Here is a 71,296-nt window from a genome sequence, read left to right on the forward strand (position 1 = left end):
GTAGTGATATTGATTATAGTGATAGAGGTTAGAGTAGTGACAGTGATTAGAGCCGTGCCTGCCCGTAGCTGGAGACGAGGCAGGCAGTAGCAGCAGCAGGATGATGGGCAAGGGGAGTCGATCGAGATGGGGGCTGTTCTGAACGCAACTCCGATTCGCACGGTTGGCTACGTACGGTGCGAAAAAAGTCCAACATACACGTGCACGAGGAACGGAAAATAAGCAGCGTGGATGTTATCGTGACTCCTCCGCCTCCCTCGCCTCCTCCTCCGCATCATCAGCAGCAGCAGCATCATCAGCAGCAGCAGCATCATCAGCAGCAGCAGCATCATCAGCAACATCATCGCCCCGGGAGCCGCAGCCTCCTCCACCCCCGCGTCGCCACCGTCTTCCCGCGGGGCTCGCTGCGCCCTCTGCCTCCTCCTCGGCGCCCTCATGGACGCGGTGGGGGTCGCGCTGCTCGTAGCCGGCTCCCTCGTGCCGCCGCTCGCCCCCTTCGAGGACGCGCTGCTGCTGAGCGGCGCGGCGCTGCTCTTCGCCAGCCTCGCCGCGTGGCTCGCGTGGCTCGAGGGCATCGCGGCGATCGCGATGGGAGACGCTCCCCTTCTGTAGCCCCTCTAGCGCTGCAGCCCCTCTAGCGCTGTAGCCCTGTAGCCCTGTAGCCTCTCTAGCCCTGTAGCCCTGTAGCCTCTCTAGCCCTGTAGCCTCTCTAGTTCTGTAGCCCCTCTAGCCCTGTAGCCCTGTAGCCCTCTAGCCCTGTAGCCCCTCTAGCCCTGTAGCCCCTCTCGCCCTCTAGCCCTGTAGCCCTGTAGCCCCTCTAGCCCTGTAGCCCCTCTAGCCCTGTAGCCCTGTAGCCCCTCTAGCCCTGTAGCCCCTCTAACCCTGTAGCCCCTCTAGCCCTGTAGCCCCTCTAGCGCTGTAGCCCTGTAGCCCCTCTTGCCCTGTAGCCCCTCTAGCGCTGTAGCCCTGTAGCCCCTCTAGCCCTCTAGCCCTGTAGCCCTCTCGTCCTGTAGCCCCTCTAGCCCTGTAGCCCTCTAGCCCCTCTAGCCCTGTAGCCCTCGTGTGCCGTGCCGGCCTTCATAGGCGCTATTCCCTAACAGCAATTTGCCCTGGCAGCATGTTAAGGCTCTACGGGGGATCTATCCGTTTGCTCTGTTCAAAACTCCCAGATATATAAACTGACCGAGTCTGTTTTGGATGAATCGCAATGAATCGCTCCTTACCCTCACGATGCGAGGTATCGTCAGCATGGGAATACAATTGCGACATTCATTCGGATTTATTTTACATCGGCACTTTGTAAAAGTCCACTGCTGGATGAAGGTCGACACACCATCCCCTGACTCTGTATCGCCATCGCCACGCTGACCGGCAACGGTTCATACATCACTCCCCGCTGATGTTAGCCGGGACCGGCAGTCGAATTCAACCCCTAATGACATACACTATACACTAATATACACTACACTATACACTACACTATTATACACTACACGATACACTACACTACGACACACCTGTCAGCTCCAGTGCCCTACCTCATTACAGAACAATTGAGACCTTATTGGTCACCCCGTGCCCCTTATAAATCTCAACGTTCATCCTACAAAGTCCCATCACTAGGGAAACACAAACAAATAGACAAACGCATTTTTTTGTTGCTGTATTGAAACAGCAACAAAAATTGTGACCTGAACACTCATGAACAATAATACCGGGTAAACCGTACGGGTTGACGGCTATTCTATTATCTCACAAATGATGTTGGTGGTGATGCTGCTGCTGCTGTTGTGTTGACAGTCCGTGCACAAGCACAATCGACAACAACACAACACGCATTCGTCAATAACGCCGCATTAAAATGAGAGCGAGAGAAAACGCTATATAATAGCCGACGTTCCGGGCCATGACCCTTTTCTCCATCCGCTCTTCAAAGCACGTTTCGGGCAATGGCCCTTCTCCATAACAAATAAATAATTATCAGGCCACTTACCCGAAACGTCGCCTATTATATTTATATATTATTACCCCCGCTGCGGGATTTACTGATACACCAATCTTCTTCGGTCAATAATTAAAAAAAAATCCGCATGTAGTTAGGCTGGGTACGTGCCCAACTCCCCCCCCCCCTCAGCCCCCTCCCTCACCCCCCTAACCCCCCTCACCCCCCTCACTCACCTCCCTCCCACCCCCGGGTCCGCCGAGTCGCGCCCACGCGGCGCGGGAAACCGAAAACCGCCGCCATCCATCCCGGACCGCTCAGAAATCCGCGGCAGTTCGCCGCAACCTGCCCTGGGTGACTGCCTGGGTCCCCTGGCATTGGGGCTTGATGATCTTTAATTTCACCTCTTTCCTGGCGGCCTTTACACGACAGTGGTGGAAATTCCTCATTACCAAGACGACAGGGCGAGTCAGGCCAAAGAACAAGCACTGTTGCGCCTAGATTTTTGTATTTTTGAATTTACCTCCCAAAACAATTGAGACTTGTGGGGGGGGGGGGGGGGGGGTGAATCTAAGACGAGGAGAGTTAATAGGAGATATTGACACGATTATAATTATTGATAATGCTGTGCTAATTTTCGAGTGGGAGGCTGAAGCCGATATGAAGGGGGACAAGGCCACATCCCATCTGTATCCTGTAAGTGAAACAACTGGGCTGAGAAATAATAGTCACCCTTTTCAATTGAGCGTGGTGGTGATACTCATTGTAAATCATCGAGGCAGTGCTCCTGAAAGCCCTCTCGTAGCGAGGACACCTCGACATTGGCAATGATCTCTTGAACCATACGCAAGAATGGGATAGGCAGTCCTAAGCCAGTGGTGGAAATTTCACATTGCTATTGTCACGAGAGACGTTAACTCCCTCGCCTGGTATGCAGGAGGTCGTGGGTTCGATCCCGAAACCTGACGCCTCTACACAGTATTTTAGAGTGTGCGTTGTCTCTCTCCCCGTGGTCGCGTGAATTTTTATCCGGGCCAGCCGGCTCTTCCCTCTAAGTTTAGAAACAACATCACCGCGTTCATAGCATTTGGCTGCTACAAATGTCCACCTGATAATAAGCCACTTTCGTTGAGCCATCGTTTGTGAGAACCCGCTCGCTTCTGGAAAATTTGCTATATGCTGTGGCTCAGTGGGCCTTCGTACCTGGTAAAATAAAGCAAAAAGGTTCGTATTATATTTCTGTATATCGTATTATATTGCATTACATCGTATTATGTCGGCCCTCGGAGGCTTCCGCGGATGTTTTTTCGTCTCCGTGAGTTGTGGGAGGAGCTTCCCAGAGGGGTTTAAAGGGCCGGCACTGGCAGCATTGACACGCGGTACAGCCACTCTGCATCAACACCATCACACTAAACATCTATATGTTACGGACTTACACATATATACATACACACATATACACACGCTAATAAAACACACACTCCATTAGATTGGCTACGAAAGAACGTACATATACATATGTGCACACTCTCAAAGACAATTTGTAATATGCACAATTGCATACACACATACTCATTCACACACACACACACTTTCGTACACATACGCATACATACACGTACACCCATACGTGTACTATCTTATGCATATACAAACTAACACACATACTTTCTCATACACAGATAGTACACCTATTAAGGCCGGCACGACACACACAACAACAACCATTCGCCACTAAGTGGCGGTGACATCACCACGACACACACATGCACACTCGCGCACACACATACACCACCACAAGCACACACGCACAGGCGAATACAAACATCCCCCATATCGCCTTTTGAAATACTGTTGATGCTGTTAGCGAGCGCCTATATGTACAGGCACACATACGTACACAAAGACAAACACACATAAACACACAAGTACACACGTAAATACATACACACTCCTCGCACACATACAGGCACACACACACATACACACGGTCACCATGGCGTGTAATAGGCGTTATACGGCATTCGAAGCGCTGGACCTCATCCTGGATCGAACCTATGACCCCGCATGCCCGCGGCGCGGGGGAGCGAGTTCCCAAACGCGGCTGCGATGCAGACCCCGACAGCGATGCCGCTCCGGTGATTCAACGGAGGCTCTGCACGGCGTGGGACGCTGCGCGACCTCGCAAGTGAGTGCAGGTGTGGGGGAAGCAATCACAGCATCAGCCTCATCACATCGCACATCGATCGATCGATTCATCTGCGGGCGGCGGTGGCCATGCAGTACGCGTGGCTCCCTGTCAGAGCCCCTCCCTGGGGTACGCGCGAATTTGTGGCGACCGCCCCAGTCCCCGCGCATTGGGGGGCCCCCACGCTTCAACGTCACGGTGTTAGGCGTGATAGTTCTGGATTCGTTTGAAGGCGCCGGGAGTGGTGGGAGGGGGGGACACACGGTGTGATTTAAACTATTTTAGAAAACTAAACTTTTTTATTTTACAAGAAGCGACCTGTGCCACAAATGTTAGCGCAACGAAGTGGCTTATCATCATACGGACATTTATAGCAGCCAAAAACTCTCTAAACGCGTAATGATGATTCTAAATGTGGAGGGAGAAACCCGGAGGACCCGGTGAAAAATCCACGCGACCTGCACGGTGAGAGAGACACGCAAACTCCAAATATACAGTAGCAGCAGGCGTCAGGGGTCGGGATCGAACACCACGACCTCCTGCACACCAGGCGAGGGAGTTAACATCGCCTAGCCACCGCGGCACCACTTCCCTTGTCCACCCACCTCCTCCGCTTACCCGTCAGGTGGCACACGCGGGCGACGATGATGAGCATCACGATGACGACGACGACGACGACGAGGAGGAGGAGGAGGTTGAATCGGGGGACCGGACCCCCCGTGGTCCCCGCGGGAGGCCCAGGGCAGCGCGGGCTCAGTGGCGCCACTGCCGCGTCCTCGCCCGGCGCTTGAACGCGCAGCGCGTGTCCGGCAGGCCGCTGTGCGACATCTCCCTGCGGATGGGGGGCCACGTGGCCCACGCGCACCGGGGGCTCCTGGCCGCCGTGTCCCCTTACTTCCGAGCCATGTTCGCCGGTAATGTAGTGGCGGTGACGGTGCTGGTTATCGTGGTCGTCGGTGGTGTCGGTGGTAACGGTGATGGTGCTGGTGGTGCCGGTGGTGGTGTTGCTGGTGGTGCCGGTGGTGGAACCGGTAGTGGTGTCGGTGGTGGTATTGGTGGTGTTGGTGGTGGTGCTGGGGGTGCCGGTGGTGGTGTCGGTGGTGGTGGTAGTGATAATAACACAGCGGGGCGGAAAAGGGCATTTTTAGCCAAATATTGGTGTCAAAAATAACAATTTGCAAGGAAGCAGTTTTCCCACCAATTTTAGGCGAACAGTGTCTGTCTCACCTCTTTTCCACTGTCAGAACCGAGCCGCTCTATCCCATGCAGACAGAAAAGGTGGAATTCCACATTTTGTTTGGCTGTACCGCCATCTCCTGGCAGAGCGAGGGAATGGCACCTCCTCGACATCCACCCAGGGCAAGGGAGTTTCACAACCATCTGTGCCAAAATCCACCAACCCTCGCCTCCACAGTGCTGGATTAGAGGCCACGTGCGTAGCGACCACAGATTCATAGTGCGATAGCGACTTGTGTGTGTGTTTTTTTTTAATCGAACAAGGAAATCGATCCAAGAAAAAAAAGACGTCACGAAAACAGCTGAAAGTCTTACCGCAGTTCATAATCAATGCTTTTGGGTTAGATCGCGTAAGTATAAATGTGTGTTGGAAAGTAAATCCACAACATTTGCAATTTGAGTGCGACGTTTCGCTGGTAATTACATCCAGCATCATCGGGCGATTTGCCAGAATGGGCAGAATGGTCAAATCAAATGGTCGTACTCAAATTGTAAATGTTGTGGCTTTACTCTCCAACACCCCGGTGAGATGACGTAGTAACTAATTGGCGTTTTGTTTACGTGACAAATCCCTCACTAATTGGCTGTTTCGGGTGGTGGAGGGTTACGACACATTTACACTTACGCGGTTTAACCCAAAAAACCTTTGTTATGAATAATATTGGTCGCCAAAGTGTTGAACTGACCACAGTTAATATTAGTGGAGTGCCCTAACCACTGCGCCACCGCTCCACATTAAACGTCGGGAGTGTTTGATAAATAAGTGTTTTGAGAAGGTGCGGCGCAGCCGTTCAAATGTCAGTGATAGAACGGAGGAGCACTGCTTATCGCATTGCGAAAATAAACCCGGGCCATCCGAGTTCGATTCCCGATCAGAGCGAACAATCAGCGGCACGTGATATCTTGTACCCGCTCGGTGGGCTTCCTGAAACTTCGCCTACCATGCCTTCATCCAGCCAGCAGTGGATAGATAAAGGGCTGTATGCAGTGCCGGATTAAGCTAGTGCGGGGCCTGTAGCATGATGTTATAAAGGGGCCCTAAATTAATACATAAATAAAACACATATATAAACACAAAGTTTTAACTTGCGTAGTAAAATAATTGTATTTTTTTTCATTTGCTATACAGATACTACGACAAATCGCGAACCATGAACACCCAGTCGTTCATAAAAGTTGAAGGCGGTATAGTACTATCGTAATATAGCAAGTGCAGAATCACTGAACCGGAATTGATGGTTTGAAATAATTTAGCGCGGAGCTCTTGAAAGTGCGGGCCCGTAGCTACTACACTACTACTACATGCATGTAGCAGCTACTCCATCAATTCCGGTTAAGTGATTCTGCTATATTACTATAGTACTATACCGCCTTCAACTTTTATGAACGACTGGGTGTTCATGGTTCGCGATTTGTCGTAGTATCTGTATAGCGAATGAAAAAATACAATTATTTTACTACGCAAGTTAAAACTTTGTGTTTATACGTGTGTAGTAGCTACTGTGTGTAGTAGCTACTACACATGTGTGGCTACTTTTACTACGAGGATAATACGGCACTGAATGTATGTCTAATTCAAACTGATCATATGCAGCAATCGGATCCACAGCTGAACGCAGAACACGCATGGGCATGCCACGTGGCTCTACCGTACGTATCAGAGACCGCGCGCACTGTCAGCATGTTCATTGTACCGTACTTCCCCGAGATAGCGCGCACATTTCAGGGGTGGTGCAGTTAGAGCAAGCGGATCGTAAATGGGTTAAAGTTGCGAGTTCAAATCTGCTTGGGGGTTGACTCAGCCCATCATTTTTCCGGGGTCGATAAAACGAGTATTAATTTGTGAGCATATCAACAGTGGTTGTTGTGCTAGGGTTAGACTCACCCCCGCCATCCAAAGACAAAGATCCCCCGTATAGCCTGAACAAGCTGTTGGCGCAAGTACTGTTTTAGCGAGTTGCACCCTTTAAGAGTTTAAGGCCGGCACGGCACACGATGGGGTGGGCGGCCAGCACCACGCCCGGCCGCCTTTGTCTCCCCAGTGGCGATGTCTACTACACACCACACCAGGTACTCATTTCGAGGCCGAGTCGACCTAGGGGATGGCCAGGACCGGTTCGGATCATCGTCACCGGTGTTGGCGCGCTAACCGCTGTACTGTCGCTCTCCGCCCACCCACCCAGGAATGTGGAATCACTTCCTCAGGGCTGCAGACGGGAGATGGACACCGCCTCCTTCAATGCTAATGCGTGCAATGAATCACTTTCACTTTGCTTTATAATTATACGTTGACTGTATATATGTAAAAAAAACATACACAGTACGATATAAGAAAAAAACACACACACACATCAAAACATAAACGTGTTTTCTGACCCCCCCCCCCCCATTGACCCTACTGGAACATCTGCGAAAACGATCCGTGTAGGTCATCGAGTTCCTCCAGCGTAAAATCAAAGTTCTCTCTCCTGACACGCGCGCACAACCGCGCCGCGTCTGCCGTGCGCGCTGGTCGTGATCGCAGGAGGCTTCCGCGAAAGGACTCTCGCCGAGGTGTCGATCGACGTGGAGGCGTCCCGCGAGAGCGCGGAGTGCGTGATGCGACACATGTACCTCGGGGACACGAGCTTGTCCGCCACAGGCGAGTACAACGTGGGCGCGCTGGGCGAGGTGGTGGCAGAGGGGGTGTATGGGGGGTGTCGACAACCTTGCAATGAAGAAAGAGACATTTTTTTTTCTAGATTTGAAGTTTTCGTGACTGCAAAGATCCATACTCTTTGGTTCTTTCGGTAAAGTCACGTAGGTAAAAAAAATGAATAAAATTAAGCAAGAAAAATTGTTGTTTTCATTTTTGTTTTAGTTAATTAAAATTTGTATTAATTTTTTACCTACGTGACTTTACCGAAAGAACCTAAGAGTATAGACATTTTTCTCCCGTTTTACACACTTTTATTTAACTTGCTCTTTCTGGCAATAAAACAGCAGGTGTTAAGATGTTCAAACACCAAATAGAACAATCTTTTGCAAGGGTAAAACCTATTCTTTATATTTTTTCATACATTTATACTGGCAAAAAAAGGGTCATATTTTCTAGCTGCTCATCCCGAGCTATAAATACCCTGATAGTGGCATTGCCCTTGTACTGTTCGCCTTTTAGCGTTGTTCTGCGGTCTGACACTGGTGAGACTGGGCCCTAAAGAAGGCTCTCTCTGCTGAAGGCCAATGAGTTTCAAGACAATGCCCATATATAATTATCATAGCGTGTTTGTTTCCATGTTCACAACAAGTACTGTGTGTGGTCAATGCAGTAACTTGATTCCTTGCGAAAGGTTCCTATTTGGTGTTTGAACATCTTAACACCTGCTGTTTTAATAATAAGGCAAAGGAGGTCTAATTATGATGATGATGACCTGCTGTTTTATTGGCAGAAATTGGTAAAACCTATTCTTAGATATATTTTTTTCATTCTTTACTTACCCTGCGTGTCTGTTTTTATTTTTTTCAAATCTTTGACGCTCTGGAAACCTTCGTATCTACGACGCCTCACACAGACTCGTTGTCTCGCGTGACAATTCAAGATTTAATTTATCATAACCTGTCCAGGTCCTGCCGATCCTTACTTACATTTTTATTGCGCTCTTTCAAATCCATTATAATTATCCAGACAATAATGAACTATTGTTATTGTCTGCATTAAGATCTTAGAATGAATGTCTACGTATACAAATAAGATGAACATATAAATAAAGTGGGTAACAATTTTAATAAACAGATTAGGTCATTTTTCACATTTGCACACACTTTTATTTGCTCAATAAAAGTGGGTGGCTTGCATCAAAAAAATAAACATATCGAAAGGAAACCACCCACTTTTATTTGGCAATTCTGGGGGTCAAAATAATGTATTTTCTACTTTTCAGTGCAAATAAAATTGTGTGCATTGAAACACTTTTTTTTACCTAATTTATTGTTTTTGTCTTTGACCAAAATAGTTCTAGAGCCGCATCACACGCGGTGGATTTTTCTCCCTGGTCCTCCAGTATTTTTCCCCTCCACATTTAGAATGAACATCACGCGTTTAGGGTATTTGGCCGCTGCTATGAATTCCACGTGATGACGATCGGCCCATCTCGTTGAGCTACCATTTGTGACAACCAGGTCGCTTCTGAAAGAGAGCTACATAGCTCAGTTGGCCTTACCTGGTAAAGTAAAAAATTGTGGTTTTAGTAAATAAATAGTTTAAATAAAGAGGGGGGTGAAGGGAGGGAACCAAGATGAGTGAGGAGAGTCTTCCAGAAACGTGGAGCAGCAAAACAGAAAGACTTTCCCAAAGTTAAAAACTTAATTTGTAGGAATAAGGAGGCACTTCTGATGCTACGGGAGGGAATTAGATTAGATAATTGGTCCTGAAGGTAATTGGTGGCTTTATTTAAGCAGACCTTTACAATGAAGACAGCCCAGTGATGGTATCAGCAGATATCCAGGGGGGACATATTTGTGTTGTGTTAATGTCCAGGTTGCTATGGCTGATGTAGATGCAGAGCAGCAACTACAATTTCACATTCAGATGGTTAAGCCCAGATAACTGCGTCAGGAGTTGCGGAGTGTTATCGCTGTGATGTCGCCTTCGTATTTGTGGATCGGGAATTGTGTCATCATATGTTGTACGGTTTGTTCTGGATGACCACAGTCGCACACTCCTGTAGAGTTTTTAAGTTTCCATTTGTGCATCAGGTATCCCGCATCTACTGCCATGGTTTGTGCAGTGGATGTGGTTTAGGGTGGACCACGAGCCTCATGGAAGATCAAACCCCCAGGGATATTCTGCGTTGGGTCTCTCACAAGATGTTTGCTTGTGAGTTATTTTGAACTCCATTCGGCTCTCGAAGCTTCATCAGGGTTGACCTCGCAATGTCGAAGCCCCATGAAGCTTGGAGAGCTGAATCGAGTTCAAAAGGTTGCAATGATGAGTTCAAATACGGGGGGGGGGGGGTGGGGGGAGGAAATGCGTCAAGGGTAAAATGGAGAGCAGAGTGATATAATGATATCGACCGCGTGGAGGTTGTCCAGTACTTACTGACCCTTTGACCCCACGCCGTGACTCGTGCCACCCCGGCGCAACAGGCACGGCGCGCGAGGTGCTGCTGCTGTCCGACTTCTTCTCGCTTCCCCTCCTGCACTCCGCGGCGGCGGAGTTCCTGCGGGCACGAGGCCTGGACGCTTCCATCACCAGCTACTCCTCCGTAGCCTGGCTTACCACCGCGACCGCCACCGAAACCGACACCTGCTCAACCGCCTTCACCGACGAACGCTCAATCTCATAGCCGTACGTGGGCACCCTCAAAATCATAATCGTTTATTTCGACTGCAGGAGTAATCCGACGAGCTATGAAGCTCTTTTGTTCTCCACGAATGTCCAGTTGGGACACAGGGTCAGAAAGTTACAACAATTATGAGAGGAGTGCAAAGTGTAGGAAAGGTAAACAAATCACACAAAAAAACTACTGGTTTTCGAATAGCAGGTAAGGCTCACTGAGCTATTTGCTTCTTTTTCAGAAGTGACCTGGCCACAAATGATATCTCAACGAAGTGACTTATCGTATGGAAATGTATAGAAGTGATTTATCGTATGGAAATGTATAGAAGTGACTTATCGTATGGAAATGTATAGAAGCCAAATACTCTTAAGTAATCTCATGGATCCTCCTACACAACCACCGAGTAAACACGTTCGATTATATTCTTGGTTCTTTCGGTTTTCACACCTGATGATGATCGCTTGTGTTGCAGTCGAAACGTCGTGAGAATTTTATTGTTTTATATTTTTATTATTTTTATTGTTTCCCTTCTACGTGACTTTACCGAAAGAACCAAGAATATGAATCCCTACAGTCACGAAAGCTTTACATCAAAATTTTACGTTCGATTATATTTTGATTTAAAGCTTTCGTGACTGCAGGGATTTATATTCTTGGTTCTTTCGGTAAAGTCACGTAGAAGGGAAACAATAAAAAAAATATAAAAAGTTATCACGACGTTTCGACTGCAACACAAGCAATCATCATCAGGTGTGAAAAACACGGCAAGAAAATTTGCTGTGAAAAGCACAGCAAGAAAAACCACAGTACATTTTCTTGCTGTGGTTTTCACACCTGATGATGATTGCTTGTGTTGCAGTCGAAACGTCGTGATAATTTTATTGTTTTATATTTTTATTATTTTATTGTTTCCCTTCTACGTGACTTTACCAAAAGAACCAAGAATACGTTCGATTATGTTTTTTTTTAATTATTATTCAACGCATCACAAACGTCGGCCGTTCTCTGCTGTACTGGACCCGTACATTCAGATTATCCACTGCTGTATTGACAAAGGACTCTCAATTGCCGTTCCTCATTTGTTAATGTGTGAGATGTTTGTCTTATACCTACCAATGCTTCTTAACCTGTGGTGCACGCTGCAACACCGTGGCGGCGCGAGATGCCCTTTCTGGGGTGCGCGAGACGTGGCCACTTTTTTTTCGAAGGTAAATCATCGAAACACAAATTGGGCACGCGCACTTACGTTGCAACTTACTTTGATTCAACAAGCCTACGTATTTATTAACATTGTACATTTGTTTAACGATTGAGAACCAAAAGGAGTGCACGGCTGCGGTAAATGTTAAGGACCGCTGGTTTAGGCGGTGGAGGAAAGACCGAACTTTACGGATTATAAGACGCACTTCACCGCAAGGTTAAGAACCATTGGTAGGTATAAACCAAACATGTCACACATTTAACAAATAAGGAACGGCAATTGAGAGTCCTTTGTCAATTGAGAGACCTTTGTCACCCGAGTATTTTGAAGGAAAAGTCGTAGGGCACGTTTTAGAATCCAGCAGGCGTGTGTAAAAGCGCGTCAGCAGATCAGTCTAAGGAATGATGATTATAATAATTAACATTTGTAAGGTGCATTGCATCCGTAGATCCCAATGCGCCGTAGGGTATTGATATCGGGCACCCTAAGCTTTGGGGTGCTTCTTCCTTTGCGAAGCATCTGTATAATTATCTATAAAATGCGCTTTTTATACTAATCATGCTTGCGTGTGTGGTAGCATAGCGGTTAGCGCGCTGCGCTACGAACCTGGCGACCCGGGTTCGGTTGCCGCTCACGGCCAACACCGGTGACGATTATCTGAACCGGTCCTGGGCCGCCCCTAGGTCGACTCAGCCTCAAATGAGTACCTGGTGCGGTGTGTAAACATCGCCACTGGGGAAACAAAGGCGGCCGGGCTTGGTGTTGGCCACCCACCCCTTCGTGTGCTGTGCTGGCCTTCATAGGTGCTTCTCGCTTACAGCACTTGCCCCAACAGTCTGTTTGAGGCTATACGGGGGATCTTTGTCTTGAAAGCTTAAATCGGAGTTCAATTCCCGGTCGCGGCCACTAACCCCAGTTCCGATTAATAATCTGAACTGGGGTTAGTGGCCGATTAATAATCTGAACTGGGTTTAGTGGCCGCGACCGGGAATTGAACCAGTTCCGATTGATAATCTGAACTGGTTCTGATCTAATGCTTTCGAGACAGTCTCGTCCCTTCACCTGATGAAGGCCACTTGTTTTGTGGCCGAAACGTCGTGAGAATTTTATTGTGTTATTTTATTTTATTAATTTATTATTTTATTCTCATTCTACGTGACTTTACCGAAAGAACCAAAGAAGATGGTCCTGATCCTCCCCTAAACCGACTCAGCTTCATATGAGTACAGTACCAGGTGCGGCGTGTATTAAACATCAGCACGAGGGAGCCAAAGGCGGCCGGGCGTGGTGGTGCTACGTCCCCCCCACCTCCTCATAGGTTCTGCTACTCGCTAACAGCATTTGCACCAAGTCTGTTGAGGTATATATATTCTTGGTTCTTTCGGTAAAGTCACGTAGATAGAAAACAAAAAAATACAAAAATATAAATATTAAAATGAAGTTAAAACTAAAAAGAATTTTAAAAAAGATTTGCAATTTATTCTTTCATTTTATTTTCATTTTTTCGTTTTTTGTTTTCTATCTCCATGACTTTACCGAAATAACCAAGAATATGAATTCCTGCGGTCACGAACGTTCTAAGTCGAAAGCCTGTCGAGGCTATACGGCGGGGGCCTTTGCACGTGCTGTGTGTTGTGTGCGCGTGTGGGGAGAGCGAATGGCTCGTGACGTGTCCTCATCTCACAGCTGCCCCCCCCCCCATCCAGACACACGTGGCGCGCTGTGTGTGTGTGTGAACAGCACCGCGACTCCCCCCCCCCCCATCCAGACACACGTGGCGCGCTGTGTGTGTGTGAACAGCACCGCGACTGTCCCCCATCCAGACACACGTGGCGCGCTGTGTGTGTGTGTGAACAGCACCGCGACTACCCCCCATCCAGACACACGTGGCGCGCTGTGTGTGTGTGTGAACAGCACCGCGACTCCCCCCCACCCCCGTACGTCTTCTGTGTTCAAGCACCCGGGCAAAAATCGCAGCCACCCCGCTAAACCAACACGCGCACCCATCCCCCGCACACAAAAGACAAAGATCCCCCGTGTAGCCTTTGACAGGCTGTTGCGACAAGGGCTGTTAGCGAGTAGCACCTATGAAGGCCGGCACGGCACACGATGAGGGAGGGTCGCCAGCACCACGCACGGCCGCCTTTGTCTCCCGAGTTACGATGTTTACACATCGCACCAGGTACTTGAGGCTGAGTAAACCTAGGGGAAACCCATGACCTGTTCAGGCTGGAACTATTCAATCCTCTAGTGCAGGGGCCCGGCAAACAAAATAACAAGGTGAGCTATTTTGTTTTAATTGATTTCGGAATAAATTATAATAAAAACCCTCAATATTTCAAGAGGCGCAATGCACTGGTTGGTGAATACGAGACACGGTGGTGGTGGTCCTTGATAAATAACTGCGATTCTTGCCCATGGGCCAGAGTAAAAATTTGTAACACCTAAGGTGAACACATTTTTACAGATGTATTTATATAACAATCGTTTTTTTTACCCTTTCTGCCAATAACACTGTACGGCGAGTGAGAGTTAATTATTTTACAATCCGCACATTTAAAAATGCCCATCGCATGATTCACAGTTTTTTGGCGAACACAGCGAAATTGGAACCGCTCATACCACCTCTGATGGTGCCGACGAGTTTAAATATCTGGTGTGGGCCCACGGGTCAACCTGATGGGTGCGATAGCATCAATAATAGGGTGGCCAATCAATGTTTACCCATTACAGCCAAGCATGGTTGAAAGCATTTATGTATTAACGTTTGTCGATTCGCCCGTAAGGGACCGTCCATAAATGACGTCACGCGATTTTGGACGATTTTTGACCCCCCCCCTCGTCACACGGCGTCACAAAAAGTCAGACCCCCCCCCCCTCAAATATGACGTCACAAAGCTCTGCCCCCCCCCCCCCAAATATATTAAACATGCTTCAAATCGCTTTAAACTATTGTCATTGTAGTGCGTATTTAATGTGGCGCTGCACTCTGATCTTGTAGAAGAAAACATTTATTAAAAAGTCTATTTTATTAAGTAGAACGTGTTGTCTATATCTATTTAAAATTGCGCATTTGTCAAACCTCCCCCCCTCGTCACACATCGTCACAAATGTCTGACCCCCCCCCCCCCCCAGGTGCGTGACGTCATTTATGGACGGCCCCTAACAAGAGGGCGTTGCAACTTTCGTAAATATCAAGTCAATAGTGGTCAGGCCAATTCGTGTAAGTGTAAAGTTGTGTTGTCCTTAGGAGCTTCGGAATCTGAATATTTATTTAGACTGGAGGAGGAATCCGATGAGCTATGAAGCTCTTTTTCACTGATGTCCAGTCGGCTCTTGTGGGCAAGTTACAACAACAAACAACGCGCAACGTAAAGGGTGCCAAGTATAGGAGAGGTGAGCACGATAAGCCACTATTAATAGATACATATCTACAAGTCTACAAGTACGAATTGCATTAGCACGTACATTTCTGCCAAATGTTCAACGCCAAATGCAAACTTGGGGCAAGGCAGCAAAGCAGCAACAGTCACAGACCACACCAAGACGACGCCGCACAGCGGAGCCCCAGTTACACTGACATGTGACTGCCGATACACGGGCAAGGATCACAGTGACAAGTCACATTTTGCAAATCGTGGTTGTTGTTATCCAGCACCAACTTAACCCAGAGAGAAAAACACAACGCTTGTCGATACAAACCGTACTCACAACAAGACCCAAAAAAAACCCTTTGCAAACGAGTTTAATTTCTCGGTCGTCACGATCGCTGAAATGTAATTTGATTGGTCATTCAAGCTGACAAGGATCACAATGAACGTGTCCAGGAAATGCCGACGATGCGTTTTTTGACACAACCCCACACGCGCCGTGCCTGCTTTCGTGATCTTTTAACGCACTTTCTAGTGTCGCTCGAACCTCGTGATTTTTTAAAAAAATGAGTTTTCACCGTCGTTTACGAGATACGACGTTAGATCAACGTCGTCGTGATCTACCTACGCGACTTTATTTTTCTACCTACGTGACTTTACCGAAAGAACCAAAGAGTATGACATCCTTGTGTTTAATAGAATTTGAATGTTGAGCTGATATTTGATGCACCCATTTTTTTCTGTTATTAATCCAGTGGGCCACCTATGATGGCACGCGGGCAAGATAACAGCACGATGGGGGAAAACACGATGTGGGTTTTTTGTATTTATTTTTACAAATAACACATTTTGCAACTCCAAAGTCTGACATCAATCAAATAAAACATGCACGAGAACATCACAATTAGAGCTGCAACCTATCCCAGATGTTGCATATTCATGATCACTATTGCTTTTCAGTGGCTTCTTCGTGATCCCGCGTTGAGTAGGCCACAAAGTCCAGTTAGACGCAATATTACATGCTGTGTTAGATAACTGAGTAGAATTTTGCGACTTCAAGCAAACCTGTGTAGCTGTTTTTTTTTAATTCTCTTTGTTTACATTTCCAAACTCATTAAGGCCTTGGCCTGTGATAGTTTGGGTAAACTGCATCAATTTCCAGTGAGCGAATTGTCCTTTTCATGGTCTACAAAGGCCAAGCACAATGGTACTTGCTATTCATAAGTTATTCCCATAATTCTGGGATTGAAATCACGTGATTTGAAAGCACGTGGTGGAAGTCAGAGAAGTATTTCCTAAACCCGGCTTGGCCATGTGATTGGTTGGTTTGTGCCCTAAAATGTCATGTTATTTTTTTCTCCATATTTGACCCTTCGTGAACCACTTGTAGACACGTCCGAGAGGCGGCGAATTGGCTCCGGAATTCTTCGAGTCACCTGTATCACCCGTATCATTTTTGATGAGAATTACCGTGGAGGGCATCTTCCACCAATTAAGAATTTAATTAGCTTTGCTAAAAGGCTTAGGTTTTATTTTGGCACAGGTATAAAAAAAACACTTGGGCAAAAAATGGTATTTTTTGCATTTAAGTAAACAGGTTCCGCTCATTTTGTTCCCAACAGCTGGTCCGGCTTATATGAAGATGATGATGTCCCCAAGTTGGGCTCTCCGGTCAAGAAACTCTGTCGTGTTTTCGTGGCTTGAATGGCAGGTTTTTTTTACTTCTTAAAAGGTTGACATCTGGAACGTGCTTCTCCGAATCTTCTTCACAAACAACAGCTTCATTCCTGCCGGGGTATAGACACAAATACATGTAAAATAAAATAAAACAATAGGAAAGACTTCTGGATTATGTAACGCTTCCTACAATATATGTGTTGTCGGAAGTCTTTAATTATTTGTATGGAAGCCGATGGGCGGACAGCAAGTTGCTTCACGCATTTCGCAATTCAATTTGTGGCCGGGTACTTTGTCAAGAGAGCGACTGCCGCGATAACGACGAAGCTTCACGCTGAACATCTCCGGTTCGTATCGCACGAGCGGTTTCTTAACGAGCGTCCACGTGAGCCTACCACACCCCCCCCCGCCCGTAACGGATACAAGATCCAGACGCGCGGGCAGACCAAGACTAAACAACGCACAAGCGTCGCCTTCAACCCCAACAGGAGTCGCGTCCATGAACTCCCCCATCCGATAAGGGGCCGTCCATAAATGACGTCACGCGATGTTGGACGATTTTTTACTCCCCCCCCTCCCTCGTCACACGGCGTCACAAAAAGTCAGACCCCCCCCCTCCAATATGACGTCACAAAGCTCTGCCCCCCCCCCCAAAACCATATTTCCATTTTGAAAATAAAACATGCTTCAAATCGCTTTAAACTATTGTCATTGTAGTGCGTATTTAATGTGGCGCTGCACTCTGATGCTGTAGGAGTGTTGTTATAACAATTCTATATTTATTTAAAGTTGCGCATGTTGATGTGACGTCACATTTCTCACCCCCCCCCCTCGTCACACATCGTCACAAATGTCTGACCCCCTACCCCCCTAGGTGCGTGACGTCATTTATGGACGGCCCCTAAACCCAAACCCAAGCCGATCCCAAATCCACGCCGCCGCATTCCCTGCCCGCCCACCCAGCAGAGTGCGCGCGCTGTGTGTGGGGGGGGGGAGCGGTGGCGCAGCGGTTAGCGCGTCACGCTGCAGAACCCGGCGAACCCGAGTTCGAGTCCCGCTCACGGGGTCGACACCGGTGACGGATCATCTGATATCCGGTCCCGGGCCTCACCTAGGTCGACTCAGCCTCGAATGAGTAACCTGGTGCGGTGCGTGAAAACATCGCCACTGGGGGAGACAAAGGCGGCCGGGGGTGGTTGCTGGCCACCCAGCCCCTCCGTGTACCGTTCCGGCCTTCATAGGCGCTTGCTCGCTAAGAGCACTTGCCCCTACAGTCCGTGAAGGCTACACGGGGGATTTGTGTCTTTGGTCTCCCCTCCCCCTCGTCACCCCTCCCCCTCGTCACCCCCCACCCTCACCCCTCCCCCTCCTCACCCCTCCCCCTCCTCACCCCTCCCCCTCGTCACCCCCCACCCTCACCCCCCTCCCCGCCTGCCCGGCTCCTCCTCCCAAGCCGCCACGTAGGCGGCTGCGCCATATTTTCCTCCCCCCCGCTACCCACCACACCACCACCTCTACCACTACCACCAACACCGTAACGCACAGTTCGCCTGTCCGCCTGTCTGGCTGTGTGTGTGTGTGTCTTTGCCTGTGCTGTCCGTACGATTGTTTTTTTTTGCTCGCGTTTCAAGGCTGCGTGGTTGTTTTAAGTGGTGGCGTGTGCGTTTAAAGTGTGCGTCCATCACTTTATCACCCTGCTCCGACTATCACTGACCCCAGTGGCTTCTTATCAGCTGATCTGTCACTTTTGATAGCAGCATCAGCAGCGGCAGCGGCGGCGGCGGCGGAATCATGAACGTGTTTAGGCTTACGGGTGACCTGTCCCACCTCCTCGCCATCATCATCTTGCTCATCAAGATATGGAAGACGAGGTCGTGCGCTGGTGAGTTCGCAACGCGTCGGGTCGCCTTCTCCCGTTACTTGCGCGGTAGTTTGCGGCGCTGGCGAAGGTAAAATTAATTCGTCGCTGAATGGGGAGACAAAGGCGGCCCGGCGTGGTTGCTTTGCTGGCCACCCACCCACCCATAGTGGGGCCGTGCAGGCCTTCAGTAAGTGCTGCTCGCTTCACAGCACTTGCCCCCACAAGTCTGTTAAGGCTACACGGGGCCGGGAAAGTAAATTCATTCAACTCGACAATCCACGATCAATCATCGCTCCGGGGGGGGGGGGGGGGGGCGCGGGGGTCGATAAAATAGGTACCGATTTGAAGACAACGGTGTTGGTTTAGCTAACCATCCCCGGCCATGGCAATGTGGAATTTCCACCCCGAATGTGGCTTGAGGGCCATTCCGAACGAGATGAATTGATGCTCGCGTGCTTTTACGATGCAACTTCCAGGGCAGTCCCGTGGCCGACATCTTTCGCCATAGGGGCAGGCAGGGCAGGTCGCGTGCGGTAGCCTCAAGTTGTGGGTGACTGGGGTGACAGTCTTGTCTCTCACCCCCACACCTCTTCATCCCAAGGCGCGTGGACAGACAGCAGATCTTACCCCCATGACAGGATATAGCCGCTGACACGGTATACTGTATCACTTTGCTGCAAGTGTAACGGTGGTACGTTGGGAGTTGCACTGCAAACCAGAATAACCTCATCATGTGCCTCTAATATTTAAAAGTGGTACGGAAATTGTTGCGTTGCCATTTCGTGTTAGAAAAAAAAACCCGTGTAAACGAGTGCAGTTGCTGTGTTAACTGCTGGAGGCGTGATGTGTACACGTGTAAGGTTTTGCATATCGCGGGGGGGGGAGCGGTGGCGCAGTGGTTAGCGCAGCGCGCCGTCAAGGAGGGGGGTGCTCAGCTGGCCCCTGGTCCATCTGCCGTGGTTCGTGACGTTTTCATTGAGGTCAGAGCGAACGAACTCGGCCCCTGCCGCAGTAACGTGGACATTACCGCCACAGGCCTCTGAGAGGACCGTTATTTTGCTGGAACCGAGTCGGGGACGCTGACATTTGACTCAACCACCTCCCACGTCTCCCCCCCCGCCTAACGCTGAACCAGCGTGGTGAAGTATGGCCTTCTTCCAGCACGCGGATTGACAAAGGGCCGCGTACATCACATTGCAGTTTAAATCACGAGGGTCTTGTTTTTTTTGGGGGGAGGAGGGGGGGACGTCCAAGCCGTCTTTGTCTCTCCGGGCAAGGCAGTAGGAATAGATTCCGAGTCGACTGTCGCTTGGAAACTGGCTAAGCGGGTTTAGTTTAATGTGATTTTGCTGTCCGTGTGTGTATGTAAACGTGTGCATGTAAGTGTGTGGATGTGTCTTTTGTTTTCTAAGTGCGCTCTTGGGCCCAACACCGGTGACGATTATCTGAACCTGCCCTGGGCCTCCCCGAGGTCGACTCAGCCTCAAATGAGTACCTGGTGCGGTGTGTAGTAAACATCGCCACTGGGGGAGACAAAGGCGGCCGGGCGTGGTGCTGGCCACCCACCCTGCCATGTAGCGTGCCGGCCTTCATAGGTGCTACTCTCCTTGGTTGGATTCAAGTTTCAAGTTTAATTTGGTTTTACCAAAATGAGAACTCAAGAAACCAGGATATAAACTGTTTATATATATTTTTTAAACTACATTTACAAGAGTGACTAACTTACTGACCTGGGCAGTCATAAAAATAACAAGAGAAACAAGTACAGCAGAACGAAGCAAATCAAATATTTTTTATGCACGAGGTGTAAGGCCCCACTGATCTATATCGCTCTTTTTTCAGAAGCGACCTGGTCACAAATGATAGCTCAACGAAAGTGGTTTATCATGTGGAAATGTATAGCATCAGCCAAATACTCTGAACGCACGTTGATTCGAAATATAATAAATGAACACGCACAAAAAATAATTGTGCCAGTCACACAAGAAATCGATAATAATAATATTGCACTAACATAAATCAATTCTAAATAATAAATCCCATGTAGCACAAGTTGAACTTCACCCAGGGATGGATAGGCCATATATCAGTGTGCAGGTCGACTGCTCTTTATGAGACAGGGCTGAAAGTAAGGGGATTGAGGTTGTTTTTTAAATCACCCCGTGATCAAAACTCTGACCCTGTGAGCCACACATGAGTACAACACAAAGACAAAGGTCTCCCGTATAGTCTTCAACAGACTGTTGGGGCCGGGGCTGTTAGCGAGCACCTATTAAAGCCGGCACGGCACAGTAGGGCGGTGGCTGCCCAACAACACCACGCCCGGCCGCCTTTGATGACATTTACACAACGTACCAAGTACTCAATTAAGGCTGAATCTACCCAAGAGAGGCCTAGGTCCGGTTCAAATATTGACCACTGTAACTGGTCGTGAACAGGAATCTAACTCGCGTGGCCGCTGGGTTGGTATCGCAGTGCGCCTCCGACAACTAAACACCCGTGGTTTGGATTTTGGTCCTCGCAGCACCACACAACCCAGAGATATTTGCTTTAATGGGCTACACCCTACTGATGAGGGTCACCCACTCCTATGGCTGTAAATTTGGAGTTTGCATGTTCTCATGTTCTCCCCGTGGTCACGTGGATTTTTCATTTCCACATTTCGAATTGACGTGTCATTCGAGTGTGTATGTGGCTGCTGCGATAAATGACCACGTGATAAGTCACTTTGTTGAGCTGTCAATCATGGCCTGGTCGCTTCTGAAAAAGAAGAGCCGTACAGCTCGGTAAGCCCTTACCTGGTAAAATAAAATAAAATAGTTTGGTTTACATTCTATGAGTGGTGGGTTTTTTCCGGTTTCTGCCTCCCATGAATCCAGACCCTCATCAGTGGCATTCGTGACCACACGTCGACAGTGTAGCCGGGGTCCCTTCGAATTTACAGTCGGTCCCACTATCAGGCCAGATGGAGCTCAGCAGTGGAAGCGAGCGAGCGTCTCACAGTTGGAATTTATGCGAGTTCAAACCCTGGATAGGGCCGTGGCCTGCCTGGTTCGTAGCAGAGTGAGATTACCCCGTGCACCATTGCTCTCCCGGGATGATTATACATTTATTCACGTACATTTATTTTAATTTTTGCCCGTTTCATCCAGAAGAAATAATTAAAATACAACCAACGTGTACATCAAAATATATACTATATATCCCTATGCATACCAGCCTGTCGGTTTGGTTTGCACAGTGTATTTCTCATGCACTGTAGTATCATCACTACATTTCTGTCAATTTATTATTATTGATGGCTCTTTTAATAAAGGTATGGGGCGGTGATTGGCATCTAAATTAGCCACGTGGAGGAGAATGTAGGCTGAATCACACTCCACGTCAGCACAACAGCTGCGGAAAATATATTCCCCGGGGCGGCTGTGAACGTCTATGGTTTGATTGGTGTTTATGCTGATGATGCATCGATTAAAAATGCTCACGATCTTATGACGCGCTTAATCGATTTCAATTTTCAATTGCTCTTAGCCACTAAAGGCGCTCCCGTTTGCCGCGGGTATTTCTTTTGAGAGAAAAAAATCGATTCGTGTCAAATCGTCTAATCGCTCGGAAACTTGGATCGTTCCTTCCCAATGCTTGCAGGCAAATGAATGCGATTGTTGTGTGAATGTAAACTAAACTATAAATATTTGTTATTTTATTTTAGCAGGTAAGGCCCACTGAACTATATGGCTTTTTCAGAAGCGATCTGGCTATAACAAATGATAGCTCAACGAAGTGGCTTATAATGTAGACATATCAGCAGACAAGTATCTCTAAACACGTGTTGATTCTAAATGTGGAAAACCGGAGGACTACTTGACCACGGGAAGACAGAGGAAGAAAAATGCAAACTCCAAATATACTTACAGGCATCTGGGTCTGGATCGTGCTCACGAACTCATGTACACCAGGCGAGGTAGTTAACGTCTTGCTACCGTGCCACCCTAAGTTTATATACTGTGTATATGTGTTGGCACAGCAGGGATCTAAGGTTGGGGTTGGTGCCAGTCATCTTGGTCAACCCATGGCACCTGGGTCTGTCCCCTGATATGCCAACTGTGCCTTTGACACGTCACGTGATAGCCTTAAAATGCACCTAGCCTGGCACAAACGCTCTGGTTATGTCACTACCACTTAGTGGCTGCTTCTGTCTGTCGACGATGTGTTTGGCGTGTAAGTTTGTATGTGTGTAGGTGCATGTATTGTCTTTTACGTGTATGCAGGTGTATTTATGTAAGTGAATCGGAATCTTTATTTAGATTGGATAAATCCGATGAGCCATTAAGCTTTTTTTCACAGATGTCCAGTAGGGGAGTCAGTTACAACAACGTTACCAACACCGATAGGAGTGCAAAGCTTAGGAAATGTAAGTGGGTCACTAAACAAAAATTTTAACATAAAAATCAAATATGCAAGTACAAATTGCAAAAGTATATCAGTTCCCGCCGTATTCAGGATATCCTGCTATGACCCATCCTGGGTCAAAACAGACTGGATTGTATAAAAGAGCTCACAGATCCTTGAAAGGTCTGCACATAGTCCCATCGGTAAGCTCGTCCGGTAGGCAAGGCTGCATTGCCTGGGTCAAGTAGCCCACATTCCGAGCCACCGCATGCCCAAGCAGCTTCTGTTTGGCAGATAGACAGGGCTAAACGGGCGCGGCACGGGCTGGAAAAGAGATGGAGCTGATGTGGCACGGAGAATATGGATCTGAGTGGACTTGCCGATGACCGGTACCAGCGATGTCAAGATCGGCCTCTGTGTAGGAGGCTCGTGAAGGACGCCCCTGGGAGGATGGAGGCAGTCGCCCTCCAGCAACAACGGAGGACGGAGGAGCGAAGCTCACAACAACGAGTGGAACGCCAGGCAGATACAACGCAACAAGAGGGTATAGTGGGGGAGCACAGGTGGTGCATCTTACCAGTCATCTCAGTCAACCCAAAGCACCTGGGTCTGTCACGTGACCTCCCGCCAGGATCGAGCCTTGCTACACTTCACGTAATAGCCTCATTGTGCACCTAGCCTGGCACAGATGCCGAGGTGCGTCACCTCTACTTCGTGTCTGATGGCGATTATGATTTCCGAAAGTATATGTGCATATGAAAGTGTGGGTAAGTTCGTGAACGTGTAATCACACGTACGTACGTACTCTGTACAGTATTTTATTGTAGGTATATATTAGTAAATTGATTACTATAATGTAGGTGCATGTATATACGTGTGCATGTCTTGTAGGTCGACTCAGCCTCAAATGAGTACCTGGTTTAGTGTGTAAACATCCACTAGGGAGGCAAAGACGGCCGGGCGTGGTGCTGGCACTTGCCCCAAAATACTTTTCTGCCTAAAGGGGTGATATTTGTCTTTGGCATATCTTATATACAGTACTTATATATACTGTACCTGCATACACATACAGAGTACATACCTTTACACACACATCACATACAAACTTACAACAAGACAAAGATCTCCCGTATAGCCTTAACAGACTGTTGGGGCAAGCGCTGTTCGCGAGCACCTATAAAGGTCGGAACAGCACAAGAGGGGGTGGGTGGCTAGGACCACGCCCGACCGCCTTTGTCTCCCCAGTGGCGATGTTTACACACCGCACCAGGTATTCATTTGAGGCTGAGTTGACCTAGGGGAGGAGGCCCGGGACAAGTTCAGATAACCGTCACTAGCGTTGACCGTGAGCAGAAATCGAACCCGGGTTTGCTAGGTTCGTAGCGCGGCGCGCTAACCGCTCCACCACCGCTCCCCACACACACGTCACGTATACACTTAGACACGTGGCCTTGCTTAGTTTGCTCCCTAGGTGGCGTCACCGCTCTCCGACTCTCACGGTCTGACGTGGCAACTCTTCTCAAAGGCTTCAACCCTCAACCCACAGACAAAGACAAAGGATCCCCTCCCACTCCCCGTCCTCCTTGTCGACGTGCAGACTTTTTTGGGGCAAGTGCTGTTAGCGAGTACCCACATACACACACACATCATTAACCTTAGGAAAAGGTGAGCAAGTGTTGTTAGCAATCAAACGTATCTGTTTTTTAAACACAGACGTCAAAACAGGAGATCACATTCACAAAATAATGTCTAAATTTGCTGAAGAGTGGCTGATTCAGTGCTTTAGTATTTTGTTGCATAGAGACTCCATCATAGACCGGTCTCCCAGTCTATTGTTTAGAGACACCATCATATACTGTATTGTCTAGAGACCCCCCTATCAGAGACCGGTCTGTCTATTGCATAGAGACCCAATTATAGATAGGTCTATGTGTCATATCTAGACACCCCCCCCCCTCCATCAGATACCGGTCTGTCTATTGTGTAGAGACCCAATTAGAGATAGGGCTATGTGTCATATCTAGAGACCCCATCAGAACCTATCTGGCTGTCTTATTGTCTAGAGACCCCGTCAGAGACCGTCTTGTCTATTGTCTAAAGACTTCATCAGAGACCACTCTGTCTCTCAACAATGTTGGTGAGATTTTCTCACCAACAGGCGCACACTGCTACACTTCACACGTCATACACAGTAGCTTGGGCAGGACACGTCGCTGAAACGATGGTTAAGAATGATAGCAGAGTGGCAGCCAACGAATGGTACGCTTCCAATGGAGTGATGCAATGAAAATCGCGTGTAGATGCGGATTGTTGCTTCGTGAGATCGTGAGATTTGGTTCCGGATTAGGGAGGCCTCCATCCAGCAGTGCATTGACCATGGCTGATAATGATGCTGCTGCTGTGGCAGAGACGACCACCGTTCAGCCGACGTTGGCGTGTGGTTGCAACCGTCGGCCCAACGTTGTCCCAACGTTCCGTGTTTCGCTGGGCGGTGCCTGCCAGTTGTTGGGCTTTGTGCTCAGAGTGGGGGAGAGGGGAGTGGGTCGAGGGGTGGGGGGGCTCCAACCCGGATTCGAATCGGCAGCGGTCGCCCCCTTCCTGGGCGACCCCGCGTGGCTCCGTCACGCGTTCCGATCTCCACGCCGGCATCCACCACCCCGCCGCCTCCAGGACCCACTCACCCCCCCCCCCTCTACCCCCCGACCCCGCAACTCTACCCACCCCCCACCCCTCTCACCTCACAAGTTCTCAATTGGCTGCAGGCGCACTTCACCCAGCCCAGAGGCACGGAGCCTATCGAGATGTGCAAAGTGCTCGCCAAGAGCAGAGCTCGGTACGCGGATGTGCGCGCCGCGATTGTGGCTGCTGGGCACCCCCCCCCCCCCCCCCCCCCGATTGACACGTCACCCCTACGCGGCCGCTGTCATGCGTGCACAGCTGTGCAGTGGGGGTGTGACGTGTGGTTCGCGGTGTGGTGCGGTGGTGTCTGGCGGTGTGCGGTCACGTGCGGTGGATTGTGGTGGAGTGTGGCGGTGCGTGCATGCATGCATGTGCGCATGTTGAAACATCTTTCGCACCGTACGTTGCCAACCGTAGGCTAATCGGAGGCGCGCTCGTGTGCGGGGGAGTATGGTGGTTTGTGGTGGTGTGTGATGTGCGGTGTGGTGGATGTGGTATGTATATAAATGACGTGGTGTGTATGCAAAGTGGCAGCAACATTTTTTGTAGTTGCAAATGCAGTTATTTATTGAAATAATTTTTATGCTTGTTCACGCAGGAAAGCAGCACAAAGTCTCACGGCACTTTTCAAAGAGGATTCTGCCAAGTATTTTGCAGTGGGGGGGGGGGGTCGATGATAGCAACGCAGATTCCAATCGAGTAATTTGATTCGTTTGAATTATTTCTCTCCTTTCCCTCTGGCCCATTCGCAATATCCCAAACAGGAATTTCTGGGAAGAGCCAGATCCTCTTCGCTCTGGTGTTCACCACTCGATACCTTGACCTCTTCACCACCTTCATCTCCATCTACAACACCAGCATGAAGGTCAGTGATGCCCCCAGCTTGCCTGAGGATCCTACCTACGTGCGCGTGATATTAGTGTTATTATTGCAAACAACCTTTTTTTTTCTGATTCGTGACACACCACCACGGGAAGGGGAGTAGAGCCAAGGATGAGACGGATGGGTAAAAAGGACGTGGAATGGGAGAGGGAAGAGAAAGAATCGGAAAAAGGAGAAAAAGGATTGGGAAAGGAATGGAGAAACGGGAGCAGAGGGTCGGGAGAGATGAGGATGTACGCATGTACGTTGAACTTCTTTGGCACCGTACGTGGCCAACCGTGCTAATCGGAGGATAAGATGGAGGAGGAGGCTTCATTGGGGCCCCGACGCCGCTGCATAGAGCGGCGTTCGTTTTCACAGTGGGCGTCATGGAGAGGGAGGAGAGATCCAAGAGTGGGGTGGCCACGCAGAAGCCACGTGATTCACGGGAGGCTCGAGCTGAATTAGACGGAGAGATTTCGATTTCGTTCTGCTCGCTTACTCACTCATTCACTCACCTCCGATTAGCGCGGTTGGCTACGTACGGTGCAAAAGAAGTTCAACACACATACGCGCGTACACTCGATGGCTGACTCGATGGCTCGCTCGCTCGCCCGCGCACTTTCGTAGGTTGTGTACATGGCTTGTGCTTACGCCACGCTCTGGATGATCTACCACAAGTTCAAGGCGACGTACGACGGCAACAACGACACGTTCCGCGTCGAGTTCCTGGTCGTGCCCATCGGAGGCCTCTCGGTGCTCGTCAACCACGACTTCTCTCTGCTCGAGGTGAGTGAGGGCGGCCCTGGGCATCGCACCAGGGGGGGGTTGCCACCTTCTCCGAGTTTGGGTCCCTCACGCGGTCCGGGTGGCAGCAGTGGATTTGTGCCGAGGTGTGGCACCGGTGTTGAGTTGAACCCTCTTGCGGTATACTGCAGCGGTTTTGATAGGCGTTAGGGCTGACGGAGAAATATGTCCGGGGTTTTGGTCTCGGGGGGTGGGGGGGGGAAAGGTGTGCAATCATAGTTTGCAAATGAATGTATGTTGAACTTATTTGACACTGCACGTAGCTAACCGTGCTTATCCCAAGTGCTGGGTAGGGACAACAATCTAAACACAAAGCAGTTGTAAAGATTATGTGCCATTTTGCAAATGAAATATTTATGTTATACAATCCCTTATCCCTATCAGTGCCACATTTTGAGACGAAGGGTCTATTCAGAACTCTCATAGAACCTTGCAACGCTTCGTGTTAGAGAACGGCCCATGGAAGTGGATATAATAGAGCTACCTCTGAGATTCCTTTACACAGTAAAAGGGGCAGCGCTTTCCCACCCACTCTAAATGTACGAGTAATGTTTGTCGCACGACCGTCACTTGATTTCTCAGAGCAGACTTAAAGTGTAGAAACCACATTTAACGTCGCGTTGTTCATGTCATTTGTTGCCACCGGCTGCGACCATCAACTCACCTGACTTGCGGACCCGGTTTAATAGATGATGTCGATGACAATAACGACGCTAAAGTCCGTTGACTGCGCGTGGATGCCCGGCAGATCCTGTGGACGTTCTCCATCTACCTTGAGTCAGTGGCGATCCTGCCGCAGCTCTTCCTCGTGAGCAAGACCGGGGAGGCGGAGACCATCACCAGCCACTACCTCTTCGCCCTCGGCCTCTACCGAGCCCTCTACCTCCTCAACTGGATCTGGCGCTACTACTTCGAGGGCTTCTTCGACCTCATCGCCATTGTCGCGGGCGTGGTGCAGACCATCCTCTACTGCGACTTCTTCTATCTCTACGTCACCAAAGGTAGGGGGAGGCAGGGGGCGGCGGGGGAAGATACAGGACAAGTGTGGGTGTGCGGTGGCACGGTGGTTAACCCGCCGAGCTATGAAACCTTGAGACCCACTAGGGAGACAAAGATGGCCGGACGTGGTGCTGGCCACCCACCCCCTCATGCGCCATGTCGGCCTTCGTAGGTGCTACTCACGAGCGGCACTTGCCCCCAAAAGTCTGTTAAGGCTATACAGGTGATCTTTGTCTTTGAACTGCATCTGCATGATAAGCAACCGATCTATGTGTGGATGTATATATGTCTGTAAAACTCTGCTGTACGCCCAGGAAAAAAAGCCTTTTAAAACACCAAGGCTTATTTTAAGGAGGGCCCTGCTACATCGGGATACTTGGCCAATTCTTTGAATGAGTGTTTGGCTTTATGTAGGAGAACACCCACCAAGCCATACGAGCGGGTATACCTTGAGAAGCCCCCACGCTATGATCGCGAGTACCAGGGCTAATTCCCGGACCTGGGACAACATCATTTGACGGTTGTGATCTGAACCTCGGTCCTGCCTGTCCTTTATGTCAACTCGGCCGTACATGAGTGACTGCGTGCGATGGAGAGATGGGTGAACTGACGTCGCGCTCGCCACGGCGAGCAACGACAAGAGCAGTGCATGAGCACGTGCTGAGCTGTTTCCCCTCTCCTTGGGTTGCAGTGCTGAAGGGCAAGAAGCTGAGCCTCCCGGCGTAAAAGCCTCTCGCCACTCCGCCCGGCGTCACTTCTCCGACGCTGTCCGCACGAAGTCGCTGGCGCAAGGGTCAATACGAAGACTAGCACGCACGCACTCGCTCGCACTCACACCTTGGCTCTCGCGCGCTCTTTCGCTCTCTCTTTTCTCTCTCCCTCTCTCTAAAACGGGTGGAATATGCAAACGTGGTAACAATTCCAGAACAAGATAGCGTTCGAGTTGAATCCGTTGGCGGTTGTAATCGCAGTGCGCGCTCGAACGCTCCTCTCGTTGGTTCAGCCGGCTCTCGCCTAGTTAAGTAAAGGACGCATTCATTGACTCGGATCAGATGTATCCGGGGCGATTCCTTTATAGATACCCCACTGACCTCGGCTAACGCACCACCCATCGGATGCGGTAAACAAATCGGACCGGCCATGTTGGAAAAAGTGTTCCAGTGGAGGGTGTATTGCGATTGGTGGCAGACATGTCGATGCTTGGACGTGAATTATTATTTTTTCCATAAATTTCTTCCCTATTTTGGTGGGCCATCTATAAATGGATCGCCCCCGTATATACAGTTGGCGGCAAAAGTCAGGAACCACAGCGGTGTGTTGATTGAAAGCACGACCTGAGCGTGTTGTTGAGGTCCTCGTGGACTTGTTGAGGAATGTTCAAGTGTCCTGTGTGAAACGTAAGATGCGTGCACAAGCAATTGGTGCACAGTTCAAGCATCTATAAATAACAAACAGCAGGAAGGCACGACTTGATCACGTTGCCACTACATTGCATGTACTGTGCTCCTCAACCTTGTCTAGACCATCAACTCAAAATAGAGCTGAGAATGTGGCCTTATTATTGATTGCAATTCAAGCATCTGCTATAAATGACAATTCAGACTCTGGCTCAGACTTTATTTCAGCTCGCGAGGCCCCATTGAGCTACATTACTCCGTCGTTGCAAGGACAACCGCAGCCCAAGAACGCCGGCAGTGGTGGCAGTTACAAAACATTGCAATAGTGGGGGATATGCAAACTAACAAGGACAAAAAGACAGAACTGTTTCCACAACGATATATAAGCACAGACGTATGGTTCCTGACATTTGTCTTACCTTGTATAATATATATACGTATATTTGCTTCCAATTGTGTGTCCCCGTACTCAAATGAGTATTTGATGGTGCTTATTTGCAATGGCACGTTTTAAGCCAGTGGTGGAAATTCTACATTGCTATGTCAGGGACTAGCATCTCCACAGGACAACCACTATTTTGTATACTGTATATAATCATGATAGCGGTCCTTTATTTATCCAGGAGAGAAAGAAAAACACCTCGCTGAGTTTCACAAGGGTCTTGCTTCGGGATATTAGGCCAATTCTTTTTTGAGTATTTTTTATACTGTGCTATGTAATGAATGGTCAATACAAGTATCAGAATACAGGAGAAACGCTGTCTTATACATCAAAGTAGACAAAGCTCTTGTAAACTCATCCCAGTGCTTAACCAAACTTCTTTTACCATGCATTGGAGGTTTACCGCAGCCTCGATTAGAATTCGTATATGTAAACTTTATACGGGCCGTGTGATGGCATGCGTGACTTCACTGAAGCAATGACCGGTGGTGGAAATCGCACATACGTGGTCATACCCGCGTGAAGTTTACAAACGTTTTCAGGTTTACCACTACTTTTTCTGTTTCAAAGAGCGTACACGTTATACGTTTGCCGTGGAGCGTTATGGGTAGAATCGTGAATAGGCAGAACTCCGTTTCTGTGTTCTCGCATATAACTTAACATCACCTATAAAACTATGGCTTTTGTCATTGAACATGAGCCTCAAAGTCTAGATGGTGAGTTCTTGCCAATAACACGTGGAAATCGAGGGGCATTTGTTGAACGAGCCTGCCTCTGCTGATGAGACCCAGCAAATGGAAACCGGTGCTGAGTTCGGTTACGTAAACAAACTTTGCTTGGTAGAATTAGTCTAGGAAAGTGAATGGGCTGATGGACTAACACATTTGTAGTTATACGTGGAGACACAGGACAGAGTTTTGCGTTTATGTTCTATTAGATAGAGGTCATAAAGTGTCATGCCGGAAATGTTGCATGATGTATATTTCACCCCTTTTTAGTTTTATCATTTCAACCTTTGCATTTTTAAAGGCCAAGTGTATAGTTTTCAGATTGTATTATTATTAGAGATTTGTTGAGGGGGAGGGTGAGTGCTGAGGTTGGTATCAGTCCAGATGTTCTCTCTATATTTAGAGCAAACACATCACAGGAGAAACGCTGACAAATTGTCTGAAATCAACGGTAGTGAACCAAGGGTACGAGTGCGTGAACACTGTGAGCTTGGCGACGATCGAGAGAGCTGAGACGCGATGGCGCTTAGCCATTTCTTTGCAAAGAGCTGAGCTGCTCGCGCGATCAAATTTAATTGATTCTACGAAACTTAACAAGTCGGTACCGCCCACCACTATTTAATTTCACAATTGTGGAAATTCTGACGATGGCAAACGTATCGTAGTCATCATCGGTCTACCCCGAATATTCCTTCCTTGCGTGGTCCGACAACCGAGCCTTCGAAAACTACAGGCTCACCACCCACTCGTGCATCCCACACTTGGAGTTTGACACTTGGAATCGAACCGTTGTCGACCTAGTTGCTCACTGGCTCTGTCGATAACATGCCGACCTAAGTTGATCGTCCACCCATTGTCACCCATTGTCACCAATTGTCACCCCCCCCCTCTTTTTCTCAGCGCGCGTGGCTACAACTGGTCCCATGGGACGGCTAGGCCCCATCGCATGGGCAATCGCTCAACCGATCATCGTCGTAGGTGGCGCTGACGGTGACTCTCTTCCGATGTGTCGGATTTTTAGTGGCGATGACTTTATATGAAAATGCGCGTACTCACTGAAGCATGTGCATCCACTCACCTTGCCCCCAACACGCTCTGTTCATTACCCCGTTTCTCAGCGTAGTTCTTCCGTGAATTTAACTTGTCTGCATTATAATTTGTATTACTCATTCGAAATTTACACTCGCCCCTTCGCTTTGGACGCCAAGGCAGCAACTTGTAACACAGTATTAGAAGTTAGAACATTTCCTAATTTGTCTCTCTTTTAAGGATATTACTCGTTGCATTTCATCGCACAGTGTATTTTGTATCATTATAAAACTGCCGTTAGCATACAAATGGGTCTTAAGGACAAGCATTTTTTCTGCTTTGTATTAAAGTGTTCGATCACGGCACCCGTGTTATTTACAATCATTGCGTTGTTTTTTTATGTTTTTAACATTCGCTCCCTGATACCTGGGTCTGTCCGCAATTGTGCGTGTGTATGTGCTGAAACAAAGCAAAAGCCGTGCCTAGACGAGCCACTCGTGGGGATTTTGACTTTTGCTTTGACTGGTCGATACAGCAATGTGAAAACTTCGGGTGGTACTCAGATTCTAACTGTTGTGGAGTCTGCACAGTGTGGAAATGCGACTGACTGTTATGAGAGTCATACTCTGATTAGACTTGAGTTTTAAATTCCACTAATTAGTTGATAAATATCAGTTCTTAAGCTCATGACACACGTGTCAAATTATGAATGCAAGAACCAGTGGATTTTATTTTTAATTTGAATTCTTATTAGTTGCAATCGGTTTACGTGATTCATGCAGCCACTAGAGGCTGCTACATTGGCACCGTTTAAATAATAATTGATGATTCAATTTGGAATAGTGACCCCCGTAAATTGTGACAATTCATCGATTGGCTGGAAGGGGTAGATTGGAAGGTGTGGGATTTAAACGTGGCTTCGTGCCCAAACGACGACAAATTTAATTGTCACCACTGTAGGGGTAAGTCTGCGCATAAGCCTCCTACCGTACGTCACTCCCGATCGTCTCGACACACTCCCTGGCTCTGCCTAGACCAGGAGTCGGTATCCTGCGGCTCCGCAGCCACATGTGGCTCTTTGAAGGGCTGCTTCCCGTTACATTGCAGTTCTTCAAATATATTGAGGGGTTTTTTTTGTTTTTACCGAATTTACTAAAAATAATTTTTACTCTTGTTGTTTTGTTTTGCCGACTCCTGGTCTGAACGTGCTGATTTGCGTCGAGTGTTTAATATCGCGTTCTCGTCGTTATTTCTCGTGTCGTTCAACTCCACACTATAATAGCAGTCCGTCACTTTGTTTCAGCACCTCCACGGCCACCACAGACCCCCACCACCCGTTGCAGCGTTGAGTTGAGACGCGCGCGAGATGGGGACGACTGCTGGACGCCTTGCCTTGGATGTTGAACAACCCATTGTTACAAACACGAGTAGCCGCCGAGTGTACAATAAACATGATTCTTGCATAGTTGGTGCGTGTGTGTGTGTCAGTTTCAATCCACTGCTGGATGAGGAGGACACGCAGACCTACATGGCACGGGCAGGTCATTCTCGTTCGGCAATCGTCTAGCGTTGAGTACTGGACATTCCACATTACTATGGTGAGTGCTGTGCATCGTGAACCTGGTGTCCTGAAGGCGATTCCCGCTCACGGCTAACATCAGTGGCCAGTAATAGGCGGGCTACCCCACCCTCCCACTAGCTTCGCCAATCCTCACTGACCAGCGTGGTGAAGTATGGTCAAACCAACACGGGCACATTGAGACCATCATTCAGCAGTGGGATGACACTTTGAATTGAAAACTAATTTCTTTAGAATTGCTTTTGGTGTTTAGTTCTTTCCCCGCACCTCCGATTTGCACGGTTGGCTGCGTACGGTGCGAAAGAAGTTCAACATACAGACATGTATGGACATTGTGATCTGGAAGTGCTAAATTCATCTCGATCCGAAGTTATTTATTGCGGATAAGAGGAGCCACCCAGGCTTGTTAGTAAATTGACCCTATTCACCGCGTTTAACCGTAGGTTATTAACTATTTTCATCGTGAGCTTAAGGATAAATGTTAATCTGCGATGGTATGCGTCGTATGCACCCAGAAGCCTCTTTTTGTCACTGAATGTGTTTTCAGGGTCGCTGGGTAAACTGCAGTGGGCGCGAGCTGAGTAGCCCCAGCAATAACGAGATGTATACTGGATAGGGTGTGCCGGGCAGTGATATATTAATTGCCGGTCCACCGATCACAATCATAATATGTATTCTTGGTTATTTCGGTAAAGTCACGTAGATAGAAAAAAATACAAATAAATATTTGTATCTACGTGACTTTATTGAAAGAACCAAGAATATGAATTCCTGCAGTCACGAAAGTTTAAAGTCAACATCTAATCAGGATATGTGTGCTTGAGGAATCCGATGAGCTATAAAGCTCTTTTTCACAGATGTCCAGTCGGGGTGGATCAGAATATTACGACAAACAATAAAAAAAACCGATAGAAGTAAAATAGCAAAGGTCAACAAATTACAAATAAAACGTAACTATTTCGTATCTCACCAAGGCCCACTTAGCTATTAACGTATTTTTAAGAAGCGACCTGTCCACAAGGGACTGTCCATAAATGACGTCACGCACCGAGGGAGGGGGGGTCAGACATTTGTGACGATGTGTGACGAGGGTTTGTTCATGAAGCCATCCAGATATATCCAGATATATAAACATAGACATAACTTCAAACGAGAAGATGGATACAAATTGGGCAATCATTGGAAGGATGTTATTAACCTGGTAAAACGTTAACTGTTCATGGTTTCATCATATTTACCGGGCACTAGTCTATTCTACCGAGTCAATTGCATCCCCAGCGTTTGGCAGTGCTGATACTGTTGCTTTGTTGTCTTTCATTGGTGTTGCTGCAGTGGCGTTGGCTTTTTACACCATCCCCCCCCTCCCCCGCGTTTCTCCAGCACTAGTCTATTTTACAAAGTTAATACTGGTAGGAAACCTCCTGGTTACACCAGCCCACAGGGGATTATTGTGTCCGTCCGTCGTGCATCCAAAAATGGGAGGGGTGGGGCTGGGTGGAGAGGGGAGGGTGGGGAGGGGCTGGGTGGGGAGGGGCTGGGTGGGGAAGGTGGGGCTGGGTGGGGGGTGGGAGGGGTGGGGCTGGGTGGGGAGGGGCTGGTCACCCCGTGGTGCCCTTAAAAAACTCAACGTTTCACCTACTCACGCCGGCTTGTGCCCGCCCTCACAGTCGGGCATATTTGCGGAATGCACCACGTGGTGCCGTTGACCCTGGCCATTGACCGAGCAACCCAACGTTCCTACCAGCTCCCTCCGCAGGAATGTGTTTGCATCCCCAACGTTTGGCAGTGCTGCTACTGTTGCTTTGTTGTCATTCATTGGCTTTTTGCATCCCCCCCACCTTTCTAGCCCTGCCTACAACCCCCCGTCCAGCAGCATCCACGCAACGCCACCCTCCCCCTGCTCATCCCCTCCCTTGCTCCTCCCCCCTCTCTTACTGAATATAACCTCTTACCACAGCATCTCTTACCACATCAGCTGATAATGTTCTTGCTGTAGTTTTCACACCTGATGTGATTTAATTTATTTTATATTTTATACCTACGCGACTTTATCGAAAGAACCAAAGAGTATAGAGTGAGGGTTTGAGAAATGTGACGTCATATAAAAATGCTAAACTTTAAATAAATATAGAATTGTTATAACAACGCTAATTGTTATAACAACACTCCTACAACATCAGAGTGCAGCGCCACATTAAATACGCACTACAATGACAATAGTTTAAAGCGACTTGAAGCAAGTTTTAATTTCAAAATGGAAATATGGTTTTGGGGGGGGGGGGCAGAGCTCCCCACCCAGCCCCTCCCCACCCAGCCCCTCCCTCCCCACCCTCCCCACCCAGCCCCTCCCCACCCTCCCACCCTCCCTCCCCACCCAGCCCCTCCCCACCCTCCCCACCAAGCCCCTCCCCACCCTCCCCACCCAGCCCCTCCCCACCCTCCCCACCCAGCCCCTCCCCACCCAGCCCCTCCCCACCCTCCCCACCCAGCCCCTCCCCACCCAGCCCCTCCCCACCCTCCCCATCCTCCCCACCCAGCCCCTCCCCACCCAGCCCCTCCCCACCCTCCCCTCCCGCCCCTCCCCACCCAGCCCCTCCCCACCCTCCCCTCCCGCCCCTCCCCACTCTCCCCACCCAGCCCCTCCCCACCCTCCCCACCCAGCCCCCCCTCCCTCCCCACCCTCCCCTCCCCACCCTCCCCTCCCCACCCCTCCCATTTTTGGATGCACGACGGACGGACACAATAATCCCCTGTGGGCTGGTGGTGTCACCAGGAGGTTCCTTCCAGTAACGTTAACGTGGGTTGCCATGGGCAACACTGTCTAATACAGCGACGTCATCACGCAAATGCAACGTCATTGACGGCCACAACGACAACAATAATACGGCATTGTAATTCGCGATCATCTTCGAAAACAAAAACCGAATGTATTTTAATCGTCTCTCTGACGTCCTTTTTTTTTGGTCGCCCACAAAAAAAATGTTTTAAAAAAATCATCGGCGAAATGAAACCGAAACGTGACGAATGGGGAAGCCGGAATGAGGAGGGCTGGTGTCTGACCGATGTTGAAATTGCTCTGCTCCACTTCTAAAAGTGATTATCTCAGAGCCTTTGCCGAAACTCCGACATTCAACGAAACAACCACCGCTTTAAAGTATCGTAGTCCGCGCGTGTCGACGATGGCTCGTCTTCGCGGTTCTGTTTTATGTTTAGTTTTTACGTTCATTCTGACGGGAGTATCGCCGTGAGGCCTAGTGGACACGAGTGGACACCGGTCTCGGCTAGTTGCCATGCCGGGCTTGAGGGTGTTCGGCCGGCGCTGGGGGGTGGCAAGCGACGACCTCGTCTTCCCGGGCTCCTTCGAGTTCTTCGTGCGAGCGATATGGTAGGCGTTATTGTGTCATGTAATTGACGTTAATTAACGTTGATAGTTGATTAATTAATTTGGGATGTGGATGAAGGAAGTCGTGGGTTGATGTGGCGTCGGGTATTTGTGTCAATGAATGAATGTTGGATCAGTGTCATGGTGTTTAAGTCAATGTTGGTATTTGATTAAAAAAACGGGATTTGGCAGGAGGAGAGTGCTGCCCAGGTACGGGAAGGGGTAGTCAATGATAGGCGATGAACCCACGTTCCAAATTAAGGAGTGTGACGGTATATAAGTTCGTGTTTGAAGTCACAGTGTTTATTATTGTACGAATTTGGATCCGTTTAACACGTAGGCTTTCGCGAGCAATATCCATAATACATATTTTTTTTTGGGTTAGATCGCGTAAAATCTAACCCGAAAAAAAAACCTGTACAGTATTTTTGAATTTGGATCCGTCAGAAGATAGGACGCGATGCCCGGTGTGTGTGTGTGTGTGTTCAGAATTAGACAGTGGCACTGTCGGCAGTACATGTGGTTCATCTTGCAGTTATCTCAGTCAGTCAATGAACCCAAACAGTCAACACAAAAACACCTCTAGGGTCTGGCCCGTAGTGTCCTGCCAACGAGCCTTTCCACACTTAGCGTGGCCTCAAAGTGGTGCACCTGGCATGGCACAAGTGTTGTGGTGAAGTCACCGCCATTGGTGTCGAGTGGCGGCTGTTGTATTCGACACTGCACACGCGTACCCGAAGCAATACACGTTAGCGTTCTTATTACACTACTATGGCATCTGTCAAAGAATGTAAGCGTGGCTGGGTGTGGTGTGGTGCAGTGCAGTGGAATCACGGGGATTGACCAAGGTTGAATGCTTTTGTTTGTGTGGTGGAGATTTATGACCCAAACTGATTTCGTTATCTTCCTGGTGACACCTCGTTGCTTTTACGAGATGCCGTGCCGGCCTTCATAAGTGCTTGCTAACAGGACTTGCTCTAACAGTGTGTTAAGGCTAGACAGGGCATCTTTGTATGTAATTACTTCGTGTTACTATTCAGCTTAATGTTAAACATCGTGCCATGCAGGTGGATCGTGATGCTGGTGCTGTACACGGGGCAGCGCACCGAGCTGAGCCACTGCGAGGGGGGAGCCACGCTGAGCACCTTCCTGCTCGGCAACATCATCATCCTCCTGGCCGTGCTGCTCGTGCTTGCGTGCGTCGTGTACACCAGCATGCAGGGTGAGGAGCGTGCACACACAACGTCAGTGGGTAGCGACGGGGCCACTTTGGCTTCTGCTCGCCGCCCCCTGCTCTGCAGCTTGCCGGCTGGCGACCTGTTCCTCTCGTTCCCGATTGGAACTGCTCCTGAGCCGACCCACTGGTCGAACTCCCCGCGTTCCGACCCCTCCGAGTCAAACTCCCCGAGTTCCGACCCCCCTGGTCGAACTGTTCCGAGTTGCTCCTCCGAGTCGAACTGTCTCCCGAGAGTCGACCCTCCGGTCGAACTCTGGTGAGCCGACCCACTCCTGTCGAACTGAGGTTTCAATGCTCAGGATACTCTTTTTATGCCCAAAAATCCCTTCACTCGGATCCTGCCCACAAGGCGGGGTTTCTTTCGATTTTTGCTGTGTCAGGATTTGTCCGTATGTATCTGTGTCCGTGTGTGTCCGTACGTGTGTCAGTGTGTGTCCTTGTGTTGATCACCCACGGTATATTCCGTTGTCATACTCCTATCATAAAACCCACAAGTAAAACAATCAAATGTTATAAATTGTCTCGAAGGCGCCTCTCTGTCCGGGTGCACAACCTGGAGGGAGGGGCGATATTCCCTCCGACTTTCACCGACGCACAAAGAAATGGTTAAAAAGTTTTAAGTTAACATTTCATTTCATCAGAGTTCCATAGTTATGATTCTGTATTAATCCAAGGCCTGAGTCAGCTTCTCGTTGTGGTGTTTGACTCGTGTTTCCCCAAGCGTATACACACTCCTACCCCGTGCTGCAGGGATACAAAGACGGCCGGGATTTCCCTTTCTCTCCGACCCTGGGTTTAACATCGCCCTTTGCTTACGTTGCAGTTTTGCTGTGCGCTTGCATTTCTTTTCCTCTCTACTCTTACTTTCACCCTGCTTATTATTTGCGTATGGGTGGAGGCTAGGGCATTTATGTTGACTTAGGAAAACCTGATTGTTATAGGCTTCGGGTCAAGTCGTATAGAAATTATTAAAATATGTAAATACATTTCATATTAAATTAATAGACGGGTGATGGTTACATTGACGTAGCTTGTGGCAGGGTTCAATTGAAGTGGGTGTGAAGATCAATAACTTTAGCCTACCTTGTCGTTAAATTCCGACTTTAAGTTACTTGCTTGCGTGCGTCGTGTACACCAGCATGCAGGGTGAGGAGCGTGCACACGCATCGCCGATGGTGTGTTACGCGTAAGTGAGAGACGGGTTGCATTGCTGATTATTTTTGGCTCTCCGATGTGTTGTCGGGTTGTGCCGCGTGTTAAGCGTGACGTCTGATGTTATTCTCACTCCACGTGCTGGGAGCTTCTTCAGGAACTGAACTCTTCAGTTTGTGGCCCATCACGTGGAGCGAAACATCGCACATCACGCTGAACAACGCGCGGTACGACGGGAACACACATCGCAGAGTTACGCGGCACAGCCATGAAAACCTTCGCAGTAAATAAAAAATCTATTTTTCTTTTACGAGGTAAGACCCACTGAGCTACATGGCTCTTTTTTAGAAGCGACCTATCACAACGAAGTGGCTTATATTTCGATTTAAAGCTTTCGTGACTGCAAGGATTCATCTTCTTTGGTTCTTTCGGTAAAGTCACGTAGAATGAGAATAAAATAAAATAAAACAATAAAATTCTCACATTTCGGCCACAACACAAGTAGCCTTCTTCAGGTGAAGGAACAAAAACTATCAGGACGACAGAGCTTTAATTGTTATTCACGCCACTGTCGTCCCGACAGTTTTTGTTCCTTCACCAGAAGAAGGCTACTTGTGTTGTGGCCGAAACGTCGTGAGAATTTTATTATTTTATTTTATTATTTTATTCTCATTCTACGTGACTTTACCGAAGGAACCAAAGAAGATGAAGTGGCTTATCTTCGTGGAAATTTCTAGAAGTTAAATACAGATAGTCCCCGAGTTATGATGGTCCGACTTACGATATTTCGATCTTACGATGGCGATAGCGATACGGTAAAATTGTAAAATATTTTAAATTTCGCGCGGCAGGCAAACGCAGCTGCGTACGAGGTACGATACTGTACGTTGGAAGCGCTGCCGGAATGTACGCATCTCCCGCCTTTCTATTATATTGCAGTTCATATAGGTAGGCTAAGAATTTACCTTGTTTTTACTTTGCATTTTACTGTGCAATACAATATTGTAATTAATAAATACATTATGAATTACAATATATAATTTATACAGTACGGTACTGTAAATTGCTCTGTTTTGCTAAATTATCACCATTCTTTAAGACTCCTGGGTAGGCTAGGCCATCTTCGACTTACGATATTTTTGACTTACGATGGGGTCGTCGTAACGCATCTCCATCGTAAGTAGTACTCTAAACGCACGTTTATTGTAAATGTGCAGGGAAAAACCGGAGGACTCGGAGAAAAATTCACGCGACCACGGGGATAACATGCAAACTCCAAATATACAGGCACCAGGGTCGGGATCGAACCCACGACCTCCTGCACACCAGGCGAGGGAGTTAACAGCAACGCCTGATGTTTCACCGCACGCAGGAACCATCAGCCTTCCGTACAAGCGGCGACGCATGCCGAGCCTGGTGTACGCACGCACGCTGCTGTACGCACCCGAGCTCGTGTGGACGGTGCTGGGCTCCACGTGGAGCGTGCGGTTGCGGTCTGTCGCCGACTGCGGCGACGAAGCGCTCACCGCCATGAAGGGAGCCGTCGCCACCAGGTGAACGCGCGCGTCACGTGATCGGCGGCCGTGTTTCTCTGACGTTGTCGGGCCCATTGTTTTCAGCACTGTGCCAATCGGCTGCTGGATGGCTTCCCCGAGCCGTCACTATCTCGGTCATTCTCGCATTCCAATAATCCATCTAGCATTTGCGTGCGAGCCGATTCCTTCGCTCCAGCAGAGCAGCAGGCGAAAATATTTGGACACCAGCAATCCTGACCTCATCGTCTATCCCTGTATTTTTCCCTCGGCAGCTGGATCATCATGCTGGCCACGCTGGTCACGGTGGCGCTGGCGTTTGACCCGCTGGGTGGCCACAGCGAGGCGAGCGGTGGCGGCGATGGCGGTGGCGCCGACTCGATGCGGCTGCTGTGTGCAGCGCGTGGCACGGCGCGGCGCGTGTGGGAGACGCGCGTGCGGCTCCTGTGCTGTTGGCTCGGGGATGAGGAGCATGGTGGGGCCTTCTCCGAGATCGCGCGCGTGCTCAGCGACTTCTTCTTGGTATGTCGGGGGTGGCATTTTTATGTCGCACGCTTTGGGTATACACAGGCGGGAAGCTCATTTGGTTCACAATGATCGATTACTTTTTAATGGTGGCGAGATGTCAACTACCTCACCTCGTATACAGGAGGTTGTGGCTATGATCCAGACTTTGACGCCTGTGTATTTTGAGCTTGCATTTTCTCCTCGTGGTCGTATGGATTTTTGTCCGGGTCCTCCAGTTTTTCCTCCACATTTAGAAACATGCGTTTATAGTATTTGGCTGAAATAAATTTCCACATAAGCCACTTCGTTGTGGTATCGTTTGTGGCCAGGTCGCTTCTGAAAAAGAGCTATATGGTTCAATGGGCCTCACCTGGTAAAATAAAAAAAAATGTTTAGTTTTACTGGGGGCTTCTTATCTGATGTTTCCTCAGCCTGTTCGCGATTCTTCCCAGGTTGATCCATCAACCCTTGCTTCTATAGCGCCGGATTACAGCCGTGTTGAGCCACGACAGCCAGCTATGACTAAACAAATCAATGAAATTAGACGGAGCCTTTTGTATTGCGCAGAACCCTTAACCTTCATCTCTCTTCTCTCGTGCAGGACACGGACCTCGTGGCCAGCGACATCGCGGCAGGGCTGTCCCTGCTTCACCAGCAGCAGGACCGGCATGGCCCACGTGAGGTCATCACTGAAGGGCCTCTCTCGCTCATAGCCCACCCGGTGAGACTCGTGCTCGCTCACTCGCTCCCTCGCTTCCAGCGTTGTCCGCTTACCAGTTCGTCCGTAGTTTCGTCCCTTTTTGCTTTTTGTTGATTGCTTGACAAACGCGTTGTCTCTCTCAATCGTGGTCCGACTGGTCAGGCCCTCGCTCGCTCTCTGAGTTGTTGCTCGGTTTGTTATGCTGTTGTCCGTCTTGCTCAGTGCCCATCCTGTAAAGGCACATGCTCGCTCACTCTTTCGCTCGCTCTCTCGCTCGCCTCTGTTGTCGGTTCATTTGTTCTATTGTTCGTTTATTGATCATTTCAAACGTCCGTGCATCATTGCCCTCAGTTGTATTGACATCAGCTGCTGATGATTTAAAAGAAGACGCAATCTCTTTTCACCTTCTTGTGCCCATGGGAAAGGGATGTATCCGATGGACGGAGAGTATTGTAAATGCAACTGGGTGGACAGTATTAAAGGAATGTTCTAGAAAAGCACAAAATTGCAGAGAGCGGAGTGTCAACATCATCATCGAGGTCGTGAATCCTCATCAATGAGTAGAACGTATGTATGTATGTTGAACTTCTATCACACCATACGTAGCCAACCACGCTAATATGAGGTGCTGGGGAAGGACAACAAACTAAGCACAAAAAGCAGTTCTAAACAAATGAGTTTTCAATCTCGAATTTAAAAGTGCATAGCTCCCAGTGGCTTCCTACGGCAAAGGGAGCTAGAGATCGCGTTTCGGTTTCAGCGTGCGCATTGTGCACCTAGCCTGGCGTGGGCTCGTAAGCCGGTGACTTACGTCTGCGTGGTTCCCCATGTGGTGCGGTGCAGCAGGAGAGCCTGAGTGTGGAGCTGGACAGCGCCGCTCACTACGCAAAATTTGCGTGGGCGGCCTATGGTTGGCCCATGTATGTCCTCCAGAATCCACTCTCCGGCCTCTCCGTGTTCTTCGAGAACTGCAGGTGGGGGTTTCTTCTTCTCGGTTCATCCCTTCCATGTCTCTCGCGCACCCCGACAGTGCCACGAGTCAGGATACATCATCGCAGTCAAAAGAGTTTAAAATCTTCCAAGTGAAACACCGTCGACGCTGCCATGCGTGGCGAGACGTAATCACACGCGACTGGTATGCAGGAGGTCATGGGTTTGATCCCGCCTGTATATTTGGAGTTTGCATGTGTCTCTCCCCATGGTTGCGCGGATTTTTCTCCGGGTCCTCCGGTTTTTCCCTCCACATTTAGAATCAACATGCATTTAGAGTATTTGGCTGCTCTAAATTTCCACATGATAAGCCACTTCATTGAGCTATCATTTGTGAAAGCTAGGTCGCTTCTGAAAAAAGAGCTGTATCGCTCAGTGGGTCTTACCTAGTAAAATACAAATAGTAGCTGTGTTTACTGATGGTTAGCACAAGTTACTTGCGATCCGGATGGGTGCCGGTTCGATTTTATCTCCCAACGCGGCAGTTTAAAATAATGGGCAAGTTTCTTAAACCCCCTCTCCCTCCTCTGCCCACCCATCAGAATAAATAAGTTCACCACATGTTATCGATCAGCAGGTCGTGTGTGGTGGGGTAAAGTGTGGGTACTCCCACCTCTTCCAAGACAACTGGCCAGTGTAGGACAGAAGGCCAAATACCCTCTAGAGGGGGCTCACTGGAGCTCCCTCTACTGGACGTCTTTCCACCAGCAGTGATGTGAGCATGCAATTGCAGGGCTGTCCCTTTACTTTTGAAATGTTACGCACGAATCCAACAATGACTCAACAAATCCTTAAACCAGGCGTATTCATACGTGCGTGCGTGGGTGGGTACGTGCGTGGGTACGTGCGTGCGTGCGTGTCTGCATGCGTGGGCGTGTGCGCATGCAGCTGTAGGCGTGGAGGACAGCAGAGCGCCGAGTATTCGTTGGTCGGCGGTGGCGATGGCGGTGACGGTCGCAACATCGCGACTGTGCTGCGCGTCACGGGCCTCTGCAGGAGCGACCTCATCCACGTCAGCTTCCACAACGCGGTGAGCGCAGCCACGGTTCTATCGTCTCTGTACGATATCAAAGATTCAACGATCGACCGAAAATGTCAATCGACTTCTTTTTCGTGGTCGATTACTCGGGGCCACCTTGAAAAAAGGCGCCCTGCCTCCCGAAGCTGGCAAACCCTCCGACAAGCCATGCCCAGCGTGAGGCGGCTGATAATGTTGAAGACGTCGTCAAGCGTCGCCCGTCACCTCTCGTGTTGTCTCCTTAGTCGAGTAATCAAACACATAATCGGTAGAGGAATCGATTACTTGAATGGACAGCCCAGCTTGAGAAAATTCAGTTTCAGTAAAGACCGTGATTTGGGTAGATTGATGATGGTGCAGTGTTTATAAAACTATGGTATAAATCCGACGACCTGAGTTCAATTCCTGGCCATGGCTAACATCATGTTATTTCCGTGACTTCTCTCAAATGTTGATCATGTTGCACGGTGAATAAGAGCTCCTAAGCTATAGCCGTGAGAGATAGTGACGGCATGGGAAGGCCTTCGTTCAGCAGTGATATTGAGCGCGGCCGACGACGAAATCTTTGTTGATGCGTTTCGCTCTCTCACGCAGGTTTACCAGATCCCGTTCTTCGTGGCGCTCGATCACGACATGCAGGCCGTGGTGGTGTCCGTGCGGGGCACGCTGTCGCTGAGGGTGCGTTCCCCCCCCCCCCCCCCACCATCCACAGTCCCACCGTGGCAAACGCCCGGTTCACACAAAGTGCGCAACACAACAGGCCTGCGACCAATTTACCCTCATTGCCCCCCCCGATCTCGTCAGATCTTGGTAGCTAAGTAGCAGCGAACCTGGTTCGTACTCAGATGGGTTTGCAAGGTGTGGGGCTGTGCAGTGGCGAGGAGACTGCGAAGTTGAGTGTTGTTACCTGCTCATACCCCCCCTGGGTTTTCTGTGTTTTTCGGATTTATGTCAAACATTCATAGTCTAGACCTAACGTCTGACGAAGGAGAATTCATTGTGGAGTGAAATGGCGACACCGAATTGTGACAATCTATGAGAATTCTCGTCGGGCGAATCGAGAAACTTTAACCAGTGGATAGGGATAAGATGGGTGTCGTGATAACTTGTGGATGTAGTGGAGATGCACGGCGAGGGTTGCTTTTTTCTTGCATGCGCGTGCGTGTTCCGCATGTGCTTGTCACGTCCGCGGGGAACCACAGGACGTCTTGACAGATCTCTCGGCCGACTGCGAGAGCATGCAAGTGGACGGCCTACAGCAGGACTGCTACGCGCACAAGGTAGGCCTACAAGCAGCACGCTACGGCTAGGTGCCACCAAGTAAAACGGATGTCTTGTGCAGCCAAATAGCTCTTGTGGTTCGCACAAACTCTATGCACGATAAACCCCAGTTTGCCGGGTTTTGCATTTATCCCGACCAATGTCGGCTGTTTGAGAACGTTTGTGAAAGACGCGGTCATGAGTGTACTCGTTACATCACCTTTCAGCCATACTTTAGCACTGCAGTGGCAGGCTAAAGTATGGCTGAAAGCCACTGCCATGGTGGGGACCAGCCTCTCCATGGGACAACCGGTGTTGGCTCCCACAAAGTGGTACTTATTTTAGCCACTCACGGGAGATGATGTTACCGACAATGATATTCCAAGTTATGCATTTGTGTAGGATTTATCGTCAGGTGTGTGTGTGTGGATTTATAGGTTGTTCTTTGTCTGCATGGAAGAGCAAGACTGAAATGTGTACCACGTTGCTTCTATCTATGACACATTCAGGGCATGATTCAAGCGGCCACATTCATTCACCAGAGATTGGTCAATGACGGCATCCTGAATGAAGCGTTTCAGCATGCACAGGTGAGTTATTTTTTTTAACAAGGCCGTCAGTTTTTCAGTTCAGACCTTCACACGTGCCCTTCTTCAATGGATCGGAGCATTCATTAACTTGTCTTATTCGAATTAAAAATGTCTTTCTCCAAGTGGAGAAACTTAGCACTTTGCAGATAGGAATTGTTTCTCTTTTTCAGCCGCCACTAACGGCGGGCGATGACGATTCACGCGTTATTTTCACAGTAGCATCCCAACTGTAGTTTCGTTTAATTTCTTTAACGAGGTGAGCAGTTAAGAGTCGAGGATGAGCCTCATTTGCGAGAGTGACCTGAGGCATTAGTCTGCCAGTACCCGGGGCAATGATTGCCGCTGTGTCTAATCTCCCAATCGTCTCATTTTTGGGCACTTGTTTTAATTTGGCAAATTTGGACCCTGATGCCGGCATTCACGATCGCCTACTCTTGCGATGGCCTGCTCTTGCGAATGACGTCATGGGTATCGTTAACGTCCACTGTTCAGCAGACGGTGTGTCGTATTAGGTGCACCACGGTGGCGAGATGGTATCTCCCTCGCCCGGTATGGAGGAGGTCGTGGGTTCGATCCCGACCCTGACGCCTGTGTGTGTCTCTCTTCCCGTGGCCGCGTGGCTTTTTGTCCGGGTCCTCCTGTTTTTCCCTCCACATTTAGAAACACGCGATGAGAGTATTTGGCTGCGGTAAATTTCCACGTGATAAACCACTCCGTTGAGCTATCATTTGTGGCCAGGTCACTTCTGAAAAAAATATATACAGCTCAGTGGGCCTTACCTGGTAACATAAAAACTAGTTTATATAGTTATTAATAGTTTATTACCGTTGTTATTACGCCCGCGGTGTTAACCAGGGTGTCCGCTGGATTTGAACCGCGAACCCCTGCGCCGTCAAGCGGCGACCGCACTACCGCTTGGCCGCATCCACCGCCGAACTGTAAGCGTGGTGAAGTATGGGCCGAATAACCCCCACGACCCGCACGGCGTGGGGAAGCCCTCATCCAGCAGCAGTGGATGAACAAAAGGGCTGTACGCGTACATGCACACGTGGTGGGACGAGGGGCTGGCTTGTGACAGTGTGACCGTTTTACTATGGTGTGGAGCGGTGGCGTGATGGTTTAGCGCGCTGCGCTACAAACCCTGCAACCCGAGTTCGATTCCCGATTATAGCTAACACCAGTGAGAATTATCTCAACTGGTCCTTGGCCTCCCCTAGGTCGACTCAGCTTTAAATGAGTACCTGGTGGGATGTGTAAACATCGCCACTGGATAGACAAAGGCGACCGGGCGTGGAGCTGGCCACCCACTCCCTCGTGTGCAGTTCCGGCCTTCATAGGTGCTTGCTAGCAGCATTTTCCCCAACAGTCTGTGAAGGCTATACAGGGATCTTTATCTAACTATCTCAATGCAGGACTACCACCTGGTCGTGACGGGGCACAGCATGGGCGGTGGGGTGGCTGTGCTGCTCTCCATCCTGCTACGGTGCGCCTACCCCCGGCTGAGGTGCTACGCCTTCTCACCACCCGGCGGACTTCTCAGGTGAGCTCCGAGTTGGTGGATGGCCAGAGAGTAGAGTGGCAGAGAGAGACGTGTGGGCGACGGTGACACAGAGAGACGAGCGGGTGATACCTATTAAGAAGCCACGAGAGCTACGCACATTTAAATCCAGATTTAAAACTACACTTCTTTAGAACTGCTTTTTGTGTCTAGTTTGCTGACCTCCGATTAGCACGGTTGGCTACGTACGGTGTGAAAGGGCCTAAGGATATTTTTGCTGAATTCATACGCGCACACACGAGTATATGCAAAAACACGCAGCATATACATAGAACCGCCCATGCACATGCATCACACATATGTGTTCACGCTAACTGCACGGAAATACACACACAACAAAAATAGACGCACATACACAAAAAACAAAGTACCACCATATAGCTTTAACAGACTTGGACAAGTGCTGTTAGCGAGCACTTATAAAGGCTGCAACAGCTAGCGAGGGGGTGGGTGGCCAGCACCATGCCCGGCTGTCTCCCAAGTGCCAATGTTTACGCACTGCACCAGGTACTCATTTGAGGCTGAGTCGACCTCGGGGAGGCCCAGGACTGGTTCAGATAATCTTCACTCTTGTTAGCCGTGAGCGGAAATTGAATTAGGGTCGCCAGGTTCGTAGCACAGCTCTCTAGCCGCCACAATACCCGAGCACACACACTTATTTATACACACATACACACACACTTATTTATACACAAATACACATACACACACTTATTTATACACACATACACACACACACTTATTTATACACAAATACACATACACACACTTACTTATACACACATACACACACTTATTTATACACAAATACACATACACACACTTATTTATACACACACACACATTTATACACACACACACACTTATTTATACACGCATAAACACATACACTTATTTATACACACACACTTATTTATACACACATACACACATACTTATTTATACACATACACACACTTATTTATGCACACATACACATACACACACACTTATTTATGCGCACATACACACACTTATTTATACACACACACATACACACTTATTTATACACACTTATTTATACACACACATTTATACACACATACACACACTTATTTATACACACATACACACTTATTTATACACACACACTTATTTATACACACATACACACACACTTATTTATACACACATACACACTTATTTATGCACACACACACTTATTTATACACACACACATTTATACACACACACATACACACTTATTTATACACACACTTATTTATACACACATACACACACACTTATATATACACACATACACACACTTATTTATGCACACACAAACACTTATTTATACACACACACATACACACTTATTTATACACACACACACTTACTTATACACACACACTTATTTATACACACATACACACGTACTTATTTATGCACACACACACACATACTTATTTATACACACACTCAAGTACACCTTCACACACAACAACATCATTAGTAAATTTCATATTCGTGACATTCTTATGGCGGAAGGCTATCACGAAAGTGCTTTGTTTCACAGCTATAAACGCAAAACACACACGCGCAAACAAAACACACCGCGCACACACACACACACGTGTGTTGTGTACAGTCACTGCAACGTTTAAGATTGTAACGCCTGCGTAGAAGACTGATTTGCTCTGTCCCTTCCCATCCACCCTCCCACCCACTTCGCAGTCAAACACTGGCTCACTACACCCGCGAGTTCGTCCTCTCAGTAGTCGTGGGCAAGGACGTGGTGGCCAGGTGAGACCAGCTGAGTCCTTTGTGCACGCGCAGCCCTTCTTTCAATCCACTGCTGGATGAGGACCTCCCCCGCACTTATGCCTGTTGATTGATCGTAGTTCGCCGCGCTGCTCAATGCATATTGGTGGAGGCGGGGATCATAGAGAGCACGGTAGTACAGTGAGTTTTGCTGCAATGCCGTCTGCTGGCTGCCCACCACCATGTAGATTCGCAAGCCCTATGACAACCTGCTGTGCTTGGGGGGGGGATTGCCCATCCAAGATCAACTGCATCCATAAGTGTCTTATTTAACTGTGTGATAGTCCATTGACGTTCATTACCTATCTTGCTCGGAAGGCTTGGTCATATCAGGACACAACCCAAAAAACAAACATCTGTTTATCTTTTCATATATAAGCTGTCCTGGGCTGTTTGCAGCATCGCCAATAAGAAAAAAAAGACATTTAAGTGATGTCCCCGGGCTCTCTAGCCATATCACCGCATTATTCCATGGAATTCTGAATCATTATCACTGCAATAAAGGCACTTGAGCACAACTGACTATGAATTTCAAGCAGTGTCAGACAGCCCAGAACGCGCAGTCATTGGTGGCCGGGCTGAGACCATCAATTCGCTTGACTTGACGACCAGGGTTAATCGCGGGCGGCTGAAACCCAAATTCATACCCAGAATCCTAGCGGTGGCAGCTCGGTGCCCTAACCCCTGAGCCGCCCGGCCACCCTAGGACCCTGGTTTTTGAACCGCGCTCGATGGGAACTACAAACTCATCGATGAGATAAAAAAAACAGTGTGGACCACGAGCGAAGTAATGGGAAAGTGCTGGCAAAGAAATGCATGACTGCATGACATTTCTTTGGAACTCCTCTTTGTGTTTCGTTTGTTGTCCTTCCCCCCCGCACCTCCGATTAATACGATTGGCTGCTTACGGTTGGAAAGAAGATCAACATACATACATACAGTGAGAGAAAAAAGTATTTGATCCCCTGCTGGTTTTGTACGTTTGCCCACTGACAAAGAAATGATCAGTCTATAATTTTAATGGTAGGTTTATTTGAACAGTGAGAGACAAAATAACAACAAAAATATCCAGAAAAACGCATGTCAAAAATGTTATACATTGATTTGCATTTTAATGAGGGAAATAAGTATTTGATCCCCTCTCAATCAGAAAGATTTCTGGCTCCCAGGTGTCTTTTATACAGGTAACGAGCTGAGATTAGGAGCACACTCTTAAAGGGAGTGCTCCTAATCTCAGCTTGTTACCTGTATAAAATACACCTGTCCACAAAAGCAATCAATCAGATTCCAAACTCTCCACCATGGCCAAGACCAAAGAGCTCTCCATGGATGTCAGGGAAAAGATTGTAGACCTACACAAGGTAGGAATAGGCTACAAGACCATTTCCAAGCATCTTGGTGAGAAGGTGATAACAGTTGGTGCGATTATTCGCAAATGGAAGAAACACAAAAGAACTGTCAATCTCCCTCGGCCTGGGGCTCCATGCAAGATCTATCCTCGTGGAGTTGCAATGATCATGAGAGCGGTGAGGAATCAGCCCAGAACTACACGGGAGGATCTCAAGGCAGCTGGGACCATAGTCACCAAGAAAACAATTGGTAACACACTCCAGCGTGAAGGACTGAAATCCTGCAGCGCCCGCAAGGTCCCCCTGCTCAAGAAAGCACATATACATGCCCGTCTGAAGTTTGCCAATGAACATCTGAATGATTCAGAGGACAACTGGGTGAAAGTGTTGTGGTCAGATGAGACCAAAATGGAGCTCTTTGGCATCAACTCAACTCGCCGTGTTTGGAGGAGGAGGAATGCTGCCTATGACCCCAAGAACACCATCCCCACCGTCAAACATGGAGGTGGAAACATTATGCTTTGGGGGTGTTTTTCTGCTAAGGGGACAGGACAACTTCACCGCATCAAAGGGACGATGGACGGGACCATGCACCGTCAAATCTTGGGTGAGAACCTCCTTCCCTCAGCCAGGGCATTGAAAATGGGTCGTGGATGGGTATTCCAGCATGACAATGACCCAAAACACACAGCCAAGGCAACAAAGGAGTGGCTCAAGAATAAGCACATTAAGGTCCTGGAGTGGCCTAGCCAGTCTCAAGACCTTAATCCCATAGAAAATCTGTGGAGGGAGCTGAAAGTTCGAGTTGCCAAACGTCAGCCTCGAAACCTTAATGACTTGGAGAAGATCTGCAAAGAGGAGTGGGACAAAATCCCTCCTGAGATGTGTGCAAACCTGGTGGCCAACTACAAGAAACGTCTGACCTCTGTGATTGCCAACAAGGGTTTTGCCACCAAGTACTAAGTCATGTTTTGCAGAGGGGTCAATACTTATTTCCCTCATTAAAATGCAAATCAATTTATAACATTTTTGACATGCGTTTTTCTGGATTTTTGTTGTTATTCTGTCTCTCACTGTTCAAATAAACCTATCATTAAAATTATAGACTGATCATTTTTTAGTCAGTGGGCAAACGTACAAAATCAGCAGGGGATCAAATACTTTTTTCCTTCACTGTACATCATAAGTCAATCTTAGCCATTATTCATCCATAATAATCCATCAGTCATCATCATCGACTATGCAGGCATGAGCATTGAACACAATGTCCTTCCCTTCAGACTCAGCCTGTCGAACATGGAGGACCTCAAGCAGAGCATCATTCAGATCATCTCTGCCAGCAATCGGCCGAAGGTGAGTGAGCGCGCGCGCGTTGCTAACAAAGCACGGGGCAAACCTCGCCTGCCTGTACTGCTGCCAGAGGAGCGAGACGCCTTTGGCGACAGTGGGAACATGATCGTTTCGTGCTCATTGGTTGAGGCTTTGTGTTGTATTGGAAGACTATTGGCAGAGGTAGCGAGCCCCTTTGGCAACGGTGGGAAGATCATTCATTCTGTGTGAAAGAGTCGAGGGTCTGTTGTGTTACATTTGAAGAGCCATTTGCTCGCGTGCAGGAAGGCTGATTGCGTCGAAGGTTGTAGCCGGTGAAGGCGCAATGCCGTACGACTCTCAACAGCGTAGAAAAGGTAAAGGCGAAGTGCTGCAATTGCTCACGCCACTGCTGGCGGAAGGTCCTCCTCAAACGGCAGCTGTAGAGAACCATTCTCGAGGGCATTTGGCCTACTCTTCCACGCTTGCCAAACATCTTGGAAGAGGTAGAATTACCAACACTTTACCCTCACATTGTAGACTGCACAACTGCATATCTCAATTTTCGATGCATTTGCATGGATCCCTGTAATGCTTTTCAACGTACTATTGTTATCAGAAGCATTATAAAAAAAATACATATCTAAAGAACATCACCGAGCCTCGGCGGCAACCCTTGGCTCAATTTGTCCGATTTGCTCCTTGTTAACTCCCTAACAGCAACACAACTTCAATTCCTATTCATCATGGGTCGTCTTTACGAGAGTTGTCGCGACGCACTCCACCACCACCCCCCCCCCCCCCATCGCTCCAACCCCTGTTACAGACCGATAGAGCAAACGCATCGACACTTCCTACCTGAGCTGAACTGGAAAGCGCGTAGAGGGGAAAAAAAAACAGCTGATGGGGCTTCGTCGTTGACGTGCGCGGGGTGGACCGAACCGTGCCGATTCTCAGTACCAGATCCTGCTGCTCGGCTGCTGCTACGAGGTGTGTGGCGTGAGCTCGGGCACGGCGGACGAGGAGTCGGAGGTGCAGCGCACGAGGCTGCTGCAGCCGCTGCTGTCCACCGGCGACCTCAGCGAGGACCAGCAGCCCATGGTGTGCACGGCATGGGTGCCGCCGCCCGACTTCACCCTCTCGCTGGCGCCCTCCTCCGGGACCGACCTGGCTGACGGGCCGCCGGCGTCGGTGTCGCTGGCGGGCGAAGCGTCGTTCATCGCTCAGCAGCAGCAGCTCTTCCTGCCCGGACGCATCCTGCACCTCGTCGACGACGATGAGGAGAGGGGAGCATCCACCGGCTGGTGAGCGCCATTGTCACGAGCCACCGTGTTGTTGTATCAGGGGCGGAGCCGGCCCCTGTGGCGTAGCCCCGTCGGACATGTGTTCTGATGCAAGAAATTCAAGTGTGTATGTTGAACTTTTTCCGCACCGTGTGTAGCCAACCATGCTAATCGGAGGTGCGGGGGAAGGACGACAAACTAAACAAAAAAAGCTATTTAAAAAAAATTTGCTTGCAATATAGATTTAAAAGTGCAAAGCTCCAGTGGCTTCCTAATATTGGAAGGAAGAGCGTTCCAGACAGCCTCAGAAAAATGGGGGGCGCACTCCCATGTTCAGTTTCCCTTTGCCTCTAGGTGTCGACGATAGCTATACCACTGACCGGAGCGTGGATTCGTTTTGTTCTGCCTTTGATGATGATGACGAGTTGTACACGGCCTTTCTCAAGTGTCTAGCCAGGTGGAGGATTCAAGTTGAAAACCTGGTCTAGGGAAGTAATTAACTTATCCAATCATCATGTTAATCATCTCTCAACAGCATCATAATTTTATCATTTAAATCATCATTATCAGCACCAATCTCATCGTCTTTTTTTCAGGGTCTAAAATAAGTAACAGCTCAAGGAAGTTGGCAGTGACTGTCTTCTGGAGAGACTCAATCATTGTCGCCGCTTTCCTGCCTATGAGAGCAGCTGCATTTGTAGATTTTTGGGAAAAAAACAGGCAAACACCTTTTTTCACATTAAAATTGCGCGGAGTGTCGTTAACTTGGAAAAAAAATTCTGCACCCGGGACTGCACATCTAGGACAACAATCGCCCTGGCCGCCTCCGCTAGTCACGCTGCCACCTTCTCCGGGTTCTACCAGCAACTCGGGAGACACTCATTGAGAAAATTAACCCCGCTGGGTGGGGACTTTATTCCTCAGGAGTTGCGTCGGGGGAGCGCGGCGCTTCCACGCCTGCTGGGAGGACCCCTCGGCCTTCCGCACCCTCCTCATCAGCCCCCGCATGTTCACCGACCACACGCCGCACGCCATCGCGCACGCTCTGCGCCAGCTCACCAGACCCGCTCCCGACCACCGCCCCGCGACGCCCAGCGGCATCGCGTGACGACGGTCGGTGCCGCACGATGATCTGAGGAGTTTCGAGGTCCCCGAAGCGCGGGCGGGGGAAAAACCTACGGCCAGTGGGCCGGAAGCGGGCCAAGGTCTTCATTTCATACGGCCCGTGGTGGCCGTGGCCACAGGAGGTCTACCACTTGGAAACGGCCTGTGAATCCGTCGCTGCAAGCATCTTGGCGTCATCACCGGTGGCACTGGAGTGGGAATATCATCTCGCTTCCAACGGCACATATGCTTCTGATTTTCACGCTCTCGCTCACTTCTGTCGCTGCAATGGCCTCCTGATGCTCGGCCGACGCGCGTATTCGGTTCGCTGTTCTGTAATCCCACCAGACCGCACCACGAAAGGATAATTCTGTCCGTCTTCTTCCGAACTGTGGCCTGGCATCTACACGTCCATGATAGGGTAAAGCATCGCATTAGTGCGGTAAAGATGAGCTGTAATTAATGTTTGCGTTATTGTGGGTTGACTCCGAGGTGTGCGTGGTTAACGTGTGGTTCCCCCCCACGAAATGCGTTCGAAATTCCTCTTCGCTCCTTGGTAAGGAAAAACGGTTCCCCGCCCCTGCCCTGTGCGTGCTTTACGCGCTCACCAATCTTCCTGTCGATCACGCGTACACGAACACGTGCAGCCCTTTGTCAGTCCGCGGCTGGACGTCGCTTGGGTCGTGAGCGTTATTTGACCTTACTTCACCACGCTTGGCAGTGGATGTGAGGGCATGAAGTTTGCAGCACTGCCCTCTACTGCCCAGCACAAATCCTAGAACGCCCATCCACGCACCCTCCAGGCTCACTCCAGCGTAGCTTACGAGTTTATTTGATCAGTAGGCCCTTTCTATCACGTCCCAAATTACCCTTCTCCAACGTCTTCCCCTAGGTGTAATTTTAAGATTGTATGCAAAGCCCTTTGAGATGTTTCGGCATTCAACCACTGAAGAATTGTAAATGCGTATTCGTCGTCTTGTAGAGCCACACCTAGGACTGTAGTGCCAGACTGTCTGGCACGAGTTTGAACTTTGTTAAGTATAAACAATGCTGATAAAAGTGACTTTCAGGCACGCTTCTGAAGTCACTGCAGTGACGTATTGTAAAGTACAGGAACGGTGCCATGGTGATGTCACCAACGTGTTTGTGGAAATTACTTTGAAGTGTTGTTTTTTTCTCATTAACAAAGATTCAAATTCGCGCTGGATTTATACTCGGTGATTAACAATCCATCGATTCATTGAGTAACAATCCATTGAGTAACAAGCCATCGATTCATTGATTAACGTCAGTTCGTATGTGCGTTGAATGGCATGCGTGAAAATCAACGCTCCTCAATTCACGCGAGATTATGTGCAAAATGAATGTTTCGTTTAGGCTTTTAAATAATAATAATTCCCTGGGATTTGGGCGTCGCTGGGGATCCAGCATTCATTACCCATCCCGAGTTGCGCTGAGGAGTCGGCGGTGGCTGGGCGTTCTCCTTGAGGTTCTGCAGCCCTTTGTGGCGGGGGTGCTGTCCCCACAATGCTGTCGGCAAGAATGTACAAATAATGAAGCAAACAACAACGTACGTCGGATTGGAAAAAAAATATATGCAAACTGAGACAGCGAAAATGATACGCGAAGATGTTCTTCAGACTGAGAAGCTTTCACTTAGACTGGAGGAGGAATCCGATGAGCTATGAAGCTCTTTTTCAGCAGTGTCCAGTAGGGGCACGGGGTCATAAAGTTCCAACAACAATAGAAAACAACGATATGAGTGCAAAGTAGAGAAAAGGCAAGCAAGTCACTAAAAATAAATGAATTGAAATGTATTAAGTATATAAATACAAACTGCATAATTACATACATTCCGGCCGATAAATTGCAGCTCCTGAATTTCGACGATTCGGGGCATTTCTAGGGCATGAATCTACTGCTATTGCTGGACCCCCTACTAACGACGCGATGAGAGCTGCTGGTTCTTTGGTTGCATCTTTTCGTTTGACGCGAGCCATTGCTTTAGTGACGACGATGTTGCCACCACCACGCCGGTAATCCGGAGGGCTGGCGGCAGCGGTTGCATGCCATCACGTCAGACGCCCATCTGCAGGCCAACGTGGTTGCGGCTAGCGTGGGTGGCAATACAGCAGGTGGGTTTCTGAAGAGCGAAGCCCGTTTGCCAAAATACTCAAGCCGACCGACCAATCGTCCAATGCAGGAGCTTCCTGAAAGGAGTCGAGGGCTTGAGCGAGACGCTTTTGGGGTAAATAAATAATGAACATTTTTACAACGTTGTGCCATCTGTTTCGCGGCTAGCAGTGAATGATAATTCAAGCGCTTGCAGTGTTTTTTTTTTGATAATCAAAATAACATTAATCGTAATCTCACCTGGATTAATAAAGGATACGAATCAGTCAATATGATTACAAATGCATTGCACTTATTGTATTTTTTTAAATGTGTGTGCGTATAATATAAATGTATATATGTACAATGCCCGTTGGCAATTATTATCACCGCCGTGTGTGTTATATCGTGCGGATGCGTCGATTATCTTTTCGCAATTGTTGACCAATTTTCAGGGCAACAAAATTTACATTACGATTATTTTATCAATCCTATGAATATTTTTTTTTTTAAATCGGGCTGCGCGTCCCTGCGGTGAAGATGACTCGTCCGCAGTGTGGTATGCCACAAGTACATATAATGGTGAAGTATCGGCTCGGCCCATCATGACTCCGGTGTGGGTAAAACATTTTGAGAGAATAATCTCCATCATGGCAATGCGGAATTTCCACCACTGGCTCGGCTATAATTAGAAAATAGCACGAACTGGTAGACACTTTTACAGTAAATTTGGCCATTCACGTAATCATAATTTCCATACCCCTTGAACCCGGATTTATGATTTGCCAACTGTATCTTCAACGTGAATTACTTTACATGTGGTCGAATTTAAATAGAAGGTTGTGTTTGAGGTCACAGACAAAGTACAAAGAGTATGAAAGTACAAAACGTTGCTTTAATCTGTTGATAAATAACAACTGTGTTTGATAGCCCATGGATCTCATTGGGTTTGTCAGTCTCCAATCAATGATCGCACCCATTTTTACGTGAAAATAAAACTGGTTTCGAAGCAACTCGTGTGCCTTATCCAGCCCCCGTAGAACTAGATGCATCTTAAAAGATTTACTTCAAAAAACATTGCATGAAATAACTCTCTTCGGGTTGTAGGTGTTAATTGGTCGAAAAAAATCTCGGCCAGAATAGTTGCACATAACCGGCTTTAGTTTCACGTGAAAAAGGGCGGCTGACTCCTTGGAGTATTTCGGTGCGATTATACTCCACTATAAGCTAAACTTTTTTTTTACATGGTAAGGCCCCAGTGAGCTTATATAGCGCATTTTCAGAAGCGACCTGGTCACACGTGATAGCTCGACTAAATGTGGAGGGAACAACCTGGAGAAAATCCACGCGACCGCGGGGAGAATAAGCAAACTACAAATATACAGCAGCAGGCGTCAGGGTCGGGATCGAACCCACGATCTCTTTTATTCCAGGCGAGGTAGTTAAGGTCTCTCCACCGCGGCGCACAGATTCACACCCGGCCTAAGTGGCCCACCGCCAACTTGTGAATTGCACCCTATGTGCCCCGTCGCCTACCGCATTCTCCGGAGTATTATAATACCATACGGAAAGTAAGACGCACGCCCGTACTTGTGCCCGCTGTCAAATAAAGTTATAAAATTCACGATTGGTTTCTTCCGGGTTAGATCGTGTTGAGTATACAGTAAAACATTGGATTGCGAGTAACTTGGTCTGCGAGTGTTTTGCAAGACGGGCAAAATTTTTAAGTAAATATTCATTTGATAAACGAGCGAGGGTCTTGCAATACGAGTAGTACGTATACGCTTTGTACTGCCGAGTGTCACGTGATCACAACTGATATACAACGAGTGCTTTGGATTACAAACACGTTTCCGGAACGAATTATGCTCGCAATCCAAGGTTTTACTGTAATGTTAGCGAGAGCTATGCACCATCCAACACTCAACAAAAGCCAAATAATGCATCCCTTGTCACGCGGCAATATGATCCGAATGTTTTACAGTACCCTTGAAAATCCCCAGCAGGATTTGACAAGTTTGTACAAAGGTTCCCCTGGAGCTAACAACAGGAATCGCCACTCTAGACAAAGCACGTACATGTTCTGTCCTCTGCCGGTCTTGCGAGATATTCTTCCTATGATATGTCCTGAGTTTTTGGACCTCAAGAGGTGGCAACCCCTTGATGTCACACGGATATTGTCTGAAAGACCCTTGAAAGTCATAAATGTGCCACTTAGGAATAATTCAAAGCCCAGGGGACAGCCCAGGTGTTTCGATGAGAGCTGTCTGCTTCGGGGTTCGTCTCGAGCGTGAGCCAAAGTTCAGGTGTCCCAAGTTATTTCTCGAAGCTGAAGGGTGACTTGTTTGCTCGTACACCTGTGTAGGTGTGTGTAAGTGATATTATCTCATGCGTGTTTACATACAGAAAGAGTAGTGTTGTTATCGTTCAGTTAAGTGAATAAAAACGCGTAAACGCTTTTGACGTGCGTGAAATATGTAATGACGACTTCGACGCCCCTGTCCTGGGAAGGATTTCTTTATTAAGGAGCCCCGTGCTCAACTTTGGACATTCGAAGACCACACTGCAACAGTCACCACGAGTCTCCCACGCATTTCCCTTACATACGGTGCGTGACCACGCCCCTGTCAAGTGGCCACGCCCTTATTCCAGAATCTTCTCGCTTGCCCTGGACGACTCGCGCTACAGGTTGACTCCACTGTACCATTACATCACCTGGCCACGCCCCTATTCTCGATCATTCTCGTGGCCACCACACACAGCAACTCAATACAGACAACTCAATACATGTGCTCTTGTCAAATGATTGTGACGGCACGGCGACTGTGTCGTGACGAGCAAGCCCAGCAGTGTATCGATGATCAATAAGCGAGGTGTCAATGGTCACGTGCACGTGTCCGTGACACTTGTTATAACCACGCTTGCTCCCGATCGTCTGTTAATACTATATAGGGGATATTTGTCTCTGTGCTACGTAACGCTTGCTTCCGATAAAAATCAGCAAAAAATCACGATAGAAAATAAACTCATCGTAACATAGTGCGGCCACAAGCATCCGCTTGAAATAACACGCGGACGTGTACACAAATAACTCGGAGGCTGTCAAAACAAGCTTCATGTTGTTCAGTTAAAGAAGGTAACTGTCTAGAAAGAGGCTATTAAGTGCAAGTGATTGCGGAAGTGCAAAATATGTAACTTTAGAAGCATTCACGCGGTTGGAAGCGGGTGTATTAATTGACAAATCTCGACAGAATTCGAGCTTGCTTTCTCAAAAGGGGGGGGGGGGGGTGAAGCAATACATCATTAATATTTAATGTTATCATAAAAGTGTAAATTTTACATTAAATATCTGCTTTTAAAAACATTGCTGCAATCTTAAATGTGAATTTATTTCGTCTCAGGTCCGAAATTATTTCCGTAGTAAGGATACTCCAATTATAGAACGGCATTCAATGGGAAAATAAGGTTCGATATGCAGAATTTCGCTTTACGGATAACTTCAGGAACGTATCTGTTCCGTATATCGAGGTATGCCTGTTTTACGTAGACACGCCATTCTGTGGCGTTCGTGTTAATCATTAATGACGCCATTTTGCTGTGGTGTTTTAGTCGTGTTAGTATTATTGCGAGTGACGTCATTAAGCTGTGGCGTTCGTGTTATCGCGAGTGATTCAGCTGTAGCGATTGTGTTTCTGTGGCGTTCGTGTTATCACGAATGACGTCATTAATCTGTGGCGTTCGTGTTATCGTGAGTGGCGTCATTGTGCTGTGGCGTTCGTGTTTCTGTGGTGTTCGTGTTATCATCAGTGACGTCATTAAGCTGTGGCGTTCGTGTTATCGTGAGTGACGTCATTGTGCTGTAGCCTTCGTTTTTCTGTGATGTTCGTGTTATTATCAGAGACGTCACTGTGCTGTGGCGTTCCTGTTATCGTGTGACGTTTTTATCCTGCGGCAGCCAGCGTTTTCACGGGTGACGTCGGCCAAGGTATATATTTGACGACGTCACGGGCCGCCCGGCCAATGGGAGCGCGAGACGGTTTGAACACGGAGGGAGCCATGGAGGGCAGCGGAGACGCGGGTTTGTGAAGACGGCGATTTAAACTCTTTAACGTTCATCGTTAACGTTGATATAGCCATACAACTCGGTCGCGCACACTCACGGCTTGCTGTTAATTCGCGAGCGTCAACCTTCCAACGCGTACACGCGACGGCTATTTGCAGCTACCGCCGCTGCAGCCGTGTGTTTTGTAAGCGTGTGAGGCGAAGCGTCGGTCGATCGATCGGTAGCCGATATGATTATTATTTTTATCAAGGCGATAGAAGTCAGACAAACATCGGTCAGTGTCGCGATGGGCGAATCCCTTCGCGTTTGCAACGTCGTCGCGACCCAACTACGGTGCCACCCGTGCGTTTATAACGAACAGCGCCCGTGGACTTCGTTGATGACCGTGAGGCGATTTAAAGACACGCTTCACAGTAACTGCAATCTTTGTGGGGTTTTTGGTGAGGGGGCAAGCTGTCATTTAGCGGTCCCCGAGGATTAATCAACGATCCCTCGTGTAGCCTTAACATACTGTAGGGGCAAGTGCTGTTCGCGAGTTGCGCCTATGAAGGCCGGCACGGCACACGAAGGAGGTGGGTGGCCAGCACCACGCCCGACCGCCTTTGTCTTCCCACAGTAGCGATGTCTACACACCGCACCGTGTGCTAATTTGAGGCTGAGTCGACCTAGGGGAGGCCCCAGATAATTGTCACTGGCGTTGACCGTGAGCGGGACCCCCGTAGGTGCAGCGCGCTCGCCGCTACACCGCCGCTCGGCTTAAACACTCTCACACAAGCAGCCACGCACACTTCAGTCTTTCTTGAGATGTTTCGTTTGTCCACGGGCGCAATGTGTGTCACTTTTGTTCATAAGCGCGATGCTTTTACATTATGAGACCTCCTTTGCCAGTAACAAGATATAGGAATAGGTTTTACCCGTCTCGGGTGTGGACCAATCAAATTCAAGGACAGTGCATATTATTATCATCAAAGTTGTCTTTGTTTGCATTTTGACTGCTTGTGTTGTGGTTATTGCAAACATGATGCCTTGAATAAAGGTGTCAGTTTTTGTGCCAGTTAAAAGGGTAAAACCTATTCCTAAAGCGCGATGCTGTTGAGTCGAGGGTGAGGACGCGTGGCGCTTGTGCGAAGTGGGAAATGTAAAGCCTCCCCCCCCCTCCCCATGCCTGGCGCGCAATAGCTGCTCCGGTGGCGGCAATGTGAATACCGCGCGAGGTACAAGGCGCTGCCCTGCAATTGCTTGCCTCGTGTCATCGCTGGCGGAAGGGGCCTCCACTAGAGGGAGCTAATCGAGAGCACCCCCACCATATTCAGCGTCAATGTTGGGATGCTCTTATAAGGCTGAGCAGACGTTTTGTAAGAGGTAGGAGTTGCCCATGCTTTACCCCACCACACAAAGGCGACCAGCCTGTGGGTGGACAGTCGGTTAGTTAAAACCCGTCCCTTGTAACTACTGCGCGCCAGGAGCTCTGACAAGTGACAATGAGATAATCCATTGGGGTTTATATTATAATACTTTATAAAGTTATGCTTTTGGAGTGAAATGTGTCAGTTGGCCTGAAACATTACTCCCAGTGGAATTGCCCTTTATTCCGATATGAATGTGTTTTATTTGTGTGTGTGTGTTTATTAAACGTAATTGTATTGGTATGTGTCATTAAAATAAACAATGGATTTGGGGTGGCTTTATTCAGCAATGGATTTATCAAGGCTACATGTTAGTGTGGTGACATCACATGCTAATGTATTGTACACAATTTTACAAACGCCTAATATGTTTTTCAACAGTTTTTCATATATAGTACTTAACTATGGTAATAAAAAGCCTATCAATTTTATATGATTCTGATCTGCAATTGAATTGGCTTAAACGAATGCTGCTAGAAAATAATTGTCAGAATGGCTATCAGCCAATGGAGCGAAGTGTAATTGAGTATTTTTGGTTTTGAAATTATATTTTTTTTGTTGAAAGTTTATATCATTACACCATGAGCGACAGATTTCTTGGAGAGAGGCTTTTTTTTCCAGGAGTAGATCATGGTTGATGAAAATGAATCGGTCAGTTATTTTGTTTGACTACAATCCTTGATTTCCCTTTTCTGTCTTAATCTTATTTCAAGCTTGTACCTCTCCACCCTTCTTTCTGCTATATTTAAACATACGTTCCATTGTCTTAGTGTTTTTAATTTATGTCTCACAGCTTCGGAAGGACTTCTTCCAGCAGTGGATAGATCATAGCTGATGAAAACGACGATGATGATGATCCTTATCCACCTTTTTTACATGGTTATCTTATCACCATTAAGCTCATAAAGCGTTTATCCTCTTGCCTACCGTCCTTGCCGTAGCTCTTGCCTCTGCTGCTGCTTTTTGTTAAATGAATAAACAGCAGGGCGGATAAACTCCCCGGCCCTTTGCTTAGCAACTGCAACAGCACAAAGAACGGGCTGCATTAATATGGTCGTGTGGGAGGTGTCCTGGTGAGTGACTCGGAGGTCTAAGACTACTGTATATAATAGCTAGCCCTAAGCTGGCACTGCTGAGATCCTGGCTCTGAATCCAGGTTTCGGCCACCTGTGCTTGAAAAGGGGTCTTGTGCGTGGCGATTTGTCACAGTGACTGCACAAAATAACCATCACGTTCATTATATTCTAGCTCTGAGAAGTGTTCATTTTTGCTTTGTTACGGGGAAAATCTATTTTCAGGGCATATAAACGGTGCACCAATGAGCGTGCTTTCTGCAGGGATTTTAGCAGTAGTTCTATGTTGCTTTCTTCCTGGCCACACCATGACACAAGGTAATGTTACGCTGCTCACTAGCTCTAGTTATAGCAGCAGCGGCAAAATCAATGGTTGTACTGTACTTATTTTTCCATTATCTGTGCTGGCCGCCTTCAACCTTGCACTGGCCGCATGCTGATTTATAGTCAAGTAACGGCTACAATCTGTGGAGGCGCAGAGAGGCCCTCGTTCAGCTGCGAGTTCACATGTACATCATGAGATGAACAATTTATTTAGCACTAGGTTTTCGCAGCCGCTCGTGCTCTCCCCGGTTAGGCTGCATGTTGTGCATGTTTTCTGTCATGCTTTCGCCACGCACCATTGCGGGCTTCTTCCAACACCTCAAGAATCCACGGTTAATCGGTCAATTGTTACGCCCCTTCTGCCAACCCACGGCGGTGTGCAGAGTGGGTGCGTGTGGCGAATGAGCTGCTGAGGCGCTGCCACGTGAACCTGCGCGTGCGGCGCCTGGCCGAGTGCGACGCCAATGTGTTCGTGGCGATCTACGAGGCCACGCTCGGGGAGAAGGTGCCAGGTAAAGACGTGCCCCACTTCGCGGTGATCAAAATGGGGTCCTATGCATGGCCGTTTCTCGCAGCTTGGTGACCAGTGACTGCACAAAATAACCATCGTGTTCCATATATTCTAGCTCTGAGAAGCATTAAATTTGCTTCGTCACAGGTGAAACGTGCCTCCCCCCCCCCGCCAGCTCCCCCCCCCCCGACGCCTTTCCGCACACGACCGTTGTCCTTTCGTCATCCTGCCTTGTCCTGAGAGTGCAGATCTCGTGAAAAGTGTCAGTTGTTTGATTGTTCATTTGTTGAGGTCTGTCATAGACTTGTATGGAAATGATGTCATGAACTATGAAATTGAAATGGAAAGGCTTCGGGTTTGACTGCAATAACAAATAAAGGAAAGCACAGACAAAAGCTAATTGGAGTGAATTCGGCCTCGCCATCGATCTTTAGCTGACGGGAGGGAAAATAAAACGTTTGTCTTTACACTTACAGTGAGGGAAAAAAGTATTTGATCCCCTGCTGATTTTGTACGTTTGCCCACTGACAAAGAAATGATCAGTCTATAATTTTAATGGTAGGTTTATTTGAACAGTGAGAGACAGAATAACAACAACAAAATCCAAAAAAACGCGTGTCAAAAGTGTTATAAATTGATTTGTATTTTAATGAGGGAAATAAGTATTTGACCCCTCTGCAAAACATGACTTATTACTTGGTGGCAAAACCCTTGTTGGCAATCACAGAGGTCAGACGTTTCTTGTAGTTGGCCACCAGGTTTGCACACATCTCAGGAGGGATTTTGCCCCACTCCTCTTTGCAGATCTTCTCCAAGTCATTAAGGTTTCGAGGCTGACATTTGGCAACTCGAACCTTCAGCTCCCTCCACAGATTTTCTATGGGATTAAGGTCTGGAGACTGGCTAGGCCACTCCAGGACCTTAATGTGCTTCTTCTTGAGCCACTCCTTTGTTGCCTTGGCTGTGTGTTTTGGGTCATTGTCATGCTGGAATACCCATCCATGACCCATTTTCAATGCCCTGGCTGAGGGAAGGAGGTTCTCACCCAAGATTTGACAGTACATGGCCCCGTCCATCATCCCTTTGATGCGGTGTAGTTGTCCTGTCCCCTTAGCAGAAAAAACACCCCCAAATCATAATGTTTCCACCTCCATGTTTGACGGTGGGGATAGTGTTCTTGGGGTCATAGGCAGCATTCCTCCTCCAAACACGGCGAGTTGAGTTGATGCCAAAGAATTCCATTTTGGTCTCATCTGACCACAACACTTTCACCCAGTTGTCCTCTGAATCATTCAGATGTTCATTGGCAATCTTCAGACGGGCATGTATATGTGCTTCCTTGAGCAGGGGGACCTTGCGGGCGCTGCAGGATTTCAGTCCATCACGGCGTAGTGTGTTACCAATTGTTTTCTTGGTGACTATGGTCCCAGCTGCCTTGAGATCATTGGCAAGATCCTCCCGTGTAGTTCTGGGCTGATTCCTCATCGTTCTAATGATCATTGCAACTCCACGAGGTGAGATCTTGCATGGAGCCCCAGGCCGAGGGAGATTGACAGTTCTTTTGTGTTTCTTCCATTTGCGAATAATCGCACCAACTGTTGTCACCTTCTCACCAAGCTGCTTGGCAATGGTCTTGTAGCCCTTTCCAGCCTTGTGTAGGTCTACAATCTTGTCCCTGACATCCTTGGAGAGCTCTTTGGTCTTGGCCATGGTGGAGAATTTGGAATCTGATTGATTGCTTCTGTGGACAAGTGTCTTTTATACAGGTAACAAGCTGAGATTAGGAGCACTCCCTTTAAGAGTGTGCTCCTAATCTCAGCTCGTTACCTTATAAAAGACACCTGGGAGCCAGAAATCTTTCTGATTGAGAGGGGGTCAAATACTTATTTCCATCATTAAAATTCAAATCAATTTATAACATTTTTGACATGCGTTTTTCTGGATTTTTTTTGTTGTTATTCTGTCTCTCACTGTTCAAATAAACCTACCATTAAAATTATAGACTGTTCATTTCTTTGTCAGTGGGCAAACGTACAAAATCAGCAGGTGATCAAATACTTTTTTCCCTCACTGTATAAGCCTGACCTGGGGAGCAGGCAAAACACAATTCTCGAATTGACGGAATTCTAATGCTTGAGATTTACTCTTGTGATCACTAGCAATCTCACTCGGCAGTGTAATGCTTACCGTTGTGTCGCCGTGCCGTTCCACGCCTGTACAGATTCAATAGCCGTGCCCAAATCCAAAGAGGATGATGCACACAACGTTCAAAGCATCATCGACTCCTTGGCTCTCGACTACCTGCAGATCAGCCTCTCACACATTACAGGTGGGTTTTTATTGCATTGCCATTCGTTAATTGATTGGTATTGCGGATCTGAATTCGATCGATGCCTTCTCATTCACAATATTATAGGTACGAGAGGTAATTGGCCCAGCATTGTCAATCAAATTTTAGATTTATTTTGGCTAATATCATAGGTACTAGAAGTGTAATTATGAAACACTTACTTGATTAACATACATTATTAAGCTCAATCTAAATGCATTGAGTAAGAATAGATGTTTTCCCATTCGAATATGTTGTATGTAATGGGTTACCATGTCCTCTGCAGCCATTAGTAGCTGCCACATTCAACACATCATTAATAGAGATAATTGATTCTTGAGTCGAATTTCAACCCTGAATTTGTAACTATATCGCTGAGAAATAAATCATTGCACCTCAAATGGGTACCATTTTTTTATACTGGTGAAGTTACCCAGTATTTCGTTTTTGCTTGGTTAAAGTTTGAGTTGATGTAACCTGGGTATCGGATCAGGCTCTGTGGCTTGTTTTTATAATGTTCAACTCGAAGTCGGCAAGATTCCAGTTCAAATTCCCGTTTGACGTCAACAGAACTCATCCTCAACTTCAACGTAAGTTTCAGTAAAAATGAGTAGAGCACCACTCGCATGAGATCAAGTGTTCCCCCCCCCCCCATGAATGGACATGGGAATGGGGAATTTCCACCTCTGGCTGGCTCAAGGTCGCCACAAGCAATGAGCACCTCCGCATTGATTGTTAAAACACCGAGACGCTTTGACTCTGATGGACGTCTGTTCACGCATACAGGAGAAAACGTCGTGAATGGACACAAGGATTCGATACGGAACCTCCTGGAGATTTTTGATGGCCTTGTCGACTATCTGTCTGAGCAGGTGGACGAAGACTCGTCGCAGCACAGTGGTCAGTGTTTGCTCTCTTGTCTCGCTCACATCTGCCTGTGAGACCACGCACAATTCCATGCTTTAAACCTCAAGTTTGCTTGATGATGGGGTGGGCCGGTAGATGAGCCACGGCAGGAGTTGCTGGTATTCTCGGCTAGACAAAAGGTTTGGCCGTGTGTTGAGAAAACACAAGAAAAGATGGCATTTGAAGGCCTGTGGAGATACCACTGATGGAGTATAAAAGGAGTTGGGGGGTGGGGGGGAACTGAGGGTGAGATCCAATGATGCAGTAAAACACGATATGGGGATACTTGGTGTGACAAGAGAAGAGGCACAGAATAAAAAAAAATGTGGAGAAAGAAAATCCGAACAGCCGAACTCGCGCAATTATGGGACTTTTTTGGCTTAGCAAAATAATATGCAGTTTATATAAAATAGGACTTTATGACTGAACCGGTTTACGTGTGTGATTTCTCTTTGCAGGCGATGACGATGTCCTGCTCTCCAAGGAAGATCTCGTGGTGGTCCATGACGCTTTGGGAGAAGACCTCGGACCGGATCGTGAGCGTGGAGCCTCCAGGGTGGAGATCGGTGGAGCTGCCATTCCAGAGTGAGTGCCGCAAGCTGCCCGACGGTTCATTCTGTTTGACCCCCTTTTAAGAAACCTACAACCCCAAAAAAAATCAAGATAACGTCCGCAGTTATGTATCTAGGCGGTTGTTGCCACGTTCCCATGACGACTTAAAATCCAGCTGTCTCAATTCAAGAACCAGGAAAGTGGGGGTAGGCCTGGATTCCCACAGCAGTCATACCGAGTCAAGCCAGCACCAACCGGGCTGTATAGCCCTTCTATTGGTGGGCCATTAAATCTTGCTAGCTTTACTAAGGGAGCCACACACTTTTACCATGTGCGATGTTGGAATCAGTTGTAACTTCATGGGGTCGACGCACAAGAGGCACACCGTTATTACACCGGTTAGGTTTTAGACACGGCGAAAATACAATCTTGAGCATCCAACCCCATGAAATAATGGTATCTTTGGCTTTGTCGAAGATACATTCAACCTGTAATGTGTAACCCTAACTTTAGGCCTGCCTTCACCTGCAGCCGTGCGCACCCGTCGGCGAACCTGTCTCTGCCGAGCTGGGATGTGGATGGCACGGAATCCACGGCTGAGCTCATCCGGCTGGGCGAGACTGCACACTCCTTCACCGTGCGCACCGAGAACCAAGGTGCGAAACGCGGACCCTCGACTACGCGTCTTCTGTGATTGACACATTCTTCAAGTGGCTTTTTGGTGATTTGGTTCCATCATCATCATCACGATCCATGGGCTGATAGCCGTAGGTGTCTACTGCACATTTCGTCATTTGTTTCCACGTTTCTCTATCTTGTGTCAATACGCTCAAGTGGTGCACATTTTTCTGTCACCAATCTGTTAAGTCTTCGTCAAGCCATTCTCTGTTCGGTCTTCCTCTCTTTCCGGTTCCTTCCATTTTTCCAAACAACACATTTTAAATTTTCATGTTGTCGTCCATCCCACACATGTGTCCCAATAGTGCCAGTTTTTTACTTCTCATCACTGGCTGCATCTGGTCTTCTCTTCTTTGTGCAAACTTTTTCTTACTTCTACGTTGGCCACTCTGGGTCCAGCTTAGATACAGTATCCTATTTGGTTCTGCAGTAAATGATAAAGGTGCAGGAATGCAATTACTTGCTCATGCCACTGCTGGTAGAAGGACCTCCACACAAAATGGAGTTCTAGAGAACCCTCCCTAGGGGGGTATTTTGGCCTACTCTTTCTTCCATGCTGGCCAAACGTCTTCGGAAGAGGTGAGAATACCCATTATTCTTCCCCACCAAACACGACCTGCCGATCGACTAACCATGTCGTACCTATTTGCAACATGCACAAGTATTGCACCAGGTGTGGGCGGTTCAGTGGTCAGGGTGGATATGCGACGGTCAGATTTACGACGCATTGTTGTAGCTACCTTGCGAAATTTGTACTGTAGTGAATTCTCTGTTTAAATGTCTGCGAATGGCCGCTCATAATGGGATTGCTACGGATTATGAAAATGGGTTGCGTGGGGTGGCGGGATAAGATTGAGATACTGTTGGGAGAATGACTATTGGAAAAAAATCTGATTACGGATTACACAAGGTTTTAGAAAGAATGTAACAATTATCTCATTGCGAATTTCCAGTGTAACATTCTCAATATTTTGATTAAATTTAGGATTCTTCAAAATAAACTATTGTGAAGTTGTAATAACATTTGGAATAGTGTTAACTCAAGCTTCTGATGTATTTGGTTAGTTTTTGGTATACAATCTTGATTTGAAGCTTTCGTGACTGCAGGAATCCATACTCTTTGGTTCTTTCGGTAAAGTCACGTAGGTATACATACAATGTATCAGAATCTTTATCTAGACTGGAGGAATCCAATGAGCTACGGAGCTCTTTTTCACAGATCTAATTAACTGATGCATGCTCGGCAAGAGTAATTACAAAGGATTAACAGTGCATACCTTTGGTAATCGTATGACAGTAACTTGTTATTCCCCTACACTGCTCTTAAGCAAATGGATCCTAAGATGGTGTCGTTTGCATTTAAGAAGCCTTAATCCAGCAGTGGATAGACTGCTGATGCCGCTGATGATGGTTGTTCTACAGCTGCTATGGACCAGGTCTCTGTGAGCAGCGTGGACCTGGTACCAGACAGAGAGAAGAGGGATCTCAACTTGACCCAAACGATTCATGGTCCTGAGCATCGCGTGCCTGCTTCTGGACTCTTTCAAGCAGGTAATTTCTTATGAGGGAATTTCTTCGTGTGTTGTGTGTGAACCTAACCCTGATGAGGCACTGAAAGTACTTGCCAAAAGTTGGCACCAGTGGTGTCAAGATCGACCTCTATGGAGAAGGCTCATGAAAGATTCTACTGGATGGCTGGTAGTGGATTACCTAGACTACAACGTGAGCCGGTTGTTGACGGTGCTCACAACAACAAGCAGAACATCGTATATACCTACGGCCGCTTTTGCAAATCCACAACTGTATAAGGGCCTCCGGGTGCCTTGTGGTGAGGGAGTTCAGAACAGCACTGTAATTTGCTGCACTGCCATTCACCCTGGTCTGTTAACCCATGACACCTTGGTCCTCACACCATCCTCTTGGTGAATGTTCACCACTTCACGAGGCCTCAAGTACAGCACAAAAATGTATTTTTACGTGCTGCCCTCTTGCTGCTCACCACGTAGCCCCATCATTTCGTGGCCTACATCAACCTGACATGCATGATGGTCATCCATGCCAAGCACTCTCGGCTCAACATTGCTCAGCTTCTGATGAGATAGGGTGCGTTCTGGGTGACTTTGTCATTGGCCATGAGGCTTTCCTGGGATATGTAAGTGACGTGTATTTTATTTAATGGTGGGACTCTGCTCGTTTTGTTGCCTAGGTCGATCGGATTCTCTGTCGTCTCTGAGCGAGCACACCATATCCACGCACCTTGCCCTGCCACCTTCCATCAAGGCCGTGTGGATGGAAGAACCCATGCCGGGTACAGCTGCCGGTCTGCTGGGCACCATGCAAGGTTGGCAGACATCCGTAGATTATATGGTCATTTCTTTAAAAAAAAGAAAATCATCACAGTTGGATTGGCTTTTGTTACAAATAATTACACGGTGATTTTATATTTGCAAAATACTGGTGATAGTTTCTGTATACAATATTATCAATTGTATTAATTATGTTTTTGCACTTGGTGTTTAAATTGTGTACTTTGCTGTTTTTCTGAACTTGTGCTCCTTGTGTTTTATTTTTTGTGTGTCTGCACTAAATGGTTTACCTTGTAAATGTACTCCAGGTTAATGATCAATAGATATTTTGATACTGTGCTTGAAACAAACTTTCCATGGAAATGAATAAATGTTATCTCAACTGGAATTAATAATAATATTAATAATAGAGGGCTTATTTTTCTTCACTGAAACATATGCCCCACCTGTGTGTATTTATTTTAGCCACAATCCACTCAGTCCGGATGTAACTTTTACCCAGCAAATTTTGTACCAATTTTTTTGTTATTGGACACTGCTGGACTCCATTATAGATTTA

General features: G+C 48.1%; 4 protein-coding genes across 7 annotated transcripts in view; all 4 read left to right on the forward strand.

The window, feature by feature from the left end:
- Positions 1-2,506: 2,506 nt before the first annotated feature.
- LOC142930193 (uncharacterized) lies at positions 2,507-10,331 on the forward strand. The gene is made up of 2 exons (XM_076072422.1): positions 2,507-4,130; positions 4,756-10,331. The coding sequence occupies exons 1-2, from the start codon at positions 3,939-3,941 to the stop codon at positions 5,299-5,301; spliced, it is 738 nt and encodes a 245-aa protein (XP_075928537.1). The 5' UTR covers positions 2,507-3,938; the 3' UTR covers positions 5,302-10,331.
- An 8,098-nt stretch (positions 10,332-18,429) lies between these two features.
- LOC116949648 (ER lumen protein-retaining receptor 2) lies at positions 18,430-29,520 on the forward strand. The gene is made up of 5 exons (XM_032967196.2): positions 18,430-18,815; positions 26,627-26,727; positions 27,354-27,512; positions 28,279-28,531; positions 29,221-29,520. The coding sequence occupies exons 1-5, from the start codon at positions 18,725-18,727 to the stop codon at positions 29,253-29,255; spliced, it is 639 nt and encodes a 212-aa protein (XP_032823087.1). The 5' UTR covers positions 18,430-18,724; the 3' UTR covers positions 29,256-29,520.
- A 6,900-nt stretch (positions 29,521-36,420) lies between these two features.
- On the forward strand, positions 36,421-59,049 carry LOC116949645 (diacylglycerol lipase-beta-like). 2 transcript variants are annotated; one of them, XM_032967192.2, is made up of 15 exons: positions 36,421-37,089; positions 38,154-38,308; positions 40,848-41,028; positions 41,283-41,529; positions 42,116-42,235; positions 43,058-43,188; positions 44,093-44,234; positions 44,817-44,900; positions 45,425-45,502; positions 45,992-46,072; positions 47,485-47,612; positions 49,347-49,415; positions 52,063-52,135; positions 53,048-53,394; positions 54,298-59,049. In XM_032967192.2, the coding sequence occupies exons 1-15, from the start codon at positions 36,995-36,997 to the stop codon at positions 54,479-54,481; spliced, it is 2,115 nt and encodes a 704-aa protein (XP_032823083.1). In that variant the 5' UTR covers positions 36,421-36,994; the 3' UTR covers positions 54,482-59,049. The 2 variants fall into 2 exon arrangements, with proteins under 2 accessions (XP_032823083.1, XP_075928540.1); XM_076072425.1 differs by lacking the exons at positions 36,421-37,089; positions 38,154-38,308 and adding an exon at positions 38,346-39,469.
- Positions 59,050-60,561: 1,512 nt separating this feature from the next.
- CEP95 (centrosomal protein 95) overlaps positions 60,562-71,296 on the forward strand; it is a 29,575-nt gene continuing 18,840 nt past the window's right edge. Inside the window, exons 1-8 of one of the 3 annotated variants that reach the window (XM_032967189.2) lie at positions 60,562-60,667; positions 63,839-63,967; positions 66,188-66,295; positions 67,082-67,195; positions 67,660-67,786; positions 68,267-68,409; positions 69,854-69,982; positions 70,638-70,772. In XM_032967189.2, coding sequence (XP_032823080.1) covers positions 60,610-60,667; positions 63,839-63,967; positions 66,188-66,295; positions 67,082-67,195; positions 67,660-67,786; positions 68,267-68,409; positions 69,854-69,982; positions 70,638-70,772 — 943 coding nt within the window. In that variant the 5' untranslated portion in view covers positions 60,562-60,609. Of the gene's footprint in view, positions 60,668-61,047; positions 61,225-63,838; positions 63,968-66,187; positions 66,296-67,081; positions 67,196-67,659; positions 67,787-68,266; positions 68,410-69,853; positions 69,983-70,637; positions 70,773-71,296 lie in introns of those variants that run through there. The other 2 variants (XM_032967190.2, XM_032967191.2) reach the window with 2 other exon arrangements.

The sequence above is a fragment of the Petromyzon marinus genome, chromosome 37 (assembly GCF_048934315.1).
Source record: "Petromyzon marinus isolate PM22_M1 ecotype Great Lakes invasive population chromosome 37, UKy_Petmar_22M1.pri1.0, whole genome shotgun sequence".
Lineage (NCBI taxonomy): Eukaryota > Metazoa > Chordata > Hyperoartia > Petromyzontiformes > Petromyzontidae > Petromyzon > Petromyzon marinus.

Coding starts and splice junctions, on each gene's coding strand:
- LOC142930193 (XM_076072422.1), top strand. CDS start 3,939: ATGGCGTGTAATAGGCGTTATACGGCATTCGAAGCGCTGGACCTCATC. Junction 4,131..4,755: donor GACGCTGCGCGACCTCGCAA/GTGAGTGCAGGT, acceptor CTTACCCGTCAG/GTGGCACACGCGGGCGACGA.
- LOC116949648 (XM_032967196.2), top strand. CDS start 18,725: ATGAACGTGTTTAGGCTTACGGGTGACCTGTCCCACCTCCTCGCCATC. Junction 26,728..27,353: donor TCTACAACACCAGCATGAAG/GTCAGTGATGCC, acceptor GCACTTTCGTAG/GTTGTGTACATGGCTTGTGC. Junction 27,513..28,278: donor ACGACTTCTCTCTGCTCGAG/GTGAGTGAGGGC, acceptor GATGCCCGGCAG/ATCCTGTGGACGTTCTCCAT.
- LOC116949645 (XM_032967192.2), top strand. CDS start 36,995: ATGCCGGGCTTGAGGGTGTTCGGCCGGCGCTGGGGGGTGGCAAGCGAC. Junction 37,090..38,153: donor TTCTTCGTGCGAGCGATATG/GTAGGCGTTATT, acceptor CGTGCCATGCAG/GTGGATCGTGATGCTGGTGC. Junction 46,073..47,484: donor AAGCGTTTCAGCATGCACAG/GTGAGTTATTTT, acceptor ATCTCAATGCAG/GACTACCACCTGGTCGTGAC.